Source organism: Pituophis catenifer, unplaced genomic scaffold (assembly GCF_029215685.1).
Source record: "Pituophis catenifer annectens isolate HBS135680 unplaced genomic scaffold, rPitCat1.0.hap2 SCAF_6, whole genome shotgun sequence".
In the NCBI taxonomy this organism is placed as follows: Eukaryota; Metazoa; Chordata; class Lepidosauria; order Squamata; family Colubridae; genus Pituophis; species Pituophis catenifer.
Window position 1 is genome coordinate 90,270,221 of NW_027256886.1, and position 71,339 is coordinate 90,341,559.

General features: G+C 44.6%; 2 protein-coding genes across 4 annotated transcripts; both read left to right on the top strand.

Moving 5' to 3' along the window:
• The first annotated feature begins 4,045 nt into the window (after positions 1-4,045).
• Positions 4,046-18,067, top strand: LOC139317916 (dual specificity protein phosphatase 13B-like). Of its 3 annotated transcripts, XM_070945088.1 has the most exons (5): positions 4,046-4,130; positions 5,485-5,675; positions 9,837-10,043; positions 14,173-14,393; positions 17,092-18,067. In XM_070945088.1, the coding sequence occupies exons 3-5, from the start codon at positions 9,883-9,885 to the stop codon at positions 17,313-17,315; spliced, it is 606 nt and encodes a 201-aa protein (XP_070801189.1). In that variant the 5' UTR covers positions 4,046-4,130; positions 5,485-5,675; positions 9,837-9,882; the 3' UTR covers positions 17,316-18,067. The 3 variants fall into 3 exon arrangements, with proteins under 3 accessions (XP_070801189.1, XP_070801188.1, XP_070801190.1); XM_070945087.1 differs by lacking the exon at positions 5,485-5,675; XM_070945089.1 differs by lacking the exons at positions 4,046-4,130; positions 5,485-5,675 and adding an exon at positions 8,468-8,510.
• Positions 18,068-26,351: 8,284 nt separating this feature from the next.
• Positions 26,352-52,847, top strand: LOC139318391 (dual specificity protein phosphatase 13B-like). The gene is made up of 4 exons (XM_070945816.1): positions 26,352-26,527; positions 38,505-38,706; positions 43,878-44,098; positions 52,472-52,847. Exons 2-4 carry the CDS (start codon positions 38,516-38,518, stop codon positions 52,684-52,686), a joined length of 627 nt encoding a protein of 208 aa, XP_070801917.1. The 5' UTR covers positions 26,352-26,527; positions 38,505-38,515; the 3' UTR covers positions 52,687-52,847.
• Positions 52,848-71,339: the final 18,492 nt, after the last annotated feature.

The window sequence follows — 71,339 nt, forward strand, 5'->3', positions numbered from 1 at the left end:
TTTTACAGTATCTTTCCCCTGGAGTGGGGAGGGAATGGGGATTTTGCAGTAACCTTCCCCTGGAGTGGGGAAGGAATGGAGATTTTACAGTATCCTTCCCCTGCCACGCCTACCAAGCCATGCCATGCCATGCCCACCCAGCCACACTCACAGAACCGGTACTAAAAAAATTTGAAACCCACCACTGAAACCTACCCTTCATTCCATTTAGTCTATGTCAGGGGTATCAAACTCAAGGAGCTGGAGCCAGCCCACAGGGTACTTAGATCTGGCCTGCAGGGCCACCCTGGACACAGCAAAGGACTAGCTGCTGTTTTCGCTGGCAGAGGGTTGCAGGAGGCCGTCGCAGCTGAAAACGGAGCTCAGGAGCCTGTTTTCTCTGGCAGAGCATTCAGGCCATCACAGGCGCCCCCGACACAAGTGATGTCGAGCTGGCCATGCCTTCCCCATGCCCCCACGTCCCCCCGAGGTCAAACACAACCCTGATGTGGCCCTCAATGAAATCGAGTTTGGCATCCCTGGTCTATGTGTTCAGTCAATGGGTAATTATCATAGAAATATTATCCAAAGGCTGCAAAAATCCAGATCATTCATGAGATGCTAATCTTTTGCCACAACCTAGCAATCATCTGGGTTTTCCCAATTCCGATCCGGTCACATTTCAAATATGTTTCAGTTAAACTTGTGAGTTCCCAATGGGAACCAGAGCAAACACATTAAAAGCTTTCCTGTCGAAGGTTAAACATCTTATCTGGCCATTCTCCTGATCTGTAACATGAATGTCAGGTGTGCTTCCTTCAAAGTCCAGGAAAGAATGACCCAAACTCCATGTTTTATAGAGAAAGGTACTTTTACTAGAAATGAAGTGAACGCAACCACGGCTAAGCTGAAATTAAAGTAATAGGCGCGAAAAGTGCATATAGAAAGCATCCCCTCCCACTGTCCATCGTAAATCATCCAATCCAAAGGTCTCCCAGGGTCAGGTGGAAGCACGTCTGGCAGTGTCATCAATCAGGAATGCCACGACGGTTGACCCGATAGCCACTTCAAGGATTCAGTTTTGTTTCTTCCGAAGCCACGCCCCTCCTCCAGCACGCTTCCCCCCAAGCTCCCTAGCTCTTCCCCCTCCCGGTTCCTATGGCAGCCAAAACAGCAAAAGCAGAGTCTGACACCCTACCCTATTTACTTATGGCAACCAGAGGCATTACAACCAGAGACTTAACTAAAGTCAGCTGTTTGGATTATAGAACAGAATGTAGAACATCATCAGAGTTGGAAGGGACCTTGGAGGTCTTCTAATCCAACCCCCTACTTAGGCAGGAGTCCCTACACAATTACAAATGGCTGTCTAATTTCTTCTTAGAAGCCTCCAGTGATGAAGCATCCACAACTTCTGAAGGCAAGCCGTTCCACCAGTTAATTGTTCTCACTGTTAGGGAATTTCTCCTTAGTTCTAGGTTGCTTGCCTCCTTGGTTAGTTTCCACCCACTGCTTCTTGTCTTGCATTCTGGTGCTTTGGAAAAGAAGTCAACTATTTTCCAAATAATCTGGAAAATAACTTGGAGCAGAGGAAAGTATTATTTCCTCAGGTTTTGTGTGTTGTTCCAGAGCAACACCTAGTGTTCAAAGTGGGCAATCTACAATGCTTGGTGTCAAGTTTCGAAGTGCACTTTTGCAGTTGCAACCATTATTGCTTCTCGGCTTGCCAACGAACCAGGGGGGAGGGAAGGGGGCGATGGAATGTAGGTTCCAGACATCAAGAAGACAGCCGTGAGAGCCAAGGACACTCCAGCAGGTGTTTGCCAAAGCCAAAGCCTTTTTCTCATAGCAATACAATGAAACTCAATTGGACAATGTGACCTGTTCTAATGGGGGGGGAGGAAGAAGCCATACTTCAATTATGTGGGTTTGCACGGGAATTAGCTAGATCTGGTTTTGCCCTCTTCTGTGCTGAAATGATGTACTCAGTAAAGTTTTGCATTAAGAGATTGGATCGTCTCGGCCGTGCTTGCCTTGGTTGGGTTCGTCAGTCGGAATGTTGAGAGCTTGTTTACCACCTGTCCTGCAGACAAAGAAAACTAGATCTTTTGTCACATTGCAACCCGATGAAGTAATTGATAGAGAGCAAATCTGGCCTTCCTGTGCTCTAGAACACTTTGAATTATAGCTGCTTGAGAAAACCAGCAAAAGTTGGACCCCCACTCCTTGCCACAGATGTCTCCCTTCTGCCTGCAAAGTGGAGAAATCTGATTTTTCCAGCACTATCAGCTACAACGATGTGTAACCCAAAGGAAGCTGTGATTTCCAATGCAGTTTTTCCCAAGAGTGGTTCTGTTCATTGGCAAAGCCTCATGAGAGGTGAGGGGTGGGGGGGGGCTGAGCAAATGCTCAGGCCAGGACTCATCTGGAACAGCTGTCTCTTTTCAGGACAAACCTCTAAGCAGTGGTGAAATCTAAAATTTGTTACTACCGGTTCTGTGGGCGTGGCTTGTGGGGGGGATAATGTGACTGGGTGGGCGTGGCCAATATCTTTTTTTTTTACTTTTAAAACCATTTTTTCTACAACCTCTTCAGTGAAGAGGTTGTAAAAAAATGCTTTCAAAAGGCTCTGACAATTGTTTTTTTTTTAAATTTGATTTATATGCCGCCCTTCTCCGGAGACTCAGGGCGGCTTACAATGCGTTAAGCAATAGCCTTCATACTTTTGTATATTTATACAAAGTCAGCTTATTGCCCCCACAAACTGGGTCCTCAATTTACCTACCTTAGAAAGGATGGAAGGCTGAGTCAACCTTGAGCCTGGCAAGATTCGAACTTACTTTAATTGCAGACAGCTGGTGTTAAATTACAGTGCCTTGTCTGCAGAGCTATCCAGGCTCCTATCCCAGCTGAGTTGCCTGATCAGCAGAGGTTTTTTTAAAAAGCCTCTGCCGATCAGGCAATTCAGCTTGATTGTCAGAGGCATTTCTTTTAAATCCCTCTGACAATCCAAGCTGAGTTTTTTAAAAAGCCTCTGCCGATCAGGCAACTCAGCTTGGATCGTCAGAGGCATTTTTTAAAAAAAGGTTTCTTTTCTTTTAAAAGCCTTTGACGATCCCAGCTGAGCTGCGCAATTATCAGAGGCTTTTTTTTTTTACTTTTAAAAGCATTTTTTCAGCCCAAGAGGTTGTAGAAAAAATGCTTTTAAAAGTAAAAAAAAGCCTCTGATGATTGTGCGGCTCAGCTGGGCATGGGGGGGAGGGTGGGCAGGGATTTTTGCTACCGGTTCTCCGAACCACCCACCTCCATCGCTACCGGATCGGGTGATCCGGTCCGAACCGGAAACATTTCTCTCCTGCTCTAAAGCAGTCTTTTCAACCTTGGCAATTGAACAGTTATGAATTTTAAGTCTCAGAATTCCCCAGCCGGCATGCTGGGAGTTGAAGTCCACAAGTTTCAAGTTGCCAAGTTCAAAAACACAGCTCTAAAGCATATCGCCACAGGACGTCCATAATTAACATTCCCTATCTAATTTTAATAGATTCTGCATTTCTAATAGTAGCAAAACGTAAATAATTTGGCAAGCGCTGGATTTAAATTTTATGCAGTCCCAGGATACAAATTTAGAATAGCCCTTTTACTACTGTGTTTCCCTGAAAATAAGACCAGGTCTTATATTCATTTTTGCTCCAAAAGACGCATTAGGGCTTATTTTTTGGTTGGGTCTTATTTTCGAGGAAACAGGAGATTGCAAGGAAAATATATTGTAAGGTTAGCCTATCCCACTGAAAGTATAAATCCTCTCTAAATTGTCAGTCCTTTCCCAGGTTCTATTTTTTAAGAATCTTGAGCTACTTCTGCAATCTTTTGTAAAGTGATTTTCTCATATTTCTACTCTGATTACAGGATGCAGGGGCGAAGAAGCAGGCTGGAAGCCAGGCACAAGCCAAAAGTATCAGAAACTTAATCTATAAACACACCATGTAGAAATAGTGTTTATCCAGCACCAGCAGAGGGTTGGCTATTGGTGACTAAAAAAAGAAACCAGCCAGAAGGATTAAGCAATAGGCTTTATTACTGGTGGATGAAAGAGGCAAGAGCCTGCAAGGATTTTGCAGAAGATAACAAGCGAAATAACCAACTGCAACCAGGTACCAATCTTTCTGTTTGTAATTAACAGATTTAATTAACAGATTAACAGAGTTGGAAGGAACCTTGTAGGTCATCTGGTCCAAGCAGGAGACCCTACACCATTTCTGACAAATGGTAGTCCAATCTCTTCTTGAAAGCTTCCAGTGATGAAGCTTTCACAACTTCCGAAGGCAACTTCTGTTCCATGGGTTGATTGTTCTCACTATCAGAAAATTTCTCCTTATTTCCAGGTTGAATCTCTCCTTGATCAGTTTCCATCCATTATTCCTTGTCTGGCCATCAGGTGCTTTGGAAAATACCTTGACTCCCTCCTCTCTGTGGCAGCCCCTCAAATATTGCAACACTGCTATCATGTCTCCCCTAATAATAAGTGTAATTTGAAGAATGAACATCTCTTCTTAAGTAGTTTATGACCGTTTTTCGCACTTAACAACTGCTTCAGCATCCTCATGATCAAAATTCAGACACTTGGAAACTGGTTCCTATTTATGACAGTTGCAGTGTCCCAGGGTCACGGGATCCCCTTTTGCGACCTTCAGATGAGCAAAGTCAAAGGGAAGCCAGATTCACTTAACAACCCTGTTACTAACTTAACCCCTGCAGTGATTCACTTAAGAACCGTGGCAAGAACGGTGGTAAAATGGGTCAAAAACTCCCATAACAACTATCTTGCTTAGCAACAGAAATGTTGAGAGCTCAATTGTGTTCGTAATTCAAGGACTACCTTAAGGTCTCATGGCTAAAAAGAAATCTTTGGAGCTGCCTAAGGAACCCAGATACCTGCTCAGGGCACCCAGGTCTGTCTGAAAGGAAGCTTACAAGTCCCAATGTTTTCCCCCAAAACCTGGTTTTTGGTGAGCTTGAAGGAATTCATGCAGGGAGAAAATTCAGTTGCATGAATCAAATCCAGAGACTCCCAAGCTCCAATGTTATTTTAAACGGTAAAACCTCCTTAGGAGAGACAAGGACATCCAATTCATGATGTGATTTTGCCCTCGGTATCATCTAATATTAGACTGGGGATAAAAATATGGATGTCTTCCTTTATGTCAGAAGACATAGAAGACACAGATGTATTTAAAGCAGGGATAATGGCCTCTGGCAAAACTAGCTGTTTGCCACTGCAGAGATTTATCTCAAATAGACTGAAGCCTTCCAGACATATCTTCTGTTCTGTGAAGATATTCTATATTAAGTGACTTTTCCAATTTTCTATAAAAAAAAAAATAAGAAGGGAAGAGAAGACATTACTGAGTTCCAAGCGGTCAGTGCAATGCTTCTTAAGCTAAAAATGTCCCGGGAAGCAGTTTTTATCTGCGCCATCTCATCTATTGCTCCTTATGTACTACTCAGGGCCGAGGAAGCATCCCTGAACATTGCCTGAAGTCCAGGAGTGGGATTCAGCCAGTTCGGACTGGTTCAGATGAACCGGATGCTAATTTTACATCTGGTTCGCCAAACTAGTAGTTGCAAGGACTGGCTGGACCCTCTCACCCCACCCGACCACTTCCAGGAGTCTCCACGCGGCCTGTTTTGGATGCCAGGTAAGTGCAGCGCCCATGCAGAGGCTCTGGGAGGGCAAAAATACAGGCCTCTCGGAAGTTCCGGAAGTCTGCAAATGGGCCCATTTCCGGCCTCCTGAGGGCCTTCGGAGCCCGGAGGAGGCTGTTTTCACCCTCCCGGACATTCGAAGAAAGCCTCCGGAGCCTGGGGAGGGCAAAAAACGGGCCTCCCGCAAGTTCTGGAAATCCAAAAATGGGCCCGTTTCTGGCATCCAGAGGGACTCTGGAGCCTGGGGTAGGCCACGCCCACCCAGCAACCAGGCAGAGAACCGGTTGCTAAAATTTTTTAATCCCACCCCTTTTGAAGTCAGTAACGGGTTGGATGAAGGCAAACCTGGTTTAGCTCAACAGACAGAAGCACTGTAATTTAACACCAGCTATCTGCAATTAAAGTAAGATCGAATCTCGCCAGGCTCAAGGTTGACTCAGCCTTCCATCCTTTCTAAGGTAGGTAAATTGAGGACCCAGTTTGTGGGGGCAATAAGCTGACTTTGTATAAATATACAAAAGTATGAAGGCTATTGCTTAACGCATTGTAAGCCGCCCTGAGTCTCCAGAGAAGGGCGGCATATAAATCAAATTAAAAACAAAAAACAAAAAACCTGAAATCTTAGCCAACTAGTGAAACTGGATCTGGGGAACTGAAAGAGCAGGCCTGCAACTTGGATATATGTTCAATCAATCTCACCTGAATTCCCTGGATCACCAGGTCATGTAGAGGTTGCAGGAACAAACAATTTCACACAGTTGCACCAGTGTAGCAGTTGCATCACTTCCTGAGCTGGTTGCATTTGAGAGCGGTCATCCATGACTCAGTTATGTCCTCTCTTGGTTATTGCAATAGGCTCCACAGGGGGCTACATCATGCTTCTCAGCAAGCAAGGGGGTAAGCAATGTTGTGCACCCATGTTTGTTTGTTTGTTTGTTTGTTTGTTTGTTAAATTTATTTGTGTCCCATCTCACCACAAGGTGACCCTGGGTTACAAGGTTAAAAGCTGTAAAACTATGTTTGTGTGTATGAATGTGTCTGTGTGTGCGCACACACACATACCTGCATATTGCTATATATCAAATAGCAGCAAAATTATAAAATATGCCAAAAAGATGGGAAAGGGGGGGAGCAACCTGTGTGGGGAATGAGGTGGGATCAGTAGTGGGTTCCTCCCGGTTTGGCCCAGTTGGCTGAGCCAGTAGCGGTGACGATATGATGTCACCGACCCGGTTCTCTTTGTTTGGGACCTGGGCCCCCCGCCCCCCCGCACCGCCCCCGCCTGCATTATTCTTACCTTTTATTTGGCCCCACCCCCAATCTATTGCTGCCTCCTGAGTCCCAGCTGATCGGCTAGAAGGAAAAAACCTGTTTAAACTCTTGCCGCAGGGCTTAAAAGGCAGTGTGGTGGTAGACCAGTGCCTCCAAAAACAAATGAGTAGACCGGTGCCTCCAAAAATAAATGGGTAGACCAGTGCCTCCAAAAACAAATGAGTAGACCAGTGCCTCCAAAAACAAATGAGTAGACCGGTGCCTCCAAAAACAAATGGGTAGACTGATGCCTCCAAAAACAAATGAGTAGACCGGTGCCTCCAAAAACAAATGGGTAGACTGATGCCTCCAAAAACAAATGAGTAGACCGGTACAGCTCTGCAAGTAGTTAAAAGCCTGGTAGACCAGTACCTCTGCTAAATCCTAAAGAATTTTCACATGATCATCAAGCCATGCCCACAAAATAAGCCATGCCCACAGAACCGGTAGTAAAAAAATTTAGAACCCACCCCTGGGTGTGATCTGTTATTAGTCCATCAACCACCTCCAGCGTGTTGGAAGAAATATCCATCTCGTTCAGTTCCAAACTGGGAAAAAGACACTGGAAACAAGGAGGCTAATTGGAAAGATGGTTTAATGATGAAGCAGAACCACATGGGTTTGTGGTTCTGGGCAGCTGACCAGATGGAGTTCAAATGGGGGTGGGGGTTTATACCTACTCTTGAGCTTTGCACTTGAGAGCTTCCTGTTCCTGTTCAAGAGCATGTATTCTATTGGCTGTTGTCAGACTCCATGTAGGGTCCCTGTAGGGGTTATGTAGGGGTCATCGCTGGCTCTATAGGTAAAGTACAAATCCTAGGTGTCTGAGTTAAGTTCGGTTGAAGTTTCTGAGGGTGATGCAATGAGTGAAATACCCTTAGAAGATTGTGCAATGTAGTGAACTCTGTGTCTTCTTCTAAATGGTAGTGGGTTAATCCTATTATGTCCTGAAGGATCATGTCCTGTTCTTAATCCCATCACCCTGGACCTGAAGGTCTTTTGTTTTGTAGATAGGCTGGCCCAGTCTTTCTTAATGGGCACAAAATATCCACTGGGGGCAGAGAGACTGAGAGTCCTTTCTCTCTTTTTAAGAGCATGTTTCTCCATTTCTTATTTAGGGAAATATAATATTCTGCCTTTTTAATATTTCTCAAAATATTTCATTCTTCTAGGAGAGGGGTAGGTGCTAACTTTCTTCAAGCGTATGTAGAAACAGGAGGACAAAACCATAAGCCAAAGAATTTTAAAACAAGAGATTTGAGGAAAGAAAAAAAAAGGGGTGTGTGTCTAAACTAAAAGTAGTTTATGTCAACACAGCTCACTCTCCATATCTTTCTGCCTTTGCAAACAGTCCTGCTTCCACCATATCCATAAACAGCTTCCTGCACTGTTGAGCTGTGGTGGCGCAGTGGTTGAGTGCAGTATTGCAGGCTATTTCTGCTGACTGCCGGCTGCCTGCAATTTGGCATTCAAATCTCCCCAGGCTCAAGGTTGATTCAGCCTTCCATCCTTCCCAGGTGGGTAAAATGAGGACCCAGATTGTTGGGGGCAATAGGCTGACTCTGTAAACTGCTTAGAGAGGGCTGTAAAGCACTGCGAAGTGATATATAAGTCTAAGTGCTATTGCTATTGCACTGTTTTTGTGTCCTATAAGCTTCTCATCTCTCTGTCTTTGAAAATCTCATCAATTCAGTCCAATCACAATTGTCTTGGTCTTTCTCCATTTATCTTTTTCTTCATATTTTCTGGTTTGATCCAGTGGTGGGTTCCTCTCGGTTCTGTCCGGTTCTTTAGAATTGGTAGTAAAACTGGCGGGAGGCTCCGCCCACCTGCCCCGACATCATCATGGGTGATCTGCGCATGCGCAGAAGCGCACATGCACACACGCAATCCCATTGTGAACTGGGAGAACCACTCCTGGTTTGATCCTTATTCATTCTCTCTCAAATCTCCTTGAAGTCTTTCTATCCTGGTCACTCACTTTGTATTCAGTCCCCAATCATTCATCAACCCTTTATTCGCAGCTATCTTGTTCTGCTATATGTTTCCATGCTGAACTGGAAGAAGGAGACACTTTTTCCTCAATGGCCAACAAAGAAGCCATGGAGGAGGAGAAAAGAGCAATTTAGAACACTGTTCTAAATTGTTGTTGTTGTTAGTTGTTGTTAGTTGTGAAGTTGTGTCCGACCCATCGTGACCCCATGGACAACGTTCCTCCAGGCTTTCCTGTCCTCTACCATCCCCTGGAGTCCATTTAAGATCACGCCTACTGCTTCAGTAACTCTATCCAGCCACCTCATTCTCTGTCGTCCATTTCTTCTTTTATCCTCGGTCTTTCCCAGCATCAGGCTCTTCTCCAGTGAGTCCTTCCTTCTCGTTAGGTGGCCAAAGTATTTGAGTTTCCTCTTCAGGATCTGGCCTTCTAAACAGCAGTCAGGGTTGATCTCCTCTAGGACTGACCGGTTGGATGGCCTTGCAGTCCAAGGGACTCGTAGGAGTCTTCTCCAGCACCATAGTTCAAAGGCCTCGATTCTTTGGCGCTCAGCCTTCCTTATGGTCCAACTTTCACAGCCATACATTGCAACTGGGAAAACCCTAGCCTTGACTATCCATTTCATGGATCACTGCCTTGTCGTGGTGAAGGGGCTTGCACAGTGCAATGAAGCTATGAGCTATGACATGCAGGGCCACCCAAGACGGGCAGGTCATAGCAGAGAGCTCTGACAAAACGTGATCCACTGGAGAAGGAAATGGCAACCCACTCCAGTATCTTTGCCATGTTTAGAACACTAGTTATATGCAAAATATCATAATTAATGGAAACCCTAACTCTTTGTTTCCAGGAAGGTCAGCGGGGAATCATCGTTTGAACAGAAGTATAGAGCAGCCATGACCAATCTAAGCACTTGTTCTTTCCACAATCCCAGTCCAGAGAGGAAAAACCGTTATGAGACCCCAGCATTGTCTGAACTGCAGAGACTGGTATGGGCCAGAGGAGGATCTGACAATCATGTGGACCAAGTGTGGCCAAACCTCTACCTTGGAGATGCGTAAGTAGGATGGTTGCTTAGAAGCATTATCTACTCATCACTCTCTTTTTCAAAAGCGTCCCAAAAGTGCCTTCACCTCCAGAGATTCAACAGGGCTCATTGATACATTTCCCCCTCCAATAGGAGAGTCCACAAGCCAAGATGGTGATGGGGACAATGCAATCAAGGCTCTGGTTTTTCTGTACATCACATCTCAACCTTTTGGGACCATTAACCTTAGACATCCCTCTGAAGATTTCTGCCATAATTTATCTACCCTTCTGAGAGGGAGATGGGAAGTCAACCCATTCTTACCACTGAGACTCATGGGAAGGGAGGAGACCAGTGGTGGGATTCAAATAATTTAACAATCAGTTCTCTGCCCTAATGACTGGCTGGTTGGGCGTGGCCATGGTGGGTCACATGGTGGGCCTCCTGCACACCCCTGGGAGCAAAAACAGGCCACGAGGGGGACGCGCCACACACACCCACGCCTCGCTTTGGGCCTAGGAGGCCTCCCTGCACTTACCTGAGAGCCAAAATGGGGCACGTGGGGACTCCTAGAAAGGGAGGGGCAGGGAGGGGAGTGGAGGGGTGGAGCCAGCCAGCAATTTAACTATTGGTTTGCCCAAACCAGCCCAAACCGGATGAATTCCACCGCTGGAGGAGATCCATTGTTGTTGGAAACGATCCAATGTAGGGAGCCCAATAAAATGAAATGGAGTGCGAGTTTTACCCACTCAATTTTGATTTATTTATTCCCTTATTTATTTAGCAACATTTATAAACCACCTGAATGTGATCAACTTAGTTAATTAAAAAGACCAAGGAACGCTACTCATTTTGTGTTTCTAATAGCTAGGGATTGTGAAACTTTCTGTGAAATAGTCAAAGGAGGGTGATTTTTATTAGTCTTGGGTATCTTATTCACCATTAAAGCTGACCCCAGCCAGAACATAGAACAACACAGAGAAGCAGTGGAAGGTCAGAAGATGTGGAGTGAACTGGACCAGAGAATTGCCAAGAGTCGGACATTACTGAATGGATGATGTCGTCACCATCAGCATGTTATTTTTCACCTTTTTAAAATTACCTTGGCCACTTGGACCTGTGTGGATTTCAACTCCCAAAATTCTGGGTGTCCAAGGTTGAGAGACACTGATGTAAGATGTAATGCAGAGATAGAGTTCTTTTTTAAAAAAAGAAGGAAGGAAGGAAGGAAAGAAAGAAAGAGAAAGAAAGAAAGAAGAAAGGAAGAAAGAAAGAAAGAAAGAAAGAAAGAAAGAAAGAAAGAAAGAAAGAAAGAAAGAAAGAAAGAAAGAAAGAAAGAAAGAAAGAAAGAGGACATGGTTAGTTGCTTGCAGGATCCCCAAATTCATTTTTTTCCAGCAAAATCTTGGAAGTCTTCAATTCCATGGAAAATAAATGAATGGCTGAGTCGCCATCTATGTGCAATGAAGTGGCACAGACCTGGCATGGGTGGAGCGTAAAAACCACATATTGTAGGTAAATGTGCTAATATTTGGTGGCCAAAAATCAGAGGACGCCTGGTAGTCAGTGGTGGGATTCAAGTAATTTAACAACTAGTTCTCTGCCCTAATGATTTCTTCCAACAACCAGTTTGCCAAACTGCTCAGAAAGTTAACAACCAGTTCTCCCGAAGTGGTGCGAACTGGCTGAATCCCACCACTGCTGGTAGTACATTTTCTCACTAGCACATTTTAATAAATGCATAGAGGGAGGGGTGAAATCCAGCCGGTTCTATCCGGCCCGGGCGAACTGGTAGCGGTGGCTGCGGGAGGCTCCGCCCACCTGCACAGACGTCATGACATCGCTTTTTTGCGACATTTTAAGTCTCTGCGCATGCACAGAAGACTTTGCGCATGTGCAGACAATGGCATGCACGAGCAGAGCAAGTGCGCACGTGGTGCGCACACGTTGGCAAACCGGGAGGGAAGATAAGTAAATTTCACCCCTGCATAGAGGTAAGTTCTTGTGAGCTCCTGAAAGCTTCTCCATTTAATTATGTTTGTTAGTCTGAAAACACATTTCCAGGCTCCAGCATTCTGCATACCCTGATAATTGTTTTCATCATCCATACTGAAGGATCATTAGACAGACGTTCACTTGAGGATAATTAAAAACCAGAGCCGTCATGACTCTTGTCAAACCATTCCAATCAAACCGCTAGCGATGATGTCTAGAACATCTGGTCTGTGAACCAGCGATGGAGGAGAATTCCAGGCCCAGGGCCTAGTGAAGGGAACACTGTCAATCAACCCATATTTCGTGATCAAAGCTGAACATTTTTCACTTTGATCAAGAGAGTTGCCCGGGGCTTACAAACATCACAGCCTCTGAATAAGCTAGGAGAATTCCTGGAGGCCCTTGTCCCAGCATTAAGAGGAAGAAAAACAAATTCTGCTCATTTCTTTTTCGCTTCAATAGCTAACCAGGAAGGAGGCGACCAAGTGGGAGGCAATGGATCTATTACTCCTGGACGGAGTGGGTTGCAAGTAGCTGAAATTCAGTTGATAGGAGCCTCTGTGGGCTTCGGCATGATATTCAACGGTGACCAAGAAGTGATTTATTTATTTTATATTTACAGTATATATTAGACTTAAAAGCCACCTCCCTCACAAAGTGACTCTGGTGTCTAAATAATAGCAATAGCAATAGCACGTAGACTTATATACTGCTTCACAGCCCTCTCTAAGCGGTTTACAGAGTCAGCGTCTTGCCCCCAACAATCCGGGTCTTCATTTTACCGACTTCGGAAGGATGGAAGCAGAGGTGGGATTCACATCATTTACCTACTGGTTCTCCTAGCACCAAAAATGTGAGCGTGTGCATGCGCCTGGCCTTCTGCGCATGCATGTTGTGGTCCACCAGGAACCTGTGGAGCTGGCAGCGGAGTCGGACAGCAATGAGGCTGAGGAAGAACATGGACCAGTCCTGGAGACTGGGGCAGGCCCGGATGGGACCAGGACCATCAGGGTGTGATGTGCAGACTCCGGAGCCTCCAGAGGCTGACAGTAGAGAGGCAGAGGAACAGGAGGAGTCTGTTCCTAGTGCACGTATCAGAAGAGCTGCCAGAAGGCAAGAGCAGCTAAAGCAAAGAGGATGACTCGGGAGTAGGGCCAAGAAATGATTGGCCCCTCCCATAAGGCTTAAAAGACCACCAACGGCTCTTGGGCTCTTTGTCAAAAAACAATGTTGATAGTACTGCTGCACTTATCTCTTGTCGATGTCTTCTGCTTTTGAACTTTTGCCAAGAGAAGCCTTTGGCAGTTTGCCTAATTATACCAAGGTTGGTAATTAGACTGAAGAATTTGTGTTATGGAGAGTTTGTTTTAATTTAGTCTGGACTACGCTGAGAATGAGTTAATTCTCAGCTGTTCTGATAAAGTCTGTTTGTTTTTGAACTGTTTGCATTTAATACTAACTACTTGGGCCTTGGTCACAACAATGGTCTTTGCTCATGCGTGTGCCTTCCGTGCATACGCCCAGCCTCAAAAACGTGCCTAAACAGGACAGTATAGAGCCGGATGGGTGGGTGGATGGGCCCACCCGCGATTTCTGCTACCGGTTCGCCTGAACCGGTCCGAACCGGCTGAATACCACCTCTGAATGGAAGGCTGAGTCAACCTTGAGCCTGGTGAGATTCAAATTGCCAAATTGCAGGCAGGCAGGCAGGCAGCAGAAGTAATCTGCAGTACTGCATACTAACCACTGCACTACCGCGGCTCTCAGACATAAAAACCTGTATGAATCTCTGAATACAAGTATAAAGTAACATTTAACATTCAGAATAACTAAACCCATGGCACCATGTTTTTCTGTGAGCCCCAAATGAGTCGGCAGAGCCAGGTCTTCAGATGTTTGCGAAAGGCCAAGAGAATGTGGGGGAAACCTCACCCCAGGCGGGGGGGGGAAGGGGAAGGAGACTGTTCCAAAGGATGGAAGCAATTGATAGAGAAGGCTCTCTTCCTGAATCCTGCCAGTCAAAGTTCTTTAATTGATGGCTTCCGCAGCATACCCTCCCTGCCTGACCAGGTGGAGTGGGCCAATGTAATGGGGGCAAAGATAGCTCTCCAGTTTTTCTCTTTTTTCGATTGTCTTTTGACAAGCCTTGATTGTCTTTTGACAGATGGGCAGCAAGAAGTAAATCCATTCTTCAGAGCATTGGCATCACTCATATCCTTAATGCAGCCGACGGGCCCTACAACATCAACACTGGAGCACGTTATTACCGAGACCTGCCGATTCAGTACTACGGAGTGCAAGCTTTTGATGACAATTCGTTTGACATAAGCGTCTTCTTCCACGAAGCTGCCGATTTCATACACAAGGCCTTAAATACTGCAGGAGGTAAGAGTAGATTTTTTAAGAAATATGAAGAATGGCATCCAAAAAAAAGGCTGTGCTTTCAGTGCTTATTTTGGTTCAGGAAAGCTTCTCTGGATAGTCTTCTGGCCCATAATTACCAATGGTTATAAACAGTGGTGGGATTCAGCCGGTTTGGGCCTGTTTGGGTGAACCGGTAGTTAAACTGCTGGCTAGCTCCGCCCCTTCCCACCCACCCCTTCCAGGAATCCCCACGCGCTCCATTTTGGCTCCCAGGTAAGTGCAGGGAAGCCTCCTAGGCCTGAAATGGGGTGTGGAGGAGGACAGCGTGGCCCCCTGCAGCCCATTTTCGCTTGCCAGGAGGCCTCAGGGAGGCCTCCTAGGGCTGTTTTTGCTCCCAGGAGGCTTCAGGGAGGCCTCCTAGGCCCAAAACGGGGCATGGGGGTGTGGCACACACCCCCAGCCTGTTTTTGCTCCCAGGGGGTGCAGGGAGGCCTACTAGGCCCAAAACGGGGCATGGGAGTATGGCGCACCCCCCAGCCTGTTTTTGCTCCCAGGGGATACCTACTAAGCCCAAAATGGGGTGCGGAGGCGCGGGAGGTGTGGGGGGTGCGGCACGTCTCCCCCATGGCCTGTTTTTGCTCCCAGGGGGGTGCAGGAGGCCCAGTGATGCCTGTCACACCCCCTGGCCATGCCCACCATGGCCATACCCACCCAGCTGGTCATTAGGGCAGAGAACTGGTTGTTAAATTATTTAAATCCCACCACTGGTTATAAAGTGAAAACAGATTTGTTTAATTCTTCATGCTTAGAGCTGGGATTTTTCTACACCACGTAAATAAGAAAAAGAAGTTGTCTTGTAAGCTTGGAAAAGCAACATGATCTAAAGTTGAGTTCAGCTTCTCAGAACTTCATGGAGACAACCATGCTAACTCTTGGGAGCAATGCAGAATTGGTTCAAAATGATTTTCCAAATCTTCCCAAGAGCCTCTTCAACAGTGCTTTGAAAAGTTGTAGTAGTAATAATAATAAAAATAATAATTTTTAAATAGTTGACTGAGTTTCATGTTTAATGAATAAAAGAGATGATAATAATAATAATAATAATAATAATAATAATAATAATAATAATAATAATAATACCTGGTGATGCACGAATTGAAGAGAAACAGCTAGAAAAAATAACAAAATATCGCGATCTGTAAGTTGAAGTTGAGCGATTGTGGAGGAAGAAATCAATGGTTGTACCTATAGTAACAGAGGCCCTTGAGCAATACCCAAAAGGCTGCTTAGATACATGGGAATTTTGAACTTATTAGACCTGAATATCCTGACTTTGCAAAAAAACCACCCTACTCGGAACTGCTTATATACTCAGACGCTATCTTAACACCTTTTAGGTCCTTGGCTAGGATTTGAACTGTTAAGTTTTTACTAGTCACAGATTGTGAATCGAATTGAAGATTAAATCAATCATCATCATCATCATTATCTCTTTTATTCATTAAACATGAAACTCAGTCAACTGAACATTCACAATGGCATCACAAATACCATTGACTGGTGCTAATGGCTGATACGGGTTGCTGCCAGCGTCCTAGGTATCAACCAAGTACCTTCTTAAGATGTATGATGTTCCAAATAGCGCAGTTTTTTGCAGTTCCACTGGTGTTATTGCAGGAAGCTGCAATTTGTTGATGTACCTTATAAAATTCTTGGACATGGTACCAAGTGCCCCGATGACAATGAGTATCACTGTTACATGTTTTTATTATCTTTATTCATTAAATATGAAATTCAGTCAACTGAACATTCAAAAATGCATCACAAATACCATTGACTGGTGCTAATGGTTGATATGGGTTGCTGCCAGCATTGTAGGTATCAACCAAGTACCTTCTTAAGGTACTTGGTTGGAGGTTCTTAAGGTACTTGGTTGGTTTGTTAAGGACATTATTATTATTATTATTATTATTATTATTATTATTATTTAATCTTTAGTGAGATTCACAGCCTTTGAGGCTGGTTAATAGCTCAGCAGCTCGAGTCCTAACCAAGGACCTAGGAACCGTTAAGGTATCGTCGGAGGATGTAAGCTGTTCCGAGTAAGGTGGTTTTTTGTAGAGTCAAAATGTTCAAGTCCGGCAAATTTAGAATTTCTAAATAGCAGGGTAGCCCTTTGGGTATTGCTCCAAGGGCTCCAATTACAATCGGGACAACACACGATTTCTTTTTCCACAGTCGCTCAACTTCAATTTGTAAGTCCCGGTACTTTGTGATTTTTTCTTGCTGCTTATCTTCAATTCGTGCATCACCAGGTATTGCAATGTCAATGAACCAAATTATTATTATTATTATTATTATTATTATTATTATTATTATTATTATTATTATTATCATCATCATCATCATCATCATCATCATCATCATTGGAGCACTTGGCACCATGTCCAAGAATTTTACAAAACACATTAAGCTTCCTGCAATAACACCAGAGGAACTGCAAAAAACTGCGCTACTCAGAACATCGTACATCTTAAGAAGAAGAAAATGCCCCGTTTTTGCTCCCAGGGGGGTGCAGGAGGCCGAGTGCTGCCTATCACACCCCTTGGCCACTCCCACCATGGCCACGTCCACCCAGCCAGTCATTAGGGCAGAGAACCGGTTGCTAAATTATATGAATCCCGCCACTGCTGAAGTTGCTTTTGTTATGTCTTTCCAGGCAAGGTCTTTGTCCATTGTGCTATGGGGCTAAGCCGTTCGGCCACTTTAGTGTTGGCGTACTTGATGATCCATGAAAACCTGACACTTGTGGAAGCCTTGAAATCAGTGGACTCTCACAGAGGAATCTGTCCAAACACCGGATTCCTCAGCCAGCTCCGAGCCTTGGACATCAAATTAAACAATGAAAAGAAGAGAGATAACACTATGGCGAAAGGGGACTGAATAACTCTGCAAATATAGGAATTCTGCAGCATCGATGCTTTCATTTGGAACGATTCAATCAGCAAAACCTTCTACTGAGACTGGGAGGGAAGAAATGCTTCCTTTTAATGTAGTAAAACACATGGAGCAGAGTGAAAATGGGAATAATATTAAATATAAAGAAGACCAAACTCATGACAATAAGCAAAACAACCACCCTTAGAATTAACAAGATACTGAAGTGGTGGATAGTGTAGAAAGTTAGCACCTGCCCCTTTCCTAGAAGAACAAAATATTCTAGGAAATATTAAAAAGGCAGAATATTGTATTTCCCTGGATGAGAAAAGGAGAAACGTGTTTTTAAAGACAAAGAGCAGCTCTCTGCAGTTCCCTGCCCCCAGCAGATATTTGGTGCACATTAAGACTGGGCCAGCCTATCTGCAAGACAAAAGTCCTCCAGCTCCAGGGTGATGGGATTAAGACATGACCCCTCAGGACATAATAGGATTAGCCCTCTACCCATCTAACAGCAGGGCTCACTGCATTGCGAAATCACCTGGGGACATTACATCAGGCCAAGGTTCAACCAAAGTTGATTCAGACAAATATGATTCCATATGGGAGTCTGACAGCAACCAATAGAATACATGCTCTTGCCACAGGAACAGGAAGCTCAAGGGCAAGGCCCAAGAGAGGGTTTAAATAACCCTCACTCCCCACTCCATGTGTTCAGCAGCCCAATACCTCAAATCCATCAATAAACCATCTTTCCAATCAGCCTCCATGCTTCCAGTGTCTTTCTCCCCGCTTGGAACTGAACCCAGATGGATATTTTTTTCCCAACAATACTTCTGCCTTTCAGAATCAACCATCAGTAGTAAAGGGAGAAGCAGGCAAGAAAAGCACTGCCGACTTGCATTTGATATACACGAAGGGTTTGGAAAAGATATTCAAATGTTGTGATTTTTCGTTACCTACAAAGATCAGAACAATGCAAGCCGTGATATTCCCTAGGATATTCTGTGGAAAAGAAAGTGGGACTTTTTAAAAAGCAGGGTAGAAAGAGTATTCACAGCTTTGAACTTTAGTGTAGGGCAGGAGTGTCAAACTCGATTTCATTGAGGACTGCATCAGGATTGTGTTTGACCTTGGGGGACCGGGGTGGGCGTGGCCAGCTCAATGTCACTGGTGTCAGGAGCACCTGTGGTGGCCCAAGTGCTCTGTCAGTGAAAACAGGCTCCCTAACTCCATTTTCAGCTGTGACGGCCTCCTGCAACGCTCTGCCAGTGAAAGCTGGAAACTCTAGATCAGGGGTCACCAAACTTTCGGACCTCAGGGTTCACTAAATTCATAATTTTAAATCCCGCGGACCACTAATATGATCTGCCTAATGACCAGCTGGGTGGGCGTGGCTAGGTGGTCATGTGACTGGGTCGGTGTGGCCAACTCGATATCACTCACATCGAGGGGTGCCTTGATGGCCTCTACTTTCCCCTCCCCTCCCAGCCACTCCTCGCCTGCCCATCCAGGCTCCTTAGGGCCCCAACAGGAAGCAGTTGTTGGAGCTAAGCAGCCACCACGAGAAAGAGTTGGCAAAACAGCTGGCTCAGTTCAAATTGGATCTGACCGAGAAGGAGGCTCAGCGGAAGAACCTCACTGAGGACTACAAGAATAGGCTTTCCAAGCAGAGGGAAGACCTGCAGGAGTACAAGGCCAGGTACCGGCACCTGGAGGCTCAGTGGGCTGAGATGGTCAGCTAGTTCCAGGCCATGAGGCAGTCCCACTGGAACAAGGCCCTCCGGCTCTTTGCCACCAGCAGCGTTTCCCCGCAGCCTTCTCCCAAACCCCCGCACGGAGGCTGAAGCATACCCTAAATTGGAATTTCTGCCCCCCTCCGACCCACACAAAAAGACCCTGAAGGGGGAGACTCTCTGCAGCAACACAAACGTTCATTGCATGTAGGCAGCCCAGGGGTCGTAGTTTGAGGACCCCTGATTTAGTGCAATATAAAAATGCAAATAATTTTTCTGCAGTCCACCAAAATTTTCTCACGGACCACCAGTGGTCCACGGGCCACCAGTTGGTGACTGCAGCTCTAGATGACAGCTACAGCCCTGTGACTGAAGGCCAAACACATTGCATGCGTTGTCTCTGTAATGCATGTAAAAAAAAGGGAAAGGCACCTCAATTATTTGACTATGGACACCATCTTGATCTTTTTGAGCTCTCCTCATAAAAACGCCAGAGTGTCTAGCTCATTTCCATCCTTGTTATTTATTACTAATTGTGTCAAGTATGGTACATACAAAAAAAGAAATAAAAAATAACCCCAGCCAATTCTGTCCTGTATTTGTTCATATGTTATTTGTTTTCCAATGCTGTTTTAATTACCGTATTTTTCAGAGTATAAGACGCACCTTTTCCCCCCCTAAAAGGGGGTGAAAATTTAGGTGTGTCTTATACACCGAATGTAACCCCACCCACCCACTGGCCCCCACCCTTTGGCCTCTGCTCGCAGCAGTTACCTCCTTGCAAGCAAACAGCAAGAAAAAACAGCTCCTTTCAGCTTCAGCACAGCCTATTAGCACAAGTTGATTGGATCGACCTCCTGACTCTCAGCTGATTTGCTCTCAGCTGTTTTGCACAGGGCTCTGCTGCTTGCTTGCAAGGAAGAAAATTGCTGGACCAGATTTTTTTTTTTCTTTATGCTAATCGAGCTATGCTGAAAACGAAAACGAAAGTAAAGCAGGCTGTTTGCTGTTTGCTGCAACGAGGCAAAATTGCTGGGAAGCAGAGGCAGAGGGAGATTTCTTTTTCTTCTTTTCCTCACCAAAAAAGGTAGGTGCGTTTTATAATCTGGTGTGTTTTATACTCCGAAAAATACAGTAGTCATTTCCACTCTGAATCCAGTGGTGGGATTCAGCCAGTTCGCACCACTTCGGGAGAACCGGCTGTTAACTTTCTGCCTGGCCTAATCTTCTCCCTTGTTTTAAAATTCTTTTAAATCAAATTTTAATCTGTTTTAAATTATTGGGATTTTTAATTGTCTTGGGCTAAATTATTTAATCTGGTTTTAATTATGTTCTTAACTTTTGTATTTATGTATTTTATTTTGTGCCTGTTCACCGCCCTGAATCCTTCGGGAGTAAGGCGATATATAAATCTAATAAAAGAAAGAAAGAAAAGAAAAAAGAAACTGGTTGTTTGAAAAAATAATTAGGGCAGAGAACGGGTTGTTAAATTACTTGAATCCCACCACTGTCTGAATCTAAAATGAATACTATATAATGAAGTTTTTGCTTTTCATGCTCATCTTAAAACAATTTAATCTTTGTAAAATTTAATTTAATTTTTAGTATAGTATTATTCTATTACATATTCTATGGCTTAGAGGTTAATACATCTGCCTAACATGCAGGCAAGCCCAGGTTCAAATCCCAGAAGGGTATGGCAAGCTGATGAGAGCTAAATAGCTTTGTCAATAAATATAAATTTAACACAAAATAGTTTGTGGTGAAAGTGACTGCCTGAGGGCTCCTGGATTGGGGCTGAAAGGCGAAAGGAAGCAGTATGCTCCTTCCCATATTTGGGTAGACCAGGTTGCTTCAATAGAAAACCCATATAAAATTTATATTTGCTGATAAAGAAATAAAGGGAGACTAGTATAGATCTATTTCAAACTATTTAGCTCTCATCAGCTAGCCATACTCTTACTCGGATTCGAACTTGGGCTGCCTGCATATTAGGCAGTTGTATTAACCTCTGAGCCAAAAGTTCTCCTCCCTTCATCAACTTGAGCCAGGGGAGAGATTAAGTGTTTTTCTATCAAACCATTTGGTCTACCCCAATATGGGAGGGAGCCTACTGCTTCCCTTTCGCCTTTCAGCTCCAATCTGGCTAGCTGATGAGAGCTAAATAGCTTGAAATAGATCTATACTAGTCTCCCTTTATTTCTTTATCAGCAAATATAAATTTGGTATAAAATGGTTTGTCGTGAATGCAACTGCTTGAGGGCTCCTGGATTGGAGCTGAAAGGCGAAAGGGAAGCAGTAGGCTCCCTCCCTTATCGGGTAGACCAGGTGCTTCGATAGACAAACACTTAAAAATAATATATTCTGAGTGGAGAGCCTGAGTGGCGTAGGAGGCTAATGCCTCCTACTAAGGCAGCATTTTACATCCAGCTGCCTGCAATTACTGCAAGTTCAATTCTCACCAGGCTCAAGATCGACTCAGCCTTCCATCCTTTCTAAGGTGGATAAAATGAGGACCCGGTTTGTGGGGGCAATAAGCTGACTTTGTATAAAATATACAAAAGTATGAAGGCTATTGCTTAACACATTGTAAGCCGCCCTGAGTCTCCGGAGAAGGGCGGCATATAAAAATAAATAAAAATAAAATAAATATCCTATTTTATAAATTTTATAAAAAATTATACAGTAGAAGAAAATGAAAATCCAAAACTCTCTATTAAACTCTTATTTTAGCCATTGGTTTATTGGTCAAATTGCTTGACCAATAAAAATCCATTCAATAGAACAGACAAAGCAAACTTATCCCCTAACAAGAATAACTATAGGCAACTATTTGTGGATGAAGTTTACACATACTTATAATGTAGCAGAATTTGCTACTTTTAGAGAAATAAATTCATCTTGGTTAACAGATAATGCAAATAAATGTTATCAGAGTGTCTCGAAATTTAAATGTCCCCATTGAAGTGATGATACAGGCGAACATGGACCCGTAGGGATTAAAACAGCAATAGACAGAAAAAAATAGGCAATTAAAAAAAAATCTTAATCCATAACTTCAGCTGAGAATTTGGTGTGAATTTCATTCTAACTGCAAATACGATGGATTTAAAAGTACACAGACATAGGCTCTCCCGTATGTATTATTTTGAGGGAAATGTATTTGATTTATCAATTTTTAATAAAATTATTTTAAAAAATCCACCAAGGAATATTTTTTGTTGGTAAAAGAGAGGAGGTGTAATGCTTCCCTTCACCAGCAGGTGGAAGTATAAATCCAGTTTATGAAACTTAAGTCTGCCTGTATCTTTTCCTTGAGGTTAAAATGTTAAGTAAAAATGGGATTTCCCAGTTTATTCATACTTATATGCCACCCTTCTCCTGAAGGACTCGGGGCGGCTCCCAACAATAAAACAACAGAACAATTAGAATTAGCACTAAAATAATCCAATTAAAATCCCCAACAGGTTAAAACTAACAACTCCCCTCTTTCTTTTTCATCAAGAGGGCTGCTTCACCTCTGGATTGCACCCAAGGCACTTATTACACTTGGGACTATCTTCGTTTTCTGCTTCTTTTTGGCAAGTCTTTGTGTTTTGTGATTTTTTTTTCCTAGTTTTTTTCTCTGCTCTTCTGTTGTCTCTACACTCACTATGCAGACTTTTTTTGTTTTATTTTGTAGGAAGTTAGCACCCACCCCTTTCCTGGAAGAATAAAATATTTTAGGAAATATTAAAAAGGCAGAATATTATATTTCCCTGGATGAGAAATGGAGAAACATGTTTTAAAGACAAAGCAGCTTCCTGCCTCCCCCCCCACACCTTTGTTAATGGGCCAGAGGCAGAAACTCAATTCACTCCCATCTTTGTCAATGGACCATCATCAGAGCCTTGATAGTACAGTGGTCTACGCACCCTGTTATTAACACAGCTGCCTGCAATTTACTGCTGGTTCGAATCTCTCCAAGGCTCAAGGTTGACTCAGCCTTCCATCCTTTCAAAGGTAGGTAAAATGAGGACCCCAGATTGTGGGGGCAATAAGCTGACTTTGTATAAATATACAAAAGTATGAAGGCTATTGCTTAACGCATTGTAAGCCGCCCTGAGTCTCCGGAGAAGGGCGGCATATAAATCAAAGTTAAAAAAAAAATTGCAACACAATAGGACCCATCTAGGACAGAAACTCACCACATGGCACCTGGGAAGATTACATCAGCCAGCAAGGCTAGCTAAGACCCCCACCCCCTGGGAGTCTGACAACCAATCAGGATACTCTTTCGGGGCCCCCAGGAAATTCAAAGCCAGAGAGAGCATAAAAACCCGGGGACTCGAGGAATCTTGTCCTTTTCTGTTCAGGAACTCAAACCATGTGATCCTGTCCACCATTAAACCATCTTTCCAAGCAGTCTCCATGTTTCCAGTGTCTTTTTCCCCACTTGGAGCTGAACCCAGAAGGATATTTCTTCCTACAATTTCTTACGTTCTTTTTTTTCTGGTTGGTGTCTCTCACTGGCAGACTTCATTGGGGCTACAATAACAGCTACATTCTGCCCTGGGTGAAGGAGTCAAGGCCTCCCTCCTCCCAGAAAAAGGAACTCTGGAAGGATACCTCCTCAAGGGGATCCATGCAGGTATGGGTCAAAAAGTCAAGTATGAGCTGTGGCTGTGCAATCCAAGCCCCGTCTCTATTTTACAGGTGTCAAGCCCCAAGAGATACTTTGATACCCAGGACTTCAGTTACCCCTTTACATTTGGTTTGGTTTGTTTGTTTTTGCACCAGAAATCCCAGGAGACTCCTGATCCCCACATTATTTTCAAGTTGAGACCCTAATCAGTCACCTGCATCTGACTTTTACGATTAACAGAATTGGAAGGGACCTTGTGGGTCATCTAGTCCAAATCCCTGCCCAAGCAGGAGACCCTACACCAGTGATAGGTTGCTACCGGTTCTTCCCGGTTCTTGCGAACTGGTAGTGGAAATTTTGAGCAGTTTGGAGAACCGGTAAATACCACCTCTGCATGGCCCCGCCCAGTCGTGGGTTGCTCCCGGTTCGCACCGGTTCTTGAGAGCCGGTAGCGGTGACGATATGATGTCACCGAATCGGTTCTCTGTCTTCGGGATCAGGGTCCTCCCGCCCACCCCGGCATTATGCCGACCTTATATTTCTGCTGTTTTCGCCCAGCTGAGAGGTGCGGCAGAGTGGATTGCCGCACCTCAGATGGGCAGATTTGCAACGCGCTTGCGCGAAGCGCTCGTTTGGTGTGCCTGCGAGCGAACTGAGCATGCGCGTGGCGATCGCGCGCAAAGCACGCACACAAAGAGAACCGGTAGTAAAGCTGGTTAGAACCCACCCCTGGCCCCGCCCCCAATCTATTCGCTGCCTCCCAGTCTCCCAGCTGATCGGCTAGAAGGAAAAAATCAGGGCTCACTTGACAAAGAAGAGGGGAAAAAAAACAAGACACCGTTACTTTAAATTGACAAGCCAAGAAGCAGCTGCTAGAAGGAGGTTTTTGCTTGCAGACATTCAGCAGTTCGTTTCTGGGTCAGCTGAACAACAAACGGGATAAGAGGAGGGATTCTTATATGGTTCTATGTTTTTGAAGTTTTGGGGTTTGTGCAACATGGGCTTTGTGTTTCTAAAAAGGTTTGGGCGATTTCCATTGTAAAATATCCTGTCTTGAATGAGTTTTCTGCCTGCTTGTAAATGGAGCCGAACTTCCAACTTCCACCTTCTATTATCTCTAAGCACCGGTAGCTGTTTTCTTCTTACAAAGTTTCCTTTATGCAGCTGGCAGAAATGTGGAATGAGTATCAGGCAGGTTCCTTGTTAGCAGATTGACTTTTCTTTGCTTTTCTGGGAGCCTTTTCTTATGAGTGATATTTTATTTGGGGAAATGAAGAGGGGGGAGTTTGATTCCTTCCCAGAGCAGGTTAGTGGAGTGGGGAGGGAATGGGGATTTTGAAATAACCTTTCCCTGGAGTGGGGAGGGAATGGGAATTTTGCAGCATCCTTCCCCTGTCACGCCCACCAAGCTACTCCACGCCTACCAAGCCACATCCACAGAACTGGTAGTAAAAATTTTTGAAACCCACCACTGCCCTGCACCATTTCTGACAAATGGTAGTCCAATCTTGAAAACCTCCAGTGATGAAGCTCCCACAACTTCTGATGGCAACTTCTGTTCCATGGATTGAGTGTTCTCACTGCCAGAAAATTTCCCAGGCTGAATCTCTCCTTGTTCAGTTTCCATCCATTGTTCCTTGTCTGACCTTCAGGTGCCTTGGAAAATAGGTTGACCCCCTCCTCTCTGTGGCAGCCCCTCAAATATTGGAAGACTGCTATCATGGCACCCCTGGTCCTTCTCTTCACTAGACTAGCCCTGCCCAGTTCCTGCAACCGTTCATTGTATGTTTTAGCCTCCAGTCCCCTAATCATCCTGGTTGCTCTTTTCTGCACTCTTCCTAGAGTCTCAACATCTTTTTTATAATGTGGTGACCAAAACTGGATACAGTACCCTAGGTGTGGTCTTACTATGTCTTTATAGAGTGGTATTAGTACCTCACTTGATCTTATTGTATCCCTCTATTAATGCAGTTTAGGATTTCATTGGCTTTTTTGGCTGCCGCAGCACACTGTTGGTTCATATTTAATTGGTTGTCCACTAAGACTCCAAGATCTCACAATTACAGCTATTAAGCCTGGTGTCACCCAGTCTATATGTGTACTTTTGGTTTTTCTTGCATAAGTTTAATTTAATTTAAAACAATTGGCTGAGTCTCGACATCTTTTTTATAGTGTGGTGACCAAAACTGGACACAGTATTCTAGGTGTGGTCTTACTAAGGCTTACTAAGCCCTTACCCATTTGTAAAATTGGATTGTTGTGTGCCATACAATCCAGAGTCTCATGGAGAGGAGGGGGGGAGACGGGTGGGCCACTCGATGTAAATTTGATTAGCAAATATGATCACAGGCTTACGCTAACATGTGGCAGACAAAGGAATCCAAAGTCTTGCAGCGAGACAAAACCGCCTTCTCTTTCAAACACTCTCGCCTTTGTTCATCAGGGAACGCATGACAGGGTCCCTGTTTTGCTTTCTCCCTGCTTTGAGAACTCGCAGTTCCTGGAACGGTCCCTTCCACACCCTCACGTGGGAACGTGAGACCCAAAGCTCTCTGGAAGGTCATTCAATAGCTGAGGCTATTTCAGATGATGAGCGTCTTTCCAAGCCGGGCCCAGCTGCCTCTCGCCCTAAAATATTTGGAAGTCTGTTATCGGGGTGGGGTGGGGGGGACAGGCACACACACACAGAGACCATGGTTTATAATTAACGCCATTAAAAATAGCCATTGACTCAACCACATGCAGCTAACAGGGCAAGGAAGCTGTTGTGTAACCAGCAGCCCAGAAGGACAACGCCAGAAGAATGTCATGATCTAAAACCGTCCCAAGCAGCCGGAGAAGTTGGACCCCCCCAAAAGGCAAGTACTTTCGAGCTTGTTGACAAACTGATATTTGCCTAAGGTGGGTGCACGCATGGGGTAGAGAGTGGCGTCTTTTCCCCCCAACAGCTGAACGACAACTGTGATTGCCTGCTGTGTTTTTCTGCTTATTAGGGGCACGCCGAAAGAGTTGGCTCGGTTCCTGCCAGTTCCTGCTCACCAAGCTGTCCTTGGTGATAGGGATGATATAGGTCCCTCTGAGTAGGTGGGGGAGAGGAGGATCCAGGCAGAAATGCCACCTAAGTACGGCAGATGACCCAGAGGAGCTTAACGATATGTATTTAAGGAGGGATCTCCTTATACAGTTCCAGGAACGGAATGATTAATTTTGCATCTCCAAGTCCATCTAGGGAAATCCAGGTCCATCTAGTCCATCTAGGGAAAAAGTTGAATGCCTTTCCTTCTCTAAGCCGGATCTGATAGCTCTGGCAGTCCAGGCTGAAGCCTTCCCATCATTGATGTTGTAGAATCACAACCTTTACAGGAACAGGAGAGGGAGAGTATCATGTTAGGTCCATCCGCAGGAGGTCTTCGCACTTTGCCAGATTCAGTTCCTGACCTCTCTTATGACATTGTCTGTGTTTGACAGCTGGGTCGATTTATTCCGGGCTCCGCAGTGATGTATTTGTGACTAGCAGTACATGAGCATTGTCTCTGAAAACCAATGGAGCTTGTTGAACATTTGCTGGCTACCTGGGGAGAAAGGTTACGTAGGCAGGTCTTTTAAGGAGAAAGGTGGCAGGATGGTTTTTTAAAAAATCACCTCCCTATTGGAACTGCCTGGATTTTATATACAACTGGACAAATGTGCATGATGTGAAATCAGTCTGCACATGGGAGAGCTGCCTATGCAAGCAGTTTACACTATTTCCCTCCACTTGCATGGAGTATAGAAGGGAAGGGACTTTTGTTACTCCGGGATCTCTGGAAACTCACGATGGGGCAAAGGTTAAATGGTTCCTTTGCTTAAACAAGGTTCTCTTGTTTCTTGTTCTCCCAATAAGATGTTGAGACTTTAGAAAGAGTGCAGAGAAGAGCAACAAAGATGATTAGGGGACTGGAGGCTAAAACATATGAAGAATGGTTGCAGGAACTGGGTATGTCTAGTTTAATGAAAAGAAGGACTAGGGCAGACATGATAGCAGTGTTCCAATATCTCAGGGGCTGCCATAAAGAATAGGGAGTCAAGCTATTCTCCAAAGCACCTGAGGGTAGGACAAGAAGCAATGATGGAAACTCATCAAGGAGAGAAGCAACTTAGAACTAAGGAGAAATTTCCTGACAGTGAGAACAATTAATCAGTGGAACAACTTGCCTCCAGAAGTTGTGAATGCTCCAACACTGGGAGTTTTTAAGAAGATGTTGGACAACCGTTTGTCTGAAGTGGTGTAGGGTTTCCTGCCTAAACAGGGGGTTGGACTAGAAGACCTCCAAGGTCCCTTCCAACTCTGTTATTCTATTCTATTCAATTCAAGATGATCAAGCTTGAAGGTGATTGTGAGTCATCTTCAAGATGCTTTGAAGGACAGGGGAAGTTGGGATTCTGGGGGAAGTACCCTCCATCTTTGTCTTAAGCAGGCAGACTTCTAGGGCTGGCTTAGTATTGTATGTAAACTAACAAATTCCAAGAACATTTCTTCATATTGTGCAATCTCCATATTAAGGACAAAGGCGTCATACCATCAGTTTTGATAATTTTTAAGAATAAAGAACTGAAGGAAGTGGTGGTTCAGGGACTAGGAATGATTGTCTGAACTGTCTGCATGCCTGAGAACTTGAACTTTCAGGATCCAGCTCTTACTTGTCAGAGATATGCCTTGGGAAGTCACAGGCTCTGCTGTCTGTGTGTTTAACAGATTAACAGAGTTAGAAGGGACCTTGTAGGTCATCTAGTCCAACCCCCCGCTCAAGCAGGAGACCCTACACCATTTCTGACAAATGGCAGTCCAGTCTCTTCTTGAAAGTCTCAAGTGATGAAGTTCCCACAACATCCGAAGGCAGCTTCTGTTCCATGGGTTGATTGTTCTCACCATCAGAAAGTTCCTCCTCATTTCTAGGTTGAATCTCTCCTTGGTCAGTTTCCATCCATTATTCCTTGTCTGGCCTTCAGGTGCTTTGGAAAACAGCTTGACCGCCTCCTCTCTGTGGCAGCCCCTCAAATATTGCAACACTGCTATCATGTCTCCCCTGGTCCTTCTCTTCACTAGACCAGCCATGTCCAGTTCATGGGCACAACTTGTTTCAATGCTCTACCTGACTCTTTCTTTTGGGACAGACTGTACACACACACCCTTCCTCTTGTGTCCCTCTCTGTTGCTCAACAAGGTAGTCTTCCCCTCCTCCATCTCTGCATTTCCCTTCACACTTCCTTTGAAGCTGTCCTGTCCTCCTTCTAGAGCAGTGGTTCTCAACCTGTGGGTCGGGACCCCTTTGGGGGCCGAATGACCCTTTCACAGGGGTCACCTAAGACCATCCGAAAACACATATTTTCAATGGTCAATGGAATAATTTTATGGTTGAACGTCACCACAACATGAGGAACTGTATTAAAGGGTCACGGCATTAGGAAGGTTGAGACCCACTGTTCTAGAGTGATTTCTCCTACTATTTCCAGAGTACCGCTATCTTCTGGACACAGGAGCATCAGGGTTGGGGCCAGAGGTGGTATTCATTTACCTTCCCTACTGGTTCACAAATGTGTGCATGCATGCACTTGCTCTGCTCACCCACGCCATCTTCTGCGCATGCAACAGGCCCTCTGTGCATACGCAGAGCCTTGAAAACGTGAAAATGTTGTGACGTCCGTGCGGTTGGGCGGGGCATCCCGCAATCGCCCCTACCGGTTCACCTGAACCGGATAGAACCGGCTGAATACCACCACTAGTAGGGCCTGAATGCTGGGGTGGGAAGGGTGGGCATGGGTTTCTCTCCTATGGCAATAAGTCATCCCAAAATGCTTCTACCCAGAATGCGCCTACCTAGAATGTTTCTAGAATGCTTCTTTTGGTGGGCAAAAGTAACCTCCCATGCCATGCATTATGAGCAATGCCAGATATATCTAAGGAACAAGATTTATTTATTTATTTATTTATTTATTTATCAAATTTCTATACCGCCCTACTCCCGAAGGACTCAGGGCGGTGAACAGCCAAGATAAAATACAGATAATACAAATATTTAAAAAATCCCTTAAAATTATTAAATATTTTGGCCGAAACACAGATTAAAACACCCAATTTATAAAATCACACGAATTAAAAATTTAAAAGAGGAGAGTTAGGCCAGGCCAGCCTGCTGAAATAAAAAAGTTTTGAGAGCACGACGAAACGTGCGCAGGTCCGGGATCCTCTGTATCTCTGTGGGGAGTTTGTTCCAGATGGTAGGTGCCCCCACAGAGAAGGCTCCCCCCTGGGGGCCGCCAGTCGACACTGTTTGGCCGACAGCACCCTGAGAAGCCCCTCTCTATGGGAGCGTACTGGTCGGTGAGAGGCTATTGGTAGCAGAAGGCGGTCTCGTAAATACCCCGGTCCGATGCCATGGAGCGCTCTAAAGGTGGTAACCAAAACTTTGAAGCGCACCCGGAAGACCACCCGGAAGACAAGATGAAGTCGCTTCCCCTCTTAAGCCACCTTAGGACAGGATAAGAAGCCATGGGTGGAAGCTCCTCAGAGGGAGATCCAATCTGGAAATAAAAAGAAGTTTCCTCACAGGTAAGAGTGATTAATCAGTGAAACAGCTGGCCTCCAGAAGTTGTGGGAAGGCTTCAAGAAAAAAAAAATTGGACAGCCGTTTGTCCAGAGTGATATAAGTCCTCCTGCCTTGGACAGAGAGTTGGACTAGAAGACTTCCAGGGTCCCTTCCAGTCCTGTGAATCTATGATTCTGTAGCCCCATTTCCTCCCTCACATCTCAGGTTCATTTAGGACCAGGAGAAGAAGCAGGGTGGGATTCCATCCAGAGGTGGGTTTCAAATACTGTACCAACTGATTCACCCACCACCGGAAATGCGAGCGTGCATGTGTGCACGCTCGCTTCACTTGCATGCACGCCGTCCGAGCTTGCATGCAATATCACAAAACACGGCAATTCACTTGCATGTACTGTCCACGCATGCGTGTGGTGTCAAAAACACAAAGATATAGAATGGGATTGCGCCCGGGCAGGTGGGTCGCCACTACCAGTTCGCTCAAACCGGACCAAACCAGCTGAATACCATCTCTAATTCCATCCCTTTCCCACCATATTTATTTTGCATTGCCAGGGTGAGCCTCAGGACCCCTCTCTGGTGGGATGACCTTTGTACTAATTTGATTTATTATTTTTGCTTCATTACGTTACCCTCTACCTCCTTGTCTGCTGAGAGGCTGCACGGTGATGATTTATGGAAGACATCTGGGATCTTAGTGGGGTAGCCTGTAGATTGTGTCACTGCTATTTGAGAAGCGTCCACTCATTCCCTCCTTCGTGCAGCAAAGTAGCCAGAGTGTCAAATTCTAATCAGCTTCAGTGCTTAAATCGTAATCGGACAGGTGTCCGTAGCGGTTCCTGAACCGAAAGTTTCCCTTCAAGATGATTCCCATTCCCACCTGCCCAAGGGTGCTGGGATGGAGAGGAACAGAGCAAGAGAACGGAAACTAGTTCTGAAGACAAGTTACAGGGTATCTCATCGCCCAAAAATATTTCTCCAGGTTCCATGTAGCCAACCAGAACACAGGAGGAGAAAAAATATATGCCTTAAAAATATGTATCGTGTTTCCCTGAAAATAAGACAGGGTCTTATTTTCTTTTGACTCCCAAAGTATGTCCTTGGCCTTATTATTGGGGGGAGGGGTCTTATTATTTTTGAGGTCCAGGAGGCCCCCTAAACATTGGCCTTCTGCAGGGGGACTGGTGCCGGAGCGCCGACCAGCTGCTTCGCTGTTGCCGCTCAGGCCGCTGCCTCCAGCAATCGTGGCAGCTTTTAATTTGCTTCCCATGCAAACAGCATGAGGTGAGGAGGTGAGGTGGGGGGGTGAACGGTGGGGGAACATGCCCCACGCGCATCTGCCATCCACCCGGAACGGCCTCGTGGAGGCCGCTTCTGCAAACCCTAGCTTGCACGCCCCTTCTCTTAGTGGCGGCTGCAAAGAGCGTCCGCAAACAAACTCTTGCCAGCCTTAGCCCTGTCGACCTGGGGAGATGGGTACTGGCACCAGAGCTCCGAGCAGTGGCCCGTGTGAGCTGTTTGCACAGCCATGAAGCAGGATCGGCATGGCCGGTTCTTGCCCGCAGCATTGCCGGCGAGGATTGGGTCAGAGCCGCTGCCAGCCAAGATCGGCAAGTCTGATTTGGGGAGCTGAACACGCTGCTGCCGCCCAGGAGAGGAACGTCAGAAATGGGCTCTCTCGCAGCACCTCCTCTCTTTTTTCTTCTCCCAAGTACCACTTTTGTTCCTGTTTTTCGGGGGGGAAGGACGGACATGCACAGGTGTTTTTTTTACAAAATTCCATTAAATTATGTTTGATTCTTGGAGTCTGCCTGGACAAGCTCCTGAAGTTTTGGGAGCAAGGTTTTTCAGAGGTGGTTCGCCATTGCCTCCTTCCCAGTGCTGAGAGAAAGTGACTGGCCCGAGGGTACCCAGAATAACAGAGTTGGAAGGGACTTAGGAAGTTTTATAATCCAACTCCCTGCTCAAGCAGGAGACCCCTATTCCATTTCAGACAAATGGCTGTCCAACCTCTTTTTAAAAGCCTCCAGTGATGGAGCATCCACAACTTCTAAAGGCAAGTCATTCGACTGGTTTATTGTTCTCACTGTCCGAAAATTTCTCCCTAATTCTTGATTGGATCTCTCTCTGATAAGTTCCATCCATCACTTTTTGTCCTGTCTTCAGGTGCTTTGGAGAATAACCCAGGGGTGAAATCCAGCAGGTTCTAACAGGTTCTGGAGAACCGGTAGTGGACATTTTGAGTAGTTCGGAGAACTGGCAAAAACCACCTCTGACTGGCCCCAGAGTGGGGTGGGAATGGAGATTTTGCAATATCCTTCCCCCAGGAGTGGGGAGGGAATGGGGATTTTGCAGAATCCTTCCCCTGGAGTGGGGTGGAAATGGAGATTTTGAGTATCCTTCCCCTGCCATGCCCACCAAGCCACGCCCACTGAACAGGTAGGGGAAAATTTTTGAATTTCACCCCTGGAATAACCCCTCTTCTTTGTGAACACCCCTTAAATATTGGAAGACTGCTATCATGTCACCCCTGCATTTTCTCTGCATTTTCTCATACATTCCCAGTTCCTGCAACAGTGGGGGGTTCCTTCCGGTTCGGTCCGGTTCCGCTGAGCCGGTAGTGGTGACAATATGACGTCACCGAACCGGTTCTGCCCCCCCACCCCCTGCGTTATTCTTACCTTTTATTTGGCCCTACCCCCAATCTATTGCTGCCTCCTGAGTCCCAGCTCATGGCTAGAGGGAAAAAAACTGTTTAAACTCTTGCCGGAGGGCTTCAAAGGGCCGCCCTACAGCTGATCAGTGTAAAAGAAAACAAATGAATAGACCGATGCCTGCAAAAATAAATGGGTAGACCAGTGCCTGCAAAAATAAATGGGTAGATCGGTACAGCTCTGCAAGCAGTTAAAAGCCTGATAGACCAGTACCTCTGCTAAATCCTAAATAATTGTCACATGACCATCAAGCCACCCCCCCACAAAATAAGCCACGCCCACAGAACTGGTAGTAAAAATTTTTAGAATCCACCCCTGTCCTGCAACCATTCTTCATATAGGACTAGAACTCCCAGTCTCCCAATTTCTAGTCTGCTGCCTTCAACCATTATAGCAAACTGCCTCTCAATTTATAAGCAACATATTAAGCAGCGGTGGGTTTCACATACCTTCCGCACATACGCCCAGCCTTTTGTGCATGCGCTTTGCTCATGCGCTCAGCCTCAAAAACATGGCTAAATAGGATGGCATTACACCGGGGCGGATAGACGGCGGGCCCATCCACAGTCGCCGCTACCGATTTTCCCGAACCGGTCTGAACCGGCTGAATACCACCTCTGATATTAATTAATTAATTATCAGCATAGCTCAGTTCAAGAGCCATCCTTAGATACATTCTGGACTAAAGCATTAAACAAGTCTACGAATATATGCCAGAAATGACAGATCGCGTCTATAACAAGAACGGATGGTTTGTACCAGAGGTGGGTTTCAGCCGGTTCTGACCAGTTTTGGAGAACCAGTAGTGGAAATTTTGAGTAGTTCGGAGACACGGTAGTAAAAATTCTGACTGGCTGCGCCCCCATCTATTCTCAGCCTCCTGAGTCCCAGCTGATCGGGAGGAAATGGGGATTTTGCCACGCGCACCAAGCCATGCCACGCCCACCAAGCCATGCCACGCCCACAGAACTGGTAGTAAAAAAATTTGAAACCCACTACTGGCTTGTACCGTCTCCCCTTCTTTTTAAAAGTCACTTTGGACATAGTTGCTAATAAGTGGGACATATATCTTTCTTTTTCATGGATAATTTCACGATAGAACAGGCTTAATGTATTTTTTAAGGATCAAAGGCTATCCCAGAATCTTAGTCACTTCAGCTACCAGCTCTCTCTTTCAATGTTATATGTAGCCCCCAGCCATCAAAAGGCTAAGGCTCCCTCATCTATTTTATGATAAGTGAAACCACTTGTACCAAAAATCAATCTGAGCAACCTATTTGACAAACATATTCAACATTTCTACAGGAAACATGATGGTTATCAAACCTCACTGGATATTTGATAGGCCGGGTTATGGCAGGACTGGAAAAAAAAAATCTCTTTCAGAGATAAAAGATTTTTCCCAAGCTAATAATTCAGTTTATAATTTCTCCAACATTTGTGTTACGATTGGCCCCAGCGTGTTTCTATGAGCGTTGCATAAAAATGATTTAAAAAGCAGGCTGCCCTTCAAGTCACCCCAATGTTTCTTTTCTTCACTAAAAAGAAAAAAGAAAGGAAAGAAAAGAAAAGAAAAGAAAAAAGCCAGGAATATGTTAATGGAGTTGATCAAAGCTAGTTGAAATACCTTTCTAAAACATCTGTTCCAATTTCCCAGGGCTCTCCTTGATGCTTTCTGCAGCCGAGTGCGGCTCCTGTAGAATGTTAAACTGGAATTATTTACTACGTGTTTAGATTATCCAGAGCCTATTTCATTTTATATAAGTAATGAGTAACAACTGTAGGAAGTTAGCACCCACTTCAGTGGTGGAATTCAATTTTTTTTACTACTGGTTCTGGTGGGTGTGGCTTGGTGGGCGTGCTGTGGCTTGGTGGGCATGGCAGGGGAAGGATACTGCAAAATCTCCATTCCCACCCCACTCCAGGGGAAGGATACTGCAAAATCTCCATTCCAACCCCACTCTGCGGCAAGCCAGAGGTGGTATTTGCCGGTTCTCCGAACTACTCAAAATTTCCGCTACCAGTTCTCCAGAACCTGTCAGAATCTGCTGAATAGCACCCCTGACTCCCCTCTCTTCTAAGAAAATGAGATATTTTAGGAAATATTAAAAGGGCAGAATATTTCTCCTAAAAGGGAGGCAGAAACTCAGCCCCCCATCACCTTTGTCAATGGACCATTAACACCTGAGGCAGTCTATTCTACATAACAAAGATCTACCTCCTTCAGGCAGAGTCATAGTAGGAATTGCCCAAAGCCCTTTCATTAAATCATCACCCAGCAAGAGTCAACCAAGCTTGGGACTCAAAAATACAACCTACAAAGTTACCCCTGCATGGCCCCATGGGAGTCTGACAACCAATCAGAATACAAGCTCAAATTCAAAAGCTCAGAGAGGGTATAAAATTCAGACCCTCTCAGCATTCTATAAAGATCTATCAATCTAATCGGTAAAACCCAAAATCAAAATTTCCCTCTTTTCCACCTCAAGCATGAAGTTCAGAAGTGGTCTCCATGTGGAAACAAAAGTACTTATATTCTTTTCTCATCAAAATAGTCAATTTTGCCATTTCAGCCAACTCCATCAACTTCTGCAACCATTCGTCCATGGTAGGAATTGAAGTGCCCTTCCATTTTTGTGCATACAATAGCCTATTGTATGCTTGTTCTTAACCTTCATGCCCAAAAAAGGTTTTAGAGAATTTCCAAGGAGTGATCAGAGTTAAGAATTTTGAGAGTTTTTAACGGAAATTTAGTTTCACAGCAGGTGAATCCAACAGCAAAGACAAACAGTCCATAAAAAAAGGTGCAATTTATTATGATTATTTTTATTGTTGGTTTAACATAGTGCATCAACAAAATATTGAAAATATAATAAATTCAGAGGGAGCAGCAGGGGTGGGATTGGAAAAATTTAGCAGCCAGTTCTCTGTCCAATTGCTTGGTGGGTATCGCCATGGGGGCATGGCCTAGTCAGCTTCCTGCGCCATGGTGGGAAGCATTTTCACCCTCCCCAGGCTCCGGAGGCTTTTCTTGAGCCTCCGGGAGGACGAAAATGGCCTTCCCTGGGCTCCAGAAGCCCTCCGTAGGCTGAAAATGGGCCCGTTTCCAGACTTCTGGTACTTCCAGTAGGCCCATTTTTTGCCCTCCCCAGGCTCCAAAGGCTTTTCTAAAGCCTCCGGAAGGGTGCAAACAGCCTCCCCCAGGATCTAGAGGCCTTCCGGATGCCGGAAACAGGCCCGTTTCTGGACTTCCGGTACTGTTTTTCGCCCTCCCAGCACCTCTGCATGGGCCCTGCACTTACCTGACATCCAAAATGGGCCACGTGGAGATTCCTGGGAGGGGAGGGGCAGGTGAGCGGGGTCAGCCAGTCCTTGCAACTACCAGTTCAGCAAACCAAATTAAAATTAACATCTGGTTCGCCTGAACTGGTCTGAACTAGCTGAATCCCAACCCTGGGGAGCAGGCATTAAAAATGCACAGTTGGGAAATGTATTTAATTTCATCCATTTTAAAGGGTTACTCACGATTATTTGTTAATTAATTAGTTAATTATCCTAAAGAAATATATTTCCAGCATTTTGCTAAAGTAATTCTAACACTAACAAATTAAAAAAGTGGAATTAATTTTTGATGCTGCATCATTTTTATCAATTGCCCGGAGATAATTATGCAATTTTTCTAGTTTCCTGAAGAAATTTCAACTGAGGTTTGTAACATGTACTAATTTAATTACATCTCTTCAACACATTACAGAAAAGCTTTGATTAATATAATGGTCCTTTAAAGTGTCATACTTCCATTTAGTATGAAGAAGGTCAGAAAAGTAAGTTTTATTACAGTGGCTGATTTTCCTTCAAAGAAAGTTTATGTAAGTTTAAAACTTTTTTATTTGCAATTAAGCAGGAAAAGGGTGATTAGAATGTTGATTTTGGAAAGCTTTTAAATGGTCTGAGAAGCCAGATTGACTGGAAACAAAAATTTGGCAAGTTATAAGAATATTCCCTGTGGTTTCTTTAATATCTTATTGAAATCTATAAAGACTTGAGTTTAAATGTAAAAAAACAATATCTTCTTGGGAAAATGTTCTGGATGACAGAAAAACATGATAAGGGAAAACCTTGAAGGCTGGTTACTAGAGGCAGCCAGATAGAATTAAAGATTATAATTAAAAGAGAATTCCTAGTAATACACAACGGAGTAAAATATTTAAACTCTGAAGGCATTTAAAGATATTTGATAACAATGTACCTAAAACGTACTCTGTATGAGTTCTCCATCACTGCTGGTTTTCAAGAGGAGATTGTACAGGCATTTGTCTTGAATGGTATAGGAATGGAATATGCTTGATCAGGAGGTTGGACAAGAAGACTTCGAAGGTCTCTTCCAACCCTGTTATTTTATATTCTATCTTTTGAATTCTTAGAATGGATGACCCAGAACACAACTTAAACAAAATGTAGTGTATTTTTTAGGTATGTCCAGATTCCACAACAGTGAGAAAGACTACAAAGAAACGAAACTCTTGTCTTTATTTATTTTTTAAATTTTGTTGATTTTTCATTTTTCATAGCCTGTCCAACACATGATGCTCTTGGTAGGTTACAAGAAGCTAATATAAATGCAGCAATAATAAACATCCAAATAATAAAACCACTAATAATAAATCAGCAATCATAATCTCCCCAAGTTGGAGGCCAAGGAAACATAACATAGAGGGCCAGTTTGGTTTAGTGGTGAAGGCATCAGACTACAAATGAGGAGACCATCAGTTCTAGTCCCACCTTAGGTAGGAAAACCAGCTGGGTAACATTGGACCAATTACTAGAAGACAGTGAGTTCTAGTCCTGCCTTAGGCATGAAAACCAGCTGGGTGACTTTGGGCCAATCACCAGGAGACAGTGAGTTCTAGTCTCGCCTTAGGCATGAAAGCCAGCTGGGTGACTTTGGACCAATCACCAGGAGACAGTGAGTTCTAGTCCTGCCTTAGGCATGAAAACCAGCTGGGTGACTTTGGGCCAATCGCCAGGAGACAGTGAGTTCTAGTCCCGCCTTAGGCATGAAAACTGGCTTGATGGCTCTAGACAAATTGCTCTGTCTTAACCCAACTGAACTCACAGGGTTGTTGCTGTGGAGAGAATAGGAGGAGAAAGGAGTGTTACCACTCTGAGTTATTTAAAAATAATAATAAAGGTGAGCTAGAAATAAATAACAATAGTAAAAGTTATGATTGAAAGTCTGGTGAAATAAAATCTCCTAACAACCATGAGAGAAGGAGCTTCATTGACCTTTGGGGTTAAGGAGCAGCACAATGGGGGGGGGGGTCCTGCCACAAAGAAGGTCTGTCATTAAGCATCTCCCACTCCCTTCAAAGCGAGAAGAAACTTGCAAATCTTGCTGAAGTCTTGCAACCAGAAAGTCTGTACACCTGTCCCCAAAGCCAATTCCCTCTCTTGTCTTCTACTTTTTTATGTCTTGCATTGACTCACTTTGTTTCACCCTGATTGCCGTAAATCCACGCAGGATCTGTTCTTTCCAGTCTCTTTCAGAATGTCCTGGTATTCGCTAAACGCAGACGACTTGAGACGCCCCAGGCTGCAAAGAACGTCCGGTCGCTCCATGAGCAGTCATCAAAGCTATCAAACTCCAGAAATGGGGGAGTTGCAACGCATGTTATGGACCCCAGTTCCTTGCCGGGGAAATGTCAACGAAGTCTGGCCTAACCTTTATATTGGAGATTTGTAAGCAAATGAGTTTTTATGGCTTATCTTGAAAATTATTGCAGTTCTCCTGTTAGAGAAGGGAAGAAAAGGGAAGACGGAAAAGCAAGGCGGCCATCTTAGCCTTCTTACTTGGAATTAAGCCAGTGGTGAAATCCTGCCGGTTCTCTCCGGCTCACATGAGCCAGTAGTGCCAGCGGCGCATGGTTCAGCGAACTGGTAGCGGCAGCAGCATGAAGCTCCGCCCACCCACCTGGACGTCATTACTTCCTGGTTTTAACCCTCTGCGCATGCGCAAAGCTTTCTGTGCATGAGCAAAGGGTCAAAAATCAGACATGACAATGGCGCGCACTACCAAACCGGTAGGGAAGGAAGGTAAGTAAAGTAGATTTCACCCCTGAATTAAGCCCCATCCTCCTTAACCAGGTTTACTTTTGACTACTATTTTACAGGTAGTCCTCGACTTACACAACGGAGCCCCAAATTTCTGTTGTTAAGTGAGGCATTTGCTAAGTGAGTTTTGCCCCGTTTTTACGACCTTCCTCGCCACGGTTGTTAAGTGAATCACGGCTGTTGATATGTTAGTAAGCTGGTTGTTAAAGGAATCTGGCTTCCCCATCGACTTTGCTTGTCAGAAGGTCGCAAAAGGGGATCACGTGACCTTGGGACATAACAACGGTCATAAGTATGAACCAGTCGCCAAGCATCTGGATTTTGATCACGTGACCATGAGGATGCTTCAAAGGTCGTAACTGTGAAAAACGCTCCTAAGTCACTTTTCCCAGTCCCTCTGTAACATTGAATGGTCACTAAATGAACTGTTGTAAGTCAAGGACGACCTGTATTGTATCATATAACTATTATTGGATCTTATTGGCCAATCATTATACAGGTAATCTTTGACTTACGACCATTCGCTTAACAGCCGTTCAAACATATGACGGTGGTGAAAAAAATGTCGTACTTGTTAAGGGTATTGTTGTTGTGTTACCAACCAGCAGAGTAGGTGCACAGAGAAACGTTGCTGAGAGCAATAAGAGATAAGCAAACTGGTTTATCAAAAGCTTACTTTATAGTGGAAAAACAATCTCATAGTCTTTAAACAAATTCCAAGTCTTTTCCAGTTAAATCAGTCCGAAGTTACAGATATCTTCTTACCACACAAACAGTAGTTGGTTAGAATAACAAACTCACTCTGGTTCACAAACCACGATGGTAGCAGATACATCCAACGATGATAGCACAATGGATAGCAACTCCACACACAATGGTAGCTTTTCATATCATATCATCAACTGAATACGTTACAGTACCTTACTTAAATACGTTCACAATCAGTAATTATCTAATTACAGCATGACTCAGCATTACAATGAATCAGCAGGAAAACTTTAAAGTCATACAATACATATTCAGATTAAAGTTATGGTACACATATATTGCCTGGACAACTTGTTAGGCTCAAACCATATCCTAACAGTACTTATGACCATCGCAACACCCCCGCAGTCATACGATCCAAAATTTGGGCCCTTGGCAACCAGTAGACTCGTATATTTACGACAGTTGCAAAAAAAAAAAAAAAAATTGGTCATAAAACTGGGTGCGACACCCTTAATGCATTTTTAGCAACCAAGATTTTGGTCCCAGTTATTTTTCGTAAGGAGGACTGCTTGTAAAAGACAGGTTAAACTGAACGAGACCAGGAGGTACAAGTTCCCAAATTTGACTGTAAAAAATACGATTCTTGTAATAGAGTTGTCATAGTCTGGAGTACCCTACCAGATTCAGTTGTCTCAGCTACAAATTTTCACTGTTTCACTGTTTCACTCACAAATTGACTTCCGTGGACCTTACATCATGCTTAAGTGGTCCGTAGAAAGGGCATGCATAAGTGCACTAACATGCCTACCGTCCCTGTCATTGTACTTTTATTCCCCTATTCTTGTTCTCATTTTTGTTTGACAAATTCCAGTAAATAAAAGAAATTCTTGTCCAAAAGCTGGAAAAATAATACAACCTTTGCTTTGCAGATCGTTTCTTTTTAAAGTCTACATTATAAATGCATGACTACAATAATATCTGCTGTAGAAATTATCCATGGCTCAGAGTACTTGTTGACCTAAACACAGAGATATAAAAATTAGTGTTCCCTTGCTCTGTTCGTTAAATAAGTAAGGATGACCACAGAGGCTGTTTGTATGTTTGGTCCAGGTTTTTAAAGACAGCAAGGATAGTGAGCTCCATCTCACATTTTCAGGGCAGCTTCTTTCTTCTGGTCCAGTTAAGCACTACAGATGATAAAAATTAGGAAACACGTGGAGAATGAGGATTCTCCAAGAACTAGGTTTGACATATTTAAATGCCCCTGTAAATTTGAATGGTTGCTAAATGAATGATTGTTAGTCAAGGAACTATCTTGAGCCATGGGGGCACAGTGGTTAGAATGCAGTACTGAAGGCTATTTCTGCTGACTGCCGGCTGACTGCAATTTGGCAGATCGAATCTCACCAGGCTCAAGGTTGACTCAGCCTTTCATCCTTCCGAGGTGGATAAAATGAGGACCCAGATTGTTGAGGGCAATAGGCCGACTCTGTAAACTGCTTAGAGGGAGCTGTAAAGCACTGTGAAGCAGTATATAAGTCTAAGTGCTATTGCTATCTGTATAGTTCTTTAGAAAGATAGGACAACCATTTGTCTGAAATGGTATAGGGCCATGATGGCAAACCTATGGCACACGTGCCACAGGTTGGGACCTGGGGAGGGCGAAAAACAGGCCTACCGGAAGTCTGGAATTGGGCCGTTTCCGACCTCCGGAGGGTTCAGGGAAGCTTGCTAGGCCCAAAATCGGGCGCGGAGGGTTGGACTAGAAGACCTCTGAGGCCCCTTCCAATTCTGTTGTTCTGTTAATAAGAGATGGAAGGGACCTCAGAGGTCATGTAGTCCAACCCCCTGCACAAGCACCACGCTCTGCACAATACGAAAATTCTCTAAAATTTTCGAGGTGCTTTTACAAACTTTTGTTTCTCCTCAGCTTTTCTTTGGGCTCCCTTCCCATAAATTCAATAGGGCTGCAAACCTTCAAAGAATCATTAGTTTGCAGCAAAGGAGATGCAGAAAATGCTTAGCTCTTTCCTGCCCCCATCTAGGTCATTGCAGCCCAGACGGATAAAAGGGAAGGAATCCTTTGACTGCTTTTAGGCGGGTCTTGATTAGTGCTTCTATGCATTGTGCCCCTGGTCTTATTGTGATTTTATTGTACTCCATTCATCTGAAAACCAGATTATAGCATTTAAGCAAATGGATCAATAAATAAAGCAATACAAACACCCGAGACTTTCCGGCACCATGCTGAGTGGTTATTTAAAAGCCTGGTGCCTAAAGCACAGCCTGTTTAGCTCTTGAAAATGGAACAATGAAATAAGATATAATCTCTCATCACTGAACACTATTCCCGAATCCTGCTTCTCTTCTCCAAATGGTGAAAGAGGAGAGGAGAGGAGAGGAGAGGAGAGGGGAAGGGGAAGGGGAGGGAAGGGAAGGGAGGAGGGGAGGGGAGGGGAGGGGAAGGGAGGGGAGAAGAGAAGAGAAGAGAAGAGAAGAGAAGAGAAGAGAAGAGAAGAGAAGAGAAGAGAAGAGAAGAGAAGAGACAAGGAGGAGGAGGGGAGGGGAGGGGAGAGGAAAGGAGAGGAGACAGAGGAGAGGAGAGGAGAGGAGAGGAGAGGAGAAGAGAAGAGAAGAGAAGAGAAGAGAAGAGAAGAGAAGAGAAGAGAAGAGAAGAGAAGAGAAGAGAAGAGAAGAGAAGAGAAGAGAAGGAGGGGAAGGGTGAGGAGAAGAGACAGAGGAGAGGAGAGGAGAGGAGAGGAGAGGAGAGGAGAGGAGAGGAGAAGAGAAGAGAAGAGAAGAGAAGAGAAGAGAAGAGAAGAGAAGAGAAGAGAAGAGAAGAGAAGAGAAGAGAAGAGAAGAGAAGGGGAGGGGAGGGGAGGGTGAGGAGACAGAACAGAGAAGAGAGGAGAAGAGAAGAGGAGGGGAGAGGGAGAGGGAGGGAGGGAAGGAAGGAAGGAAGGAGAAAGAAAGAAAGAAAGAAAGAAAGGTTTTGTTAGATACATTTCTACACAATACTTGGAATACATGCTTTTGTGTTTTAAAAAGTGTTTTATTTATATATAGAATGCTTTTACTTTATCGTTTTCTCTTCTAAAACAGACTTGACAGGTTTTAATTGCACTACTTAGAAACTAGGAGATTTAAAAAAGTAAAGAGGTGAACTGCAATCATACCATCAAAAGCTCAGCATTTACATGCTACCATCTATGTGTGTGTGAAGGTGTGTTCCCCTAAAAGAGAATATTTGTGGCTCAGGATTGAACAGTGGCATCCTTGGTGCCCTCTGAGCTTCATTATTTTATTGCAGACATTTCATTACCCAGCCAGGTATCATCATCAGTGCTAGGTGGGTAGGATGTTACCTAGTTGGGTAATGAAACATCTGCAAGAAATCAACCAAGCAACCAGGGACCACCAAGGACCCCAAATATATATATGTTCCAGTGGTGAAATCCAATTTTATTTACTACCGATTCTGTGGGCGTGGCTTGGTGGGCATGGCAGGGGAAGGAAATCTCCATTCCCTCCCCACTTCTGGGGGAAGGATACTGCAAAATCTCCATTCCCTCCCCACTTCTGGGGAATGATATTGCAAAATCTCCATTCCCTCCCCACTCCTGGGGGAAGGAGACTGCAAAATCCCCATTCCCTCCCCATTCCTGGGGGAAGGATATTGCAAAATCTCCATTCCCACCCCACTCTGGGGCCAGCCAGAGGTGGTATTTGCCGGTTCTCTGAACTACTCAAAATTTCCACTACCGGTTCTCTGAACTGCTCAAAATTTCCGCTACCAGTTCTCCAAACTACTCAAATTTTCCGTTGCTGGTTCTCCAAACTACTCAAAATTTCCGCTACCAGTTCTCTAGAACCTGTCAGAACCTGCTGGATTTCACCCGATATGTTCCCTTACAGAGTTAACTGGTGCAGTAAACAGGGCAGAGTCCCTTTGGGATTAAAATTGAGCCCCTGTATTTAGTTAACTAAGTCAATTGGCCTCTTTTAGTGTATCCATGAACACTTAACTCCTCTCCAAGGTGAGGAGAGCTGTAGAATCATAAAATTAACCCAGGCAATCTCGTTTGCAGGTACATAGCCCGGAACATAGAGCAGCTGCGCCGGATGGGTATCACCCACATTGTGAATGCTGCCGCGGGAAGATTCCACATCGATACGGGAGCCAAGTTCTACCGAGACCTGCCGGTTGATTACTATGGGGTGGAAGCAGACGATGATCCAAAGTTTGATCTCAGCATTTACTTCTACCCAACTGCTAAATACATCAGGGCAGCGCTGAACTCACCCAGAGGTAAACAGAGTGGACTGCATCTCCTTGGGTGTCCTGGTAACCATTTTCCATCCAACATCTAGCTAGTATTGCCTTATCATGTCGGTGGATGGACCTTAAAGGTAAAGGTTCCCCTTGCACATATGTGCTAGTCGTTCCCGACTCTAGGGGGTGGTGCTCATCTCTGTTTCTAAAATGAAGAGCCAGCGCCGTCTGAAGACGTCTCTGTGGTCATGTGGCTGGCATGACTGATTTTTTCCTCAGTTGAATGCTCACCTACGGCCTACATTTTTCTGGGGGGTGGAACCAGTGGAAATTTAAGAGATGAAAAAATGCAGAGAGGGTCAAGAGAGGCTCAACTAGGTGTCCTGGTTCTCCTTTAGGGCAGGGAAGCGGAACTGAGCATTTTGGTCAAAGCCAGAGGGTTCCTCCTTTACGTTAGAGCTGTTGGATTAGTTTGGGAAAATCTTCATTTGCCAAAGTGAGGCATTCGCATCAGGAGTGGGATTAAAATTTTTTAGCAACCGGTTTCTCTGCCCAGTTGCTGGGTGGGCATGGCCATGGGGTGTGGCCAACTCAGCCTCCTGCACCATGGTGGGGTGGGGGAGGCCTTTTCGCCCTACCCAGGCTCCGGAGGCTTTCCTCAAGACTCCAGGAGGGTGAAAACGGCTTCACCCGGGCTCTGGAGGCTCTCTGGAGGCCGGAAATGGGCCCATTTCTTCTGCTAGGCCCATTTTTCATCCTCGCCAGGCTCCAGAGGCTTTCCTTGAGCCTTCGGCAGGGCGAAAACAGCCTCCCCCTGGCTCCGGAGGCCCTCCGGAGACTGGAAATGGGCCCATTTCTGGATGTCCAGTACTTCCGGTGGGGCCGTTTTTTGTCCGCCTAGAGCCTCTGCGCGGGCCCTGAATTTACCTCGCATCCAAAAAGTCTGTGTGGAGACTTCTGGAAAGGGCAGGGTGGGGTGGGCGGGGCGGGGCCAGCCAGTCCTTGCAACTACCGGTTTGGCGAACCAGATGTAAAATTAGCATCCGGTTCACCAGAACCAGTCTGAACCGGTGGAATCCCACCCCTGATTCACACCAAAGTTAAGACTTTCCAAGTTGGAGTGTAATATTTTTTGAGTCTGAGTCTGACTGCCATTGAGCCAACATTCTGAGTGTCAACCTTCATAGTTTCAGAAGGACATAAAAGTGCACAAATCCATTTAAAACCGAAAATGCTAGATTTAGCACGTGGGTGCTAAATCTAATTCCTAATTCCAGATGATCAAATCCAAAACTGACTCTAAGTTGAAAAGTCTTCCTACATTTTTTTTTTTCTGAGCCGGGATTTATCCCTTGATCAATCTCTTCCTTTGCTTGCTGGTTTTGGCTATATTTAGATAGATAGGACTCGAGTTTCTTCTCCTGCTGCTGTGCATGACGCATAGACTCCAGAGGAATTTATTCTTAGTTGATCCAACTAAACAGGAATGCCCAAGAGGTGGAGGGTTCAGGTGTCCGTGTTTCTCAGCTTTGGGAAATAAAATTTGCCTTGCAAGGAAAATGAGATAGGAATGGAAACCAGGCATCAAGCTTTGCTGGGATGGCCAAAGATGACACTGAACCTAAAACCTCAGTTCCTGGGGTCACAGTTTTTACCCTGGGGAGCTACAGAAGAACCATCTCCCTGCTTCCCTTACATTCTTCCACTGCCTCACATTAGTCCAAGTGAGCCTCGTGTGCTTGTTGGTTGTTTGCACTCAAATATGCCTCTAGCTCAGGGGTCAGCAACCCGCAGCTCTGGAGCCGCATGTGGCTCTTTTATCCCTCTGCTGTGGCTCCCTGTCATTCAAAATATGTGTTACAACCGCCAATGTGTGATACCTGCCGGCACGCAATTTATTGAGCTTTTCGACTTCCGGTAGGCCAATCATGGATAAATCTAAGACAAGGAAAGTTTCAGAAGAAAACAGAATGTTTAATTCAACTACATATGCTAGTTCTGTGGCCTCTCAGGAAATGGTTCAGGCATGGGAAGGGTTTTGTGGCTCCCGGTGTTTTCTTTTCTGTGGGAAATGGGTCCAAATGGCTCTTTGAGTGTTTAAGGTTGCCGACCCCTGCTCTAGCTGCTGAAAATAAATAAATAAATAAATAAAGGTTAAGAAAGAGACAGCCCACACACATTTTAAATACAGACATTCCAAAACATGCACGCATATCCTATCTTCTTACATTTCAGGATAATGCCCAGTCCAAATCTGTAGTGCAATGTCTAATAATAAATACATATAACAAATACAACACTAACAGGGCCATCCCCTTGTATATACTGGAGCAGGGAGCAAACAGGGAGTGTGCACTCACATTTTCGGTGCTGGGGCGAACCGGTTGTTAAATTATGTGAAGCCCACCTCTGGATCCACCGCCTGTCATCAGCTATCCTCCCCTGTGTCTGTGTACTGTCATCAGCTGATCCTCCCCTGTGTCTGTGTAGGCAGGCAGCTCTCCATCCAATTGACCACCTCCCGCAATGCCTGAGGGGTCTGAGACAGCATCGTCCTCAGCCCCTGGCCTCTCCAAACATGCCAAGGGAGATGTGCCATCCCTGTTAGACAGTCCTGGTTCCAACTCCAACTCCTCCTCCTCCTCCTCCTCCTCCTCCTCCTCCTCCTCCAAACCGGGCTCCGATGGGACTATGACATTGTGATGGTGCAGATGCAACAGATGCAACGAGTACAACACATGACCCCACTCAGGGGTGGGCTTCTGGGGGTTCGGGAGAACCTCTAGCTAAGATTCTGTGCAGTTCAGAGAATCCCCACGTGGCTGGCCTGGCTGGCCCCACTCACCCTGCCCCTCCTGGCTGGCCCCACCCACTCTGCCCCTCCCAGGAGTCCCCACGTGGCCCATTTTGGATGCAGGTAGGTGCAGGGCGTGCACGGAGGCTCGGGGAGGGCAAAAAACGGGCCTACCGGAAGTTCGAGAAGGCTGGAAACGGGGCTGTTTCCAGCCTCCAGAGGGCCTCCGGAGCCTGGGGAGGCCTTTTTTGCCTTCCCGGAGGCTCAAGGAAAGCCTCTGGAGCCTGGGGAGGGCAAAAACACCCTCCCCCCTGGTGCAGGAGGCTGACTAGGCCACGCCCACCATGGCCATGCCTACCCAGCAACCGGGTAGAGAACCCCTTGCTAAAATTTTTGAAGCCCACCCCTGACCCCACTGGATTTACAACATACACCAATACTTACTGCAACACCAGCAGTACCAAAAGGACCCGGAAGAGTTAAAAAGATGTGCAGTTTTACAATTAATAGCCTTGAAGTCGCAGGCTCAATTTCTGCTATGCTTGTTTGTTTGCTTTAATTTATTGCCTGGGAACATGCATATTTGCACAGAAAGAAGCTCAAATATTAAAAATTAATTATCTGCTTATGCGCGAGCTTCTATCGTCATTCCTGCACATTCAACATAGCTTTTAAAAACATAAAATTTCTTGTCTATCAATCATTTCTGTCTCCAGGAGAACTCTGAAGACAGCAATTCATTTCCCAGGAACTTGCTCTGAATAATTCAGTTTTTGTTGGCCTTGTTTCTTTGCTGTATTGTTTATTACCTTCACTCTGACTCCTGCCCCAGTCCTAGGCAGGGAGCTGACCTCAAAGCCAGTTCTTCCAGGAATAATAATTATCTTTTCACCAACAACGTGAAGATACAGCTGTTGGTTCTTTAAGCTGCTGTTGGCCTTCACACACTTTGAATTATTCCCAAGAACCTAGGATGTTGCAAGGATCAGCGTAATATAGATGCGGGACTTTTGCAATTAACAGGTAGAAATTTGTCAATGTGCAGATTTTCTAAGTACCGTCCAAGGTTCCTATAATCATTGGAACCACAAAGGCCCCATAATCTTTCAATTAAAATTTTCAGCTCTTGATACTTTATGTTCTTCTCCAACTCTTTGTCTTCTATTCTGCTATCCTCTGGTAAGGTAAAGGTTCCCCTCGCACGTATGTGCTAGTCATTCCCGACTCTAGGGGACAGTGTTCATCTCGGTTTCAAAGCTGAAGAGCCAGCTCTGTCCGAAGATGTCTCCGTGGTCATGTGGCTGGCATGACTCAACGCCAAAGGCTCACGGAACGCTGTTACCTTCCCACCAAAGGTGGTCCCTATTTTTCTACTTGCATTTTTTACGTGCTTTCGAACTGCTAGGTTGGCAGAAGCTGGGACAGTAACAGAAGCTTACCCCATTACGCGGCACTAAGGATTTGAACCGACGAACTGCCGACCTTTTGATCGACAAGCTCAGCTTCTTAGCTACTGAGCCACCTTGTCCCTTATATACAATCCTCTGGTATTGCCACATAAATTAGCCACCCTTTCTTCTTTTCAACCACAGTTAAACATGGCCAAGACTTATCCATTCTGTATTTGGAAATCCCACAATATTTTAACCTACTCGTTTTTGACTACTCATTCTACTATATGCTCCCACTAATTTTTCATTACTGGTCTATGTATCATTTTTACCGATGTTCCGGTGAATCATTTGGTGACTTTGTTATATTGATGTTTATAATCAGTTTCTGCATTCATTCAATGTTATGGCAGGAGTTGAGTCTATGATCTACTATTTTGTCTGCTTCTCTGCACGATCTTCACTTTGAATCATTTGATGGTTTTTCAGTCATGGCCTTGATTGCAGTAGTTCAAAAAGCTTGCTCTTGTGCAGCCAAAATCAATCCTTGACTCTTTTTTAAAATGTTCCAATAGTAAGCTATTGTCGGATCTTATCTTTATCCTCTTTCCCCTTAATTGTTTGTAGAAATTGACGGTGTGGTGCTTTTGCTTGTCAGCATGGCCCAGGACAGAACAGAATAAGAGAGTTGGAAGGGACCTTGGAGGTCTTGTAGTCCAACCCCCTGTTCAAGCAGGAAGTCCTCCACCATTTCAGACAAATGGTTGTCCAAACTCTTCTTAAAAACGTCCAGTGTTGGCGCATTCACGACTTCTGGAGGCAAGTCGTTCCACTGGAGGCAAATTGTTCCACTAATATTGTTTGGGTTTTTAATTACATTATTTCAGTATTCACTTTTTGTTTCCTGTATATTTGTGGTGGTTATGGGAGCGACGTGGTGCTCCCATGTGACCCCCCTCCTGCGCCAGCTGCACTGGCTCCCGGTGGTCTTCCGGGTGCGCTTCAAGGTTTTGGTTACCACCTTTAGAGCACTCCATGGCATCGGACCGGGGTATTTACGAGACCGCCTTCTGCTACCAATAGCCTCTCACCGACCAGTACGCTCCCATAGAGAGGGGCTTCTCAGGGTGCCGTCGGCCAAACAGTGTCAGCTGGCAGCCCCCAGGGGGAGAGCCTTCTCTGTGGGGGCACCTACCATCTGGAACGAGCTCCCCCCGGAGATACGGAGGATCCCGGACCTGCGCACGTTTCGTCGTGCCTGGCCTAACTCTCCTCTTTTTAAATTTTTAATTCGTTTGATCTTATAAATTGGGTGTTTTAATCTGTGTTTCGGCCAAAATATTTAATAATTTTAAGGGACTTTTAATATTTGTATTATCTATATTTTATCTTGGCTGTCATCGCCCTGAGTCCTTCGGGAGTAGGGCGGTATAGAAATTTGATAAATAAATAAATAAATAAATTTAGTAAGTTCCAATTTCTAGCTTGCATCAATGCTGGTTCTTGGCTGTCTTTTACATAATCAACTAATGCATGTTTTTCTTCTTGAATGGGTTATTTGACCTGAAGTAAAGTTTAGACTCCATTTCCGAGGGGCAGATGTAATCTACCAATATCATTATGGGGAAGTAATGCATAGTGAATAGTCATCTATTTTCTTGTCTTTTTGGTCCAAACTTTCTCCAGTTAATAATTCCAACAGTATATCATAACACAGATATGGTCCAGGTATTGATGATTTTTAATCATATACCCACCATTCAACTGTGTCTTTAGCAATTTTCTCCCTCTTTGGATGTCTTTTTTACTAATCTCATTTTTAACTTGCCCATGCTTGATGTCACCCAACTGTAAAATACCCAGATTCTTGTAGGATTCCTCCTAATAGCACCTGATGGTCTGGCAATTTAGCATTTCAATTCCATTCTTGTTTGTGATTTTACTATGCTGTAAGCAACATTTCTCTAGATCAAATTCCATTGCTACCGTGTTTTGCTGAAAATAAGAACCTGTCTTATATTTTTTTTGAATCCCAAAATAAGCGCTTGGCCTTATTTTCAGGGAGGTCTTATTATTTTGGGGCGCGTGGAGCAAGATGGAACTCCTTTTGCCATCTTACCTGATTTCCAGCTCTGCATTTAAATATTTTCAGGGAGGGTTTATTTTCGGGGGGAGGCTTATTTTAGTGCATGTGCTCAAAAGCCCGATTGGGCTTATTATCAGGGGATGTCTTATTTTCGGGAAAACAGGGTATATCTGTGCTAAAAATTCTTACAATGTTTGTCAATGACTGTTTTTCAATTCCTGGTTTTCCATAAAGCTTCCGATCATCCATGCAAAGCAAATATGGGATTTTGTTACTATTATTATTATTATTATTATTATTATTATTATTATTATTATTATTATTTTGCTCTTTGATAGCTAAGATTTGTTTTGTCATGGAAGTGGGATCATAGCAATGACAAATAATAAGGGGAATAGGGAAGATGCCCCTCCCAATGTCGACAAGCCCATATTTTTCACTCCAACCACCAGTTCTATTTTCCACTGCTTCATTATTTTTCTATAAAGTCTACTGCGGTGGTTCTCAACCTTTTCTTCACCATGGACTCCCTTTAAATACCTTTTATGGCCACAGACCACCAAAACCTAACTCAATATTTAAATCATAATATTTCTTCAAGACTTCGCAGATATCCTGTGATGACATTGTGATCCTCTACGGACCACAGGTTGAAAATCACTAGTCTACTGTTCTTTCTGAAACCGCTTATTTAACAGAATACCGTGTTTCCCCCAAAATAAGACCCTGTCTTATATTTTTTTGGACCCTGAAATAAACACTTGGCCTTATTGCCATGCACTCAAAAGTCTGATTGGGTTTATTATCAGGGGATGTCTTATTTTGGGGAAAACAGGGTAACAGAATAACAGAGTTGGAAAGGACTTTGGAAGTCTTCTATTCCTGCTTAGGCAGGAAACCCTATACCATTTCAGACCAATGGTTATCCAATATCTTCTTAATAACTTCCAGTGTTGGAGCATTCACAACTTCTGGAGGCAAGTTGTTCCGCTGATTAATTGTTCTAACTGTCTGGAAAGTTCTCCTTAGTTCTAAGTTGCTTCTCTTCTTGATTAGTTTCCACCCATTGCTTCTTGTCCAACCCTCAGGTGCTTTGGAGAATAGCTTGACTCCTTCTTCTTTGTGGTATAGAGATATTTGTTCTCCCACAAATTCCTTCCTATTGATTTTGGCTTTGGTCTGAGCTGCAAGAGCTTTATAATGCCTTGTTAAGGCCACACTTGGAATACTGCATTCAGTTTTGGTCGCCACGATGTAAAAAAGATGTGGAGACTCTAGAAAGAGTGCAGAGAAGAGCAACAAAGATGATTAGGGGACTGGAGGCTAAAACATATGAAGAACGGTTGCAGGAACTGGGTATGTCTAGTTTAATGAGAAGAAGGACCAGGGGTGACATGATAGTAGTGTTCCAATATCTCAGGGGCTGCCACAAAGAAGAGGGAGTCAAGCTATTCTCCAAAGCACCTGAGGGTAGAACAAGCAGCAATGGGTGGAAACTAATCAAAGAGAGAAGCAACTTAGAATTAAGGAAAAATTTCCTGACACTTAGAACAATTAATCAGTGGAACAACTTCCCTCCAGAAGTTGTGAATGCTCAAATGCTGGAAATTTTTAAGAAGAGATTGGACAACCATTTGTCTGAAGTGGTATGTATAGGGTTTCCCACCTGAGCAGGGGGTTGGGAGTACAAGGCCTTCAACGGTCCCTTCCAACTCTGTTAGGGAAATTAAATAAATTCAATATACAAGATATCCACACAATACCAGAAGGAAAAAGAGAAGATGAAGTATGGACGAGAAGACATGTAGAAGTAAGAAGAAATGGAGGAGAATAAGAAAATGCTGACGCTTTTTCAGTCTGTCCTCTGCTATGAATGAGAGTTACATCAGCTGAATGCACATATTAGTAAGTCTTAAATGGATGACTAGCATTAACAAGTCACAGAACCATTCCAATAACTCTCCGGATGTCATCATTATTTATTAGCACAGGACAGGTGACATTGTCAGAGGTGACCATGTTAAAAAAAATAAAAAGGATCGTGACACAGATGTATGACATTTTCCATAATTCTAGGAGGACCTTGTGTTGCCTCTTTGTATGAATATATCATAATATTATGGCTTTCTTATTTGCAGGGAAAGTCTTGGTTCACTGTGCCATGGGGATAAGCCGCTCAGCAACGCTGGTGCTGGCTTTCTTGATGATCTACGAAAACAAGAACCTCGTGGAAGCCTTAAAGACAGTGCGAGAACATAGAGGGGTCTGCCCGAACACGGGTTTCCTCAGCCAACTTCGGGAGCTCGACCTCCGGTTAACGAGTGGAAAAGGGAAAGCAATGGGGATCCCTTGAAACTTTAGATGTAAAATACTTGGACGGTTGGTGGAAAGTCTAAGAGGAACAATTGTATCCCCTCAGAAATACCTAAACATCATGCTGTGGTGTTTACAGGCAATGTCATGAAAACTGTCGTGTGGGCATCTCGTTTGAGATTAAAGGTGTGCTGGAAACTTGTTCCATGTTTGATAATGGATTCCCAGGAACGTATTGCTGGAAGGAGGCATTGGAAGCACTGAATCTAACTTCCCGTTCTCTAAAGCAAGGGTCCCCAACCTTTCAGACCTCAGGGACCACTAAATTTATAATTTTAAATCCCATAGACCACTAATATGATCTGCCTAATGACCAGCTAGGTGGGCGTGGCAAGGTGGTCATGTGACTGGGTGGGCGTGGCCAACTCGATGTCACTCATGTTGAGGGGAGCCTTGCCAGCCTCTATTTGCCACTCCTCACCTGCCCGCCCGGGCTCCTTAGGGCCCCAACAGGAAGTAGTTGTTGGAGCTAAGCAGCCACCATGAGAAAGAGTTGGCAAAACAGCTCAGTTCCAATTGGATCTGACCGAGAAGGAGGCTCAGCAGAAGCATCTCACTGAGGAGTACGAGCATAGGCTTTCCAAGCAGAGGGAAGACCTGCGGGAGTGCAAGGCCAGGTACCGGCGCCTGGAGACTCAGTGGGCTGAGATGGTCAGCCAGTTCCAGGCCATGATGCAGTCCTACTGGAACAAGGCCCTCAGCTCTTCACCACCAGTGGCACTTCCCTCCAGCCTTCGCCCAAAGCCCCACACCAGGAGGCCGAAGCAGACCCCAAGTCAGAATTTCTGCCCCCCCTCTGACCAGCACAAAAAGTCCCCGAAGGGAGAAATTCTCTGCAGTAACACAAACTTTCATTGCACGTATCCAGCCCAGGGGCCATAGATTGAGGACTTCTGATTTAATGCAATATAAAAAATGCAAATAATTTTTCTGTGGACCGCCAAAATTTTCTCGCGGACCACCAGTAATCCATGGACCATCAGTTGGTGATTGCTGATCTAAAGTAATTCATACCCTGTCCAGTCTCTGATTTAATTCAGGGAAGGGTCCAGTGATTCCCAGGTGAAACCCTAGAAAGAATTTGACCTGAGATACAGAAAGCAAGTTAACACTGGATTGGCTTGTTCCAAATCTGGTGACCATTCTCTAAAGACTCTGGCAAGTCATTTTTTGTTGTTGTTTTTTTAAAAGAAACTTCATATATCAAGGAGTTGAGACAAGAATTCCTGGGCAAAGCAGCTGGAAGAAATGGATTTGGGGTTTTTTTTTGGTCCTCATGTGGGTGGATCCAGACACAGGAATGATTAATGATTTCTTAGTCCAACGAACTGCCAGCAAAACCATATTCAGAGGTGGTGCCCCACAGGGGTGGGCTGCTGGGGGTTCGCAGGGGTTTGGGAGAACCTCTAGCTAAGAATCTGTGCAGTTTGGAGAACCCCCAAATCTCACTCCTGATTGGCCCAGCCCAGCCCAGCCCAGCCCTCCCCTCCCAGGAGTCCCCCACGCAGCCCGTTTTGGATGCAGGTAAGTGCAGGGTGTGCGCGGAGGCTCGGGGAGGGCGAAAACGGGCCTAGCGGAAGTTCGTGAAGGCCAGAAACATGCCGTTTCTGGCCTCCAGAGGGCCTCCGGAGCCTGAGGAGGCCGTTTTCGCCCTCCTGGAGGCTCGAGGAAAGCTTCTGGAGGAAGCCCCTCCTCCCGTGGTGCAGGAGGCCGATTTGGCCACACCCACCATGGCCACACCGGGCAGCGAACCCCTTGCTAAAATTTTTGAAGCCCACTCCTGGTGCTGCATCTGTTCACCTTTCTTTTCTCCCACAAAGCTATCAGCAGCGTAGGGATTATTTTTACCCTTCTTCCAAGAAGGGAAAGGTGTCACAATTTCCCTACTTTGTTATCCTCATACTGTACCTGCAAAGCAGACTGGTGTAGCTGTCTCGGGCAGTGTTCCTCAACTTTGAAGACTTTAAGATGTGTGGACTTCAACTCCCAGAATTCCCCAGCAAGCGTGTCTACTGTCTAGGGACATGCCATGAGCGCACCATGACCAATCAGAATTGGGGATAGCCAACTGGAGCACCCCAACTACACTGGCCTACAAGGAGAAAGCCTTGGAAATAAAATAGCTTAATTTTACCAAAATTGGATCACTAATAAAGGAAAATTAAGTCCCCAGTATTAATTGGCTCCAGTTTCCAAGATACAATTTCAAAATTGTACAAAATTGTACAAGGTCAAAATTGCCTCAGAACAGGGGTGAAATCTACTTACCTTCCCTACCGGTTCGGGAGTGCACGCGCTGCATGGCTAAAACCAGGAAGTAACGACGACTGAGCGGGTGGGCGGAGCCTCAAGCTGCCATTGCTACCAGTTGTCCGTACCACCAGCCTGTCATCGCTACCAGTTTGACTGAACCGGGCTGAACCGGGAGCATTTCACCCTTGCCTCAGAATAATTCAAAATTATGAAGGGGGATGTGGGATTATGCTCCTAACTTTCCATGAGAATGGTGCCACACCAATCATTACCAATATATCTTCATTAACACATTTTATCTCGGAGGTCGATAATTTCCCAAAATTTGTAGACCAGTGTTACGATAGAAGAGGAAAAAAATGCTTGAAAAATGGAGCTAATTCTTATTCTGGAGCTTCTTTTCTGAAGCTCTGAAGTTCTCCTGGACCTGCCTCTCCCGGGACATTCAGAACATTGGTTTCACACAGTCTCCCACACTTGGTTTTTACTGATTAGCGGCCCCAAGAAATACTTGACAATTTGAAGAAGGGACATCCCAGAAAAAAAGTACGCTCTTCTTCCCCAGGTTGCGTCCAATGTGGCTAGGATATAATAGCAATAGCCCTTAGACTTATGTACTGCTTCACAGTGCTTTTACAGCCCTCTCTGAGGCGTTTACAGAGTCAGCATGTTGCCCCCAACAATCTGGGTCCTCATTTTACCCACCTCAGAAGGATGGAAGGCTGAGTCAACCTTGACCCAATCAGGATCGAACTCCTGGCAGTGAGCAGAGTTTTGCCTGCAATAGCAATAGCACTTAGAATTATGTACCACTTCACAGTGCTTTTTACAGCCCTCTCTAAGCGGTTTACAGAGTCAGCCTATCGCCCCCAACAATCTGGGTCCTCATTTTACCTACCTCAGAAGGATGGAAGGCTGAGTCAACCTTGACCCAATCAGGATCGAACTCCTGGCAGTGAGCAGAGTTTTGCCTGCAATAGCAATAGCACTTAGAATTATGTACCACTTCACAGTGCTTTTTACAGCCCTCTCTAAGCGGTTTACAGAGTCAGCCTATCGCCCCCAACAATCTGGGTCCTCATTTTACCCACCTCGGAAGGATGGAAGGCTGAGTCAACCTTAAGCCGGTTAGGATTGAAGTCCAGAAAGTGGGCAGAATCAACCTGCAATATTGCATTCTAAGCATTGTGCCAGGAAGGAAGGAAGGAAGGAAGGAAGGAAGGAAGGAAGGAAGGAAGGAAGGAAGGAAGGAAGGAAGGAAGGAAGGAAGGAAGGAAGGAAGGGCAATAGCAATAACACTGATATATACCACTTCAGAGTGCTTTTACAGCATTCTCTAAGAGGTTTACAAAGGTTTATTGCCCCCAACAATCTGGGTCCTCATTTTACCCACCTCGGAAGGATGGAAGGCCGAGTCAACCTTGAGCCTGATGAGATTCGATCTGCCAAATTACAGGCAGCCGGCAGAAGTAGCCTGCAGTACCTAACCATTGCGCCACTATGGCTCCTTCCATCATTATAATGCCTTCCATCACTGACTGAATTGGAGTTTGTGAACTCCATCCATTCGATGCTTGGAGACACCAGGCTCTCCTCTCTTGCTCCAGAACCAGATTTCAGACCTGTGGCTGTTGGCGCCTTCGTGTTCCATTTTCCATGTCTGGCTGAGCTCTTTGTTTGCCATCTGGGTTCTGCAACTTACAGTAAATAACAACTTGTGCTCTGCTGTCCCCTCAGTTGGCTCTTTGCTTGACTGATTTATGGCCTCACTTTCCTTCTGCAGACAAAACCTCCTGAGCCAAGCCAAAAGCATGAATAATTCAACACCGGCATTTAATGCACCCTGGATCAAGCTTCCCTAACCTGCTCAGGTCCAGATGTGCTCGGTTATCTCTGGCACAGAAGGAAGGAAGGCAGGAATTTTTCATCCTCTTAAGACCGCATGACTCCCATCACAACGCCAAACACACACAAACAGGGAGGCAGCAAAAGCAACATTTCCTCCTTTGTTTCGTACAGGCTTACAAAGTCATAATTTTTCTTTTAGTTTTGATCTCTAGGTATCCGTAACAAAAGTTACCACTATGCTAGTTAGTTTTAAATTTTTAACTGTTCAGCCTCTAGCTATGAATTTCTAACCTTGTTGGGTTTAACTTGATGATAATGAAAAAACTGTGCGAAATTTGATGCTGAGAGAAAGGGCAATCTGTACAACAACAGGAATTATAATCCATTCTTGGATATTGGGAAGGGAGGGAGGGAGGGAGGGAGGGAGGGAGGGAGGGAAGAAAGAAAGAAAGAAAGAAAGAAAGAAAGAAAGAAAGAAAGAAAGAAAGAGAAAGAAAGAAGAAAAAGAAAGAAGGAAAGAAAGAAGGAAGGAAGAAAAGAAGAGAGGAAGAAAGAAAAAGAAGGAAGGAAGAAAGGAAAGAAAGAAGGGAGGGAGGGAGGAAGGAAGGAAGGAAGGAAGAAAGAAGGAAGGAAAGAGGGAGGAAGGGAGGAAGGAAAAAGAAAGAAGAAAAAGAAAGAAAGAAGGGAGGGAGGAAAGAAAGGAGGAAGAAAGGAAGGAAGAAAAGAAAGAAAAAGAAAGAACGAAGGAAAGAAAGAAAGAAGGAAAAAGAAAGAAAGAAAGAAAGAAAGAAAGAAAGAAAGAAAGAAAGAAAGAAAGAAAGAAAGAAAGAAAGAGAAAGAAAGCCCTTAAGCTGGACATCAGAGTAGATTAAAGTACCTTACAATTTAGTCTGATCAATTTGTCCATTATATATATATATATATTTAGCATACATGTAGTCCTTGACTTATAAACGTTCATTTAGTGACTATTTGAATGGCACTGAAAGAAGTGACTTATCGCACTTATAGCCATTGAAGCATCCCTACAGTCTTATGATGAACATTCTTTTGCTTGGCAACTGGGATGGTATTTAAGCAAAGCCAATGGAGGAAGCCAGATTCACTTAACAATTGCAAAAATTCACTTAACATGTGTGACAAAACAAAGGGTCATAAAGCGGAACAAAACTCATTAAACAACTGCCTTGCTTAGCAATGGGAGTTTGGGGGTCCATTGTGGTCATAAGTCGAAGATAACCTGCATTCAAAAAGATTGTCTGCTTCCAAGGAAAACACGGACACAACACACAGGGGCAGGTTTCGTAAGGTCATCAGGGTGGCAGCCATTTCCCTCTTTGGAGGGAAGCTGTGCTGGAGGGCAGGCGCTGCACTAGAGAAGGCGCGACAAAGAATCACAGCAAAAACAAGCCACGACTTAATTGGAGATGTGCGATATGAAATGACGGCGGAGCTGTCAGTGTTTCAAAAGTTGGAGAAGGCAGCCCAGCTGTAAGCCAAAATGACAGGACACGTGTGATCTTTCAAACTCCAGTGATTAAGCTAGTAATTGGTGCACAGACCTCAATTGTGCGATAATCACAGCCAATACTGGAGGGCCTCACTTAATATTCACACCACAAGCAGCAGTGGGCTGCAAAAAGCAAAATTTATACCACAGACCTCAGAAATCACACAAGTGACAAGCAGCTCCTGCCTGGTTTGGCAACCGGTCCAAATTAACTTTGTACCCATTACGAAATTGTGTTTGCAGTCAAGGAAAAAACTACCATAGAATAGCACAGACAGCCCACATACTGGGCCTACCAACATTTATCTTAAAACTCACACGCTTCTGGATAAGGTCAGTGTGACTTTGCGCCCCACAATGTCCCACAGGCTGCCTAGATTTTTGCCATAACTCTTCTGAGAGGCTCGGATGGCTTTTGCAACCAGAGCTGATTTAAATAGTCTTCTCCTACTGCCCTGCCAGGCCTGGAGAAAACCAGCTGTGTTAAATCACTCCGATAATCATCAGGTAATGAGTGCATCATTGCAAATTGGCTGGCAATTTTATCCAGCGCATTTATTTGCTCGTTGCCTACTAATTGCAGTGGCACAACCTCCCAGCTGTTAGGAAAGCTGGCTTGTGTGCTGTTACAGGCAGACCAAGAGTGTCAAACCTGGTTTGTGAAACAACTTTGTGCGGAATGAAACGGCACACCTTGGGAAGGCGGGCTGAATGGGTGCTGGAATTCATTGTTGGAATGTATTTCTATGCAACAACTACAGCAGTATTCAGCCAGTAGATGGCAGTATTTATAAGTTTGGATCTATGGTATATACTTTATAGAGTAGAGTAGAGTTTCCTGTTACAGGTGTATAGTTGAGCAGTAAAGCACATGGTGACTGTGCTCTTTGTTTGCTCTGTGGTGCTTTATATAAACAGAATTTCTAACAATGGGACACTGTGTTATTCGCTAATTCAGTGGTTTTCACCCTCAGCAACTTTAAGATGTGTGCACTTCAGCTCCTGGGAGTTGAAGTCCACACATCTTAAAGTTGTTGAGGTTGAGAAGCACTGCCCTTACCTGTCTGTGGGCTCCTTCCAGTGACACACCCTGGATATCTGAGGAGCCCTTTAAAACTGCAGAGCAGATCAAAGCTTGTCCAGGGCTAATGTGCGTCTGCAGGAGACAGGAATCAAAAAGTCAAATTGGTAGCTGCAATGGACTAACTGATCCTTTTCTATGTGCATTGCATGCAATCTTGCAGGGGAAAAAAAAACAGTGCAGCTTGGATTGTGCAATAGTGCCACTCTTTCGACCTCTTTCCCCCCACAGACATCCCTAATGCTCCCGTTGTTTTTCATCCCATGTGTTCCACAACACAGAGAGCCGTTTCTGTGGCATGTTTAGCCACCCCTTCCTTAAAAGCAACTCAAGGAGAGAATAATTTCACACCTAACAAGAACACTGGTGATTTCCTAGGAGCGAAGTGTATGTGTGCTAACTTCCTTTGGATGCTTCATGTCCTGCAACCAGGAGAAGGGGCTGATAAAATTGCTCTGACTTTAATGTGTTTGGTTTTTATGACCTAGAATAAAAGAAACTGGATTTCTTATCAGATGTTTCTGAACCAATCTAGTTGACCATCAGTTGTGTAGTCCTCCAAGCAGGGGTGAAATCCAGCAGGTTCTGACAGGTTCTGGAGAACTGGTAGCAGAAACTTTGAGTAGTTCAAAGAACCGGCAAATACCACCTCTGGCTGGGCCCAGAGTGGGGTGGGAATGGAGATTCCCCTGCCATGCCCACCAAGCCACACCCACAGAACCGGTAGTAAAAAAAATTGGATTTCACCAATGCCTCCAAGGTCCCAGAAACCTCTTCTAACTTTGTCCTCCAGCCGTGAATGTGCTCTTGATCTTATAGGGATACGTCTCCTTTGACTAAAAACTGAGAAAACATCTACTCATCATCATCTCCTCCTGGATAAGGGTTGGAGGAGCAAATCACAAGCCATAATCAACATCTCGAATCTTCCCATGCGTAGCACAAAATGAGTTCACACCAATATAGAGCTGCAGCTAAAAATAAACTCTAGTGTGCCGGGTTCAGTTCTCACCTCCATCCTTAATTGATGATGTTCGTCCATCCTTCATGTTCAAAGAGGACCTTGACCTTTAACAGGTTGTGGGCTATCCACGATGTGTCCGCAGCAGTGGTGGGTTCCTCATGGTTCAGCCCGGTTCTGCCGAGCCGGTAGCGGTGATGATATGACGTCACTGAACTAGTTCTCTTTGTTCAGGAGCTGCCTGCCACCACATTATTCTTACCTTTTATTTGGCCCGCCCCCAATCTATTTGCTGCCTCCCGAGCCCCAGCTGATCAGCTAGAAGGAAAAAAACTGTTTAAACTATTGCCACGGGTTTTCAAAGGGCCGCCCTAGAGCTGATCAGTGTTAAAAGGCAGTATGGTGGTAGACTGGTGCCTCCAAAAACAAATGAGTAGACCGGTGCCTCCAAAAATAAACGGGTAGACTGGTGCCTGGTAGACCAGTGCCTCCAAAAACAAATGAGTAGACCGGTGCCTCCAAAAATAAACGGGTAGACTGGTTTCTGGTAGACCAGTGCCTCCAAAAACAAATGAGTAGACCGGTGCCCCCAAAAACAAATGAGTAGACCGGTACAGCTCTGCAAGCAGTTAAAAGCCTGGTAGACCAGTACCTCTGCTAAATCCTAAGGAATTGTCACATGACCATCAAACCACGCCCACAAAATAAGCCATGCCCACAGAACCGGTAGTAAAAAATTTTAGAACCCACCCCTGGTCCGCAGGTGGCTGGTAAGGCCTATACGGGCACGAAATGTTCTGCCACATGTCGGGCAGACATGTGTGGGCACCATTGTTGCAGCATTTGCAACACTGGCTTTGTGGTGTGTTCGCTTCTCTTAGTTAATTAATTAATTAATTAATCCTTAATTGACCCGGAGGATTAAAATGGGTTATACAGCATCTCTTAAGAGTATGGTTCTATGCTACGCACACCCAAATGGGTGTGACAGTTATTTCCCTAAAAGACCTGCAGAAAATTTGGAAGGCTCCTTCCAGACGGGAAAAAATTGCCCCCAAATCCCAGGATATTTTCTCCATTATCTTTTCCAAAATCCCTCCTTTACTACGAGCTTACCTCTGCATCTCCTCCTCTTAGGGGAAGCTGGAGGGGCTTAAGATACCCAGGTAAATGGAAATAATACGATCAATTATTCCCCACTGGTGGTGCAGTGGATAGAATGCAGTACTGCAGGCTACTTCTGCTGACTGCCAGCTGCATGCAATTTGACAGTTCAAATCTCACCAGGCTCAAGGTTGACTCAGCCTTCCATCCTTCCGAGGTGGGTAAAGTGAGGACCTAGATTGTTGTGGGCAATAGGCTGACTCTGTAAACTGCTTAGCAAGGGCTGTAAAGCACTGTAAAGTGGTCTATAAGTCTATGGGCTATTGCTATTAAACCCATGCACAGAAGGAGCTCACATAAAGCCAGTACTAATACCTCTTCAAGGGCCAGGTGTCCCTTCTTCTCTCCTGTGGCTCAGACCAAAAGGACCACAGAGGTATGAGACAGCAATTAGAAGATGCCAGCGGTGAAATCCACTTACTTTCGCTACCAGTTCGGGAAAAGGAGCACACGGGATTGCTCACTTGCTATGCACGTGTGAGCCTCTTCTGCGCATGCGCAGAGGGTAAAAAATGGGATGTAATGACATCCTGGCGGGTGGGTGGTGTCCCGGCAAGTGGGCGGAGCATCCTGTCGGGTGAGCAGAGCTTCCTGTCACCGGTGCTACCGGTTCGCACGAGCCGAATAGATCCGGCTGGACTTCACTGCTGGAAGGTGCCTGCAGCAGATGGAAATAGTCTGCAATGGCTGGAGTTGAGGGTTGGACTAGAAGTCCTCCAAGTAAGGTCCCTTCCAACTCTATTCTGTAACTAAGCTGGGCAGATCATATTGTCCCGGAAGCATTTAAACAACTGAACACAACTAAATTATCCGCAACTTTAAGATGCTTTTTTCAATGGATCCATCAGAGACGAGGCAACAGCAACGTACCTTAAAATAGGCGTCTTTGCGTCACAGTGAGAAGAAAAGGCCAAGGAATTTTTTTGATGGACTTCAGAAATGCCAGCTGTAAAGTCTGATTGACACGCATCACACCAGCAGGTCAAGCTTCTTCCTCGACGCTCATTGAGATTCCTGGGCGTCTTACATGGATTACGCATGGATTACTGAGATTCTGTAAGGGAAGTGCTCGGAATGCCTTAGAGAGTTGCTGAAGTGCTTATGAATTCTGAAGGGACAGCCATCCCTTAGAAAAGTCTTCTTGATCCAAATTACCTGAGGTTTTTGTATAGGTGTGTGTGTTTATGTGTAATTTGAGTCATTCCTGGTGACTTCCGAGACCAGGGGTCTCCAACCTTGGCAACTTTAAGCCTGGAAGACTTCAACTCCCAGAATGCCCACACCATGCCCACCAAGCCACGCCCACAGAACCGGTAGTAAAAAAAATTTGGATTTCACCACTGATCTGAATGGACATCTGGGGAAAGAAGGGGCTTCCCTCATCTGTTTCAGCTTCCTCCCTGGCTCCATTTGAGGGAACCAGCCTCAGGCCTACATTGAAATATCTCTTTATCAAGTCATGACCTCCTAATTGCTTGATATTGCTCATGGCTCTAAACCAGGGCTCTCCAAACAGGGCAAATTTTAGACTTGTGGACTTCAACTCCCAGAATTCCTGGCTGAGGAATTCTGGGGGTTGAAGTCCACCAGGCTTAAAGTTGCCAAGGTTGGAGACCCCTGTCCTAGACAAGACCTTCTTGGCAAGGTTGTTTTTTTTCCCCCAGAAGTGGGTTGCCCTTGGCCTTCTAAAGCTGAGAGAAAGCAATGGGCCCAAGGTCATCCAGCTGGATTTGTGCCTCATAACAGAATAACAGAGTTGGAAGGGATCTTGGAGGTCTTCTAGTCCAACCCCCGGCTCAAGCAGAGAACCCTATACCATTTCAGATCAATAGTTGTCCAATCACTTCTTTTAAACCTCTAGTGTTGGAGCATCCACAACTTCTGAAGCAATCTGTTCCACTGGTTGTGTCAGGTTTCAGTGTCATCTCAAAATAAATTGCATTTCCAAACAAATAGTCTTTGATGAAATCTTTCATTTATTAGCACGACAATCTGTCATCGTAGCCAACACTGACTTCCTGACCTCAAACCTTCCCTTTCCATTCCCCAATTCTCTGCGTCTCATTGGCCCTCTTCCAAATCACTCTCCCCATATCTACTACTTCAGCTCCCAGGAATGTCCCCCCTCCCATCTCATCTCCTAGGGGATATTATCTTCAGGGAAAATAAGTAGGTGAAGAGTCAAGCGTCCTCTTGCCAGCTGCCCCCTTTTCTCCTCCTTATGTCAGCACTGGAACGAATGTAGTTTGGGGTGCTGACATCCAGCCCCTCCCCCTGAAGGATGGCACGGTCAAATTTCTCCTTCAATTCATCTATGGGGCTCTCGAGTGGCTTCCCTGAAGCTTTTTGGGGCCTGGCCTGCTGCCAGTCCCATAGCCAGTCTGCCCTCCTCAATTCACTTAGGAGTTTCCCCTTCCCCTGAATGCTCGGGAAGGGAAACTCAGCCTCTGCGGATTTTGGCAAAACCCCCGAATACTCATCTTTTCTCTTCTTGGGTTGTAGCACGATCGTCTGATCTTGGCTGTCTGGCAGCTTCGATGGAGGAGGGGGGGCGGGTTGAGACTCCGTAGTATCCAAGCTGGCTGGGATCAGAACTGGCTCTTTTCCAGTTGCCTGAATTAAGCTCTCCTCAGACAGTTTACTTTCTGCCATCACAGGTTGATAGTTCTCACTGTCAGGAAAGTTCTCCTTAATTCTAGGTTGCTTCTCTCCTCGATTAGTTTCCATCCATTGCTTCTTGTCCTGCCTTCAGGTGCTTTAGAGAATAGGCTGACCCCCTCTTCTTCCTCATGTAGGACTTGATCTTACAGTCTCCTGATTTCTACCCTGGTGCTTTAACCATTACCCATCCTGGCTCCTGCCTGAGATATACTGATGATCTATTTTTGCTTGGTCAGGTTCTGCTGCCTGAAGAACTTCATTCAACATTTTTTCCAAGGCCAGGGATAAACAATGGAAACAGCAGAAAAGTTGATAATGGTAGACCCTGACTTTTAAAAAGGTTTTAAAACATATCTTTCTTAGCCTACACTGGTGTTTAGATTTTTCTAACCCTTTAAGCCTTTTCTATTATTATTCGCTTTTTGGTATTTATACACCACCTAGGAACTGTGGTGATGAGTAGTCTGAAAGTAAATATTTAGAAAGAGAGGAAATAGCTTAAAAATGGGGATGCTCCTCATGTCATTTCAATTGCATTTTGGACCAAACCAGGTTGGTCCCTGAGCTTCACACCAGAGATGGGTTTCAGCAGGTTCGGACCAGTTCTGGAGAACCAGTAGTGGAAATTTTGGGTGGTTCAGAGCCAAAATGGGGCACGTGGGGACTCCTGGAAGGGGCGGTGAGGGGCGGGACAGGCCAGCCAGCAATTTAACAATCAGTTTGCATGAACCAGCCCAAACTGGATGAATCCCACCACTGCCTTCCTGATGAATTTTTTTTTGGGGGGAAAGGGGGCTGTGCAACAATATTGCATAGTGAATTAGAAAACTGGGTCAGGATAGGCTGCCATTTAATTTTCCAATCATGCCTTGGAGTAACACCAGAGGATTATAGAAAAATTAAAATTGAACCTGGTTTACACTTTGCTGCGGGAGTACTGGTCTCTGGGAACTCTCCAAAATTTTGGATTTTGGTGCTCATTCTGTTGCTTGTCACTTGCACCAAAGCACAATTTTTTTAAAAAAATTCTTTCTTGAGATATAAAAGGTCAAGGTAAACATTCCCCTTACACATATGTGCTAGTCATTCCCGACTCTAGGGGGCGGTGCTCATCTCTCTTTCAAAGCCGAAGAGCCAGCGCTGTCCGAAGACGTCTCCGTGGTCATGTGGCCGGCATGATTAAACATCAAAAGCGCACAGAACGCTGTTCCCTTCCCACCAAAGGTGGTCCCTATTTTTCCCCTTTTATTTTTTACGTGCTTTCAAACTGCTAGGTTGGCAGAAGCTGGGACAAGTCACGAGAGCTCACTCCATTACACGGCACTAGGGATTCGAACCGCTGAACCTTTCGATCGACAAGCTCAGTGTCTTAGCCACTGGTAAGTTAAAAAACTGAAGTTTTGAAATATTTGCAGTTGCATTGTTCTACCAAGATTCTGAAGAGAAGAATGCAAAGAGCCCAAACTGCATTCTCGGGCAGGGCGTATTGGGATGTCCGTCCCTGTGGTTCTTTTCACCATCTGGGACTCTGCATCTCAACAAGGGAAAGCTTGTCTCCATGCCAAGGCATTCACTCACTCATTCTCTGCGAAGCTGTCAAATCCTATAAATTCATCAGCACAGGCTGTCAAAAGCAGACATATGGTTTACAAAGCCTTCCAACTGCATTCAGAAGAGATTATAGTACAAACACTTCTTGCTTACAGTTTCACCATTTTAGGCCATCAAGCTGTGCAGTTTAGCAAAGCAGCAAAGTTTTGCAACTTCTGAGTTAGTTCTTTCCGGCCTCCTGGTAAGCTACGTCTTGGTGGTGTAGAACAGGTATCAGCAACCCGTGGCTCCAGAGCCGCATGCAGCTCTTTTGTCCTCCTGCTGTGGCTTCCTATCCGCTGAACCCACCATTGGCTGGCTCCACCCCTCGCCCTCCCCTTCCAGTCACTCCTCGCCTGGCCTGAGAGAGATGAGAGAGAAGAGAGAGAAAGAGAGAGACAGAGAAAGAGAAAGAGACACACAGAGAGAGATACCTGTTTCCCACAGAAAACACTGGGAACCACAAAACCTGGGTAGGCTTGGCTGGTGTGTGTGTGTCATGTGACTGGGTGGGAGTAAATGACGTCGAGTAGGCCACACCCACCCAGGTTTTGTGACTCCCGGTGTTTTCTTTTCTGTAGGAAATGGGTCCAAATGGCTCTTTGAGTGTTTAAGGTTGCAGACCCCTGGTATAGAACATGAATGTGTTTTCAAGGGCACTCTGACCTTGCTGCCTAGCAAGCAACAGAATAAATGGAATCACGGCCGTTTTCCTCATTTTTTTGCATCTGCCTCCTGGCTAGGGATGGGTCTCACATATTATTGCCACCAGTTTGCCACATGCGCACATGTGCCCAGCCCTCCGTACATGCACCCGGTCTCGAAAACGTGGCTAAATAGGACAGTATTACGTCCAGGCCCACTCGCAGTCACCACTACCAGTTCACCTGAACCGATCCGAACCGGCTGAATACCACCTCTGCTCCTGGCCCTCTGAGTCTCAACAGCCAGAGGTGAAATGCTTCCGGTTCAGACCGGTTCAGGCGAACCGGTAGTAAAAAATGCTACCAGTTCAGGTGAACCAGTATTTCCAACAATCAGCTGGGCGACGATCAGCTGTGATGCGCGATTTATATTAGCTAGATTCGTCAGATTTCCTGCTTTCTAGCTAATCTAAATCGCGTGGCACAGAGGAATTCCCCCCCTCGCTGTTCTACTTACCTTTGCAGACTCGGAAGGCTTCAAACTGTTCCTTTTTTAGCACTGCATGGGCGTGCACTCAGTAGCAGACTCACAGAACTGGTAGCAGACTTCAGAGGATTTCACCACTGTCGACAGCCTCAATAAAAACACACTTTTCACAATTTAAAAGCATCTCACTTAAGCAACTGTAATCGTGTTTTTTTTTTCTTATTCGAGGAACCGAAAAATCTTTAACTTTGTATAGGTCTGAGATCCGAATATTTGATTAGCTTTCCTGTCTCATATTTTTTTCTTCCAATTATTACTCCACTCTAGGAGAGGGGTCTCCAAATTTGGCAACTTTCAGAGTTGTGGACATGGCTGGCTGAGGAATTCTGGGAGTTGAAGTCCACATGTCTTAAAGTTGCCAGGTTTGGAGAGACCTGGACTCTAGGATAACATCAAGTAATGTAACCAAAAGAGACACACCCAGGAAGATCTGTTGCAGAAAAGACAAAAAAAAAAAAAGGCAAGTAACTCATTAAAAAGGGGGCAGGCTTTGGTTATGTGGTTTCAGCCACCATCTTGATTTTTGACCCTCTCTGGGGACGGACACCCATCCCCAAGAAATTCAAACTCTCCCATTTCCACAGTGGGGAAGACTGAAGCTCAAAGGATTGGAAGAAGGGCTAAAAACATGGCTATCCATGGGATACGGTCAAAAAATTCAGAATAGTCACCATGATGGTGTGTTCACAGCTCCACCGGTTTTAGGTGCATTGCAGAACAGAACAGGACAGGAGCAGTGGTGGGTTGCCCCCGATTCAGTCTGGTTCTATAGAACTGGCAGTAAAACTGGCGGGAGGCTCCGCCCACCCACCACGACATCATCACGGGTGATCTGCGCATGCACAGAGGCTTCTGCACATGTGCAGAAGCGTGCATGCTCCCATTGCAAACCGGTAGTAAAGATAAGTAGAACCCACCCCTGGACAGGAGAACCTTTGATCACCCCCATCGTGGTCACTATTTTAATTTTTTTTTTAAATCACATCATGTGGTACAAAAGTGAAGAAGGAAAAAATGGATAATAATCGGATCATTTCTCTATTTTATTTTTATTTATTTGTATTCTGCCTTTATTATTCATACAAATAGCTCAAGATGGCGAACATATCCAACACATCTTCCTCCACCTATTTTCCCCACAACAACAACAACACGGTGAGGTGAGTTGGGCTGAGAGGGAGGGACTGGCCGAAAGTCACCCAGCTGGCTTTCATGCCTAAGGTGGGACTTGAACTCATCGTCTCCCGCTTTCTAGTCTGATGTCTTAACCACTAGATAACACTGACTTTTTTGTATAACAATAAAACTTATATCCCGCCTCATAGTGCATTCCATCCCTCTCTAAGCGGGTTTACAGAGTCAGCCTATTGCCCCCAACAATCTGGGTCCTCATTTTACCCATCTCGGAAGGATGGAAGGCTGAGTCAACCTTGAGCTGGTCAGGATCAAACTGCCAAATTGCAGTAGCCTGCAGTACTGCACTCTAACCACTGCACCACGAGGACATATAATAATAAATAAATAGTAATTTATCTAATATTTATTTACTTATATTTATAGCAATAATAAATATCTATAGGATAATTTATGTGTCCTATTCAAAAATTGTTCAGCTCTGCACAATCTCAGTTACTGGATCCAATTCCAGGAATTGTAATAAGTAATTAATGCATGAAGTATTTTCAGATCTATCTATCTATCTATCTATCTATCTATCTATCTATCTATCTATCTATCTATCATCTATCTATCTATCTATCTATCTATCTATCTATCTATCTATCTAACTAACTATCTATCTATCTATCTATCTATCATCTATCTATCTATCTATATCTATCTATCTATCTATCTATCTATCTACAGTATCTATCATCTATCTATCTATCTATCTATCTATCTATCTATCTATCTATCTATCTATCTATCTATCTATCTATCTACAGTATCTATCTATCTATCTATCTATCTATCTATCTATCTATTACAGTATCTATCTATTTATTTATCTATCTATCATCTATCTATCATCTATCTATCTATCTATCTATCTATCTATCTATCTATCTATCTATCTATCTATCTATCTACAGTATCTATCTATCTATTACAGTATCTATCTATTTATTTATTTATCTATCTATCATCTATCTATCTATTTATCTATCTATCTATCTATCTATCTATCTATCTATTAAAAAATAACTAATTGGCTTTACTTCATAGGATAGAATTCAAAGCTCCAGCCAGTAATTTTTCCTTCTATTTACAACCCCTTCAAATAATGAATTTTTTTTAAAAAAAAACAGTTATGATTTGAATTAGGAGCAAAAAATATTTATTAGTCAGAGGTGCATTTTTCTGGTTTTAGCAAACATCTTCTTGAGTCTTTTTCTGAAAATTTTTATTTTTTAAAAATTTGATTTATATGCCGCCCTTCTCCGGAGACTGAGGGCAGCTTACAATGCGTTAAGCAATAAGCAATAGCCTTCATACTTTTGTATATTTATACAAAGTCAGCTTATTGCCCCCACAAACTGGGTCCTCATTTTACCTATCTTAGAAAGGATGGAAGGCTGAGTCAACCTTGAGCCTGGTGAGATTCGAACTTACAGTAATTGCAGACAGCTAGTGTTAATCACAATGCTATCAGTCTGCTGAGCCACCAGGCCCTTCCAAAAAATGACTTCCATGTTCAACTTTCGTGACACCTTGGCAATTTTTTTTTCTCTTCAGATGTATCTGGAAGGTAATAAAAATAAGATATACAATGCACAACTCTCTAAAAGAATGCAAATGACTAGATGTCTGCAAGGAGTATAAATCCTTCCATTCCTCACCATCCAGTCAGAGCTAAAGAAGCTTCTTGGATGAGAAGCGAAACGTCTTCAAAGAAAAAACAAGAGAGTCCAGTTGCCTCTTGAAAAAGCAGCTGTGGGACATCCATGACCTGTATGACTGAAAAAAATCCATAGAACATATGATGCACAATATTACTTTAAGTGCTTTTTTTCAAATGGGAAAAATGTTTTTCTTATTTAATGTATTTCTATTCACCCTGACTAGAAATTACTTGCTCAAGTGGCTGGCTGTGTTTTGTTAATTCTAACACATGTTCATCGAACATCTGCTTCATTCAGGAATAACAAAGTGTCTTTTCATTGCATCTTCTCCCTCCTCGATTGTCAATTATTTTTATAATTGTAACGTTATTATTGCAGCCAACGTTCTGGCCATCACTTAATCGTTGCGGGTCATATTTATTTTTAGATTCCTATTATCGTTTCTTGGACCACCTCGGAGTATCAGCAGCACAACTACAGAGTCTCACAGATGCCAGCATATGAAAAAGAGAAAAACCACGCATACATACAATAAGAATCCTATTTCTGTTTTTCAAAAAATAAACCACAGAACCATTATTTGCACACAGCTGTCTTGGGCTCTATTGCTACCGTTGTTAGAATTTATGGAAGTTTCAAACTGTACTTTAAGCACCAATAGAAGACACTATTTGTAGTTCCAGGCTGAACTATGGACTCCTTGGTACTCTCTGAGCTTGGTTGTTTTCAGGGGTGGTTACAGATTAACAGAGATGGATGGGACCTTAAAGGTCATCTAGTCCAACCTCCCCCACACACACTCAAGCAGGAGACCATTTCTGACAAATGGAAGTCCAATCTCTTCTTGAAAGTCTCAAGTGATGAAACTCCCACAACTTCGAACTGGTATTCACTTACTTTCCCTACCGGTTCGCAAATGTGACCATGCACGCCTTTGGCGCATGTGCTTTGTTGGCGCTCACACCTTCTGCACATGCACCCAGCCTCAAAAATGTGCCTAAATAGGATGGCATAGAGCCGGGGTGGGTAGACGAGCCCACCTACGGTTTCCACTACCGGTTCTGGTGAACCAATCCGAACCGGCTGAATCCCACCTCTGCTTGTTTTCTTGCGGATGTTTCCAACTATGTAAATCATAAGTAAATAATTGTGGAGTTTTCTTCCCTGTTTTTATATTTTTCCAGTGAGACCAGTCTATCAAGGCAACCTACCCAAATATGGGACGGAGGGTGCTGCTTCCACTTCCGCTTTTCAGCCCCAATCCAGGAGCCTTTGTAGGCAGTTGCTTTTGCAACAAACTATTTTTGTGTTGAATTTATATTTTACCGACAAAGAAATAAAGAGAGACTAGTATAGATCTACTTCAAGCTATTTAGTTCTTGTCAGCTAGCCATAACCTTCTGGGATTTGAACCCAGGCTACTTACATATTAGGTAGATGTATTAACCTCTAAACCATGGGCCCTCCTTGCTTTGTCGGTTATACCAGGGAAGAGATTAAGTGTTTTTTTCCAGTAAGACCGGTCTATCAG

Coding starts and splice junctions, on each gene's coding strand:
- LOC139317916 (XM_070945088.1), top strand. CDS start 9,883: ATGACCAATCTAAGCACTTGTTCTTTCCACAATCCCAGTCCAGAGAGG. Junction 10,044..14,172: donor AACCTCTACCTTGGAGATGC/GTAAGTAGGATG, acceptor GTCTTTTGACAG/ATGGGCAGCAAGAAGTAAAT. Junction 14,394..17,091: donor GGCCTTAAATACTGCAGGAG/GTAAGAGTAGAT, acceptor ATGTCTTTCCAG/GCAAGGTCTTTGTCCATTGT.
- LOC139318391 (XM_070945816.1), top strand. CDS start 38,516: ATGTCCTGGTATTCGCTAAACGCAGACGACTTGAGACGCCCCAGGCTG. Junction 38,707..43,877: donor AACCTTTATATTGGAGATTT/GTAAGCAAATGA, acceptor TCTCGTTTGCAG/GTACATAGCCCGGAACATAG. Junction 44,099..52,471: donor AGCGCTGAACTCACCCAGAG/GTAAACAGAGTG, acceptor TCTTATTTGCAG/GGAAAGTCTTGGTTCACTGT.